We start from the raw sequence: 72,089 nt of genomic DNA, 5'->3' as shown, positions 1-72,089 counted from the left end.
TGTTCTGCCTCCTCTCTTCACTTCCCCCACATTCAAGAAACTGTCTTCTGGTTACTAAGGAGCATTCACCTGCTGCTGACAGATTAAATGTATGGAGAATCTGAGTAGGAATTGCATAAAAAGGGAAGCCAATTCTTGCTATTCCTGAGGCTGGAGAAAGGCATAACAGGGGAATGTGCAGAGATGACAGTAGGATCTTTTCAGCAGCCTTGGAAGGGAGTCGCCACAATCAAGACCACAATGCATATCAGTTGGAAGGAAAGGCTCAACTTTATTAACACCAACAGCTGTAAAGTAGGGTTGGCCAACAAAGCATGAGGTCTGGATCTGTCATTAATCAACCCCTGGTTGGTCGATGAACCCATTTGTGTGGTCACAGCAAAGCTTTGGGATGATATAAGGGCAGCTTGTTAAATGCCCTTATGCAACTCCGGTTACTGGCTGATCGCATGTTTGTATCTCTACCCCTAGTTACTGGGGGATCTTGAATTGGGGTTGCCCCCACAATGGCAATACCACGTGCTCCCAGCACTCCCAGGTTCCCGATGGACTCCCGATCTAGTGCTACACAACCCTGGAAACACACCTACCAGATCCAAGACCTATGCTACTACCACCAAAGGCTTTCCCTGAGAGATGCCTTCCGCCAACCCTATGCAGCTGTGATCTCACCCTCAATAGAGTCCTGAACAAGAGTCCATTATCGGGTGGATGTAGCCCCAGATTTCCACCTGCCTAGTCTTTTTTATAGAGTCCACCGGCATGCTGCATTCTGCTGCTGAGGTAGCAGCCCCAATGTGGAATGAATGATCCCCTAAGTCCTCCGGTGGCAGCCCCAAATGCTGTAGGGCCATGCGAAGCACTGACACTACCTGAAACCGTGTCAGTGGAGACCCATTCATATGGCTGAAAAGAGGGCCTTCATTCCATTGGTGAGATGATACATATTTGCGCAAAGTTCATACTGGTCACAGGTTAGAGCTGTGAAGCCTTCTCAGCACAATGAAGGAGCCTCTGCTATACTGATCACACTTGGATCTGCGAAGAACTAAACAAACAGTGTGAAGTCGAAAGCTTTCATGGTTGGTATCCATGGTTTTTGTGGGTTTTTCGGGCTATGTGGCCATGTTCTAGAAGATTTTCTTCCTGACGTTTCACCAGCATCTGTGGCTGGCATCTTCAGAGAAACAAACAGGGTTTTCAGCAAATGAAACATCCTCACTCTGCAGCACTCATTTTGAGCTGTCCGTTTTGGATGAGGACACAAGCCTGCCCACCCTCAGTGCCCCAAAGAAGGCAGTTATGAAAACAGTTCTGAATAGACTGAACTTGGCCTTGGATGTGCAGAGTTCAGTCTATTCAAGCTACTCAGAGAGCTTGGTGAGCAGCTTGAGACAGATGGGTCTCCTGCTGTCCCCATCACCCCTATGTGTCCTTCTCCAGTCCTCTAACACTCCGCACCAGGAAGGATGCACAGGGATCCCAGAACACCCCCCCCCCCCCAACTTTGTAAAAGAAGGAGATCCCAGCCAATGGGACCGATATGGTCCAGGGACAATCCCAACCAGTCTCCTCAGCCAACAGTTAATAATAATAATAATAATAAATTTTATTTGTATGCCGCCCTTCCTTCGATCAGGGCGGCTCACAACAGTAAAAACAGACAATTTTAAAATACAAATCGATAAAAATTACCATAAAAATACAATAAAAACATCCAATACCCCATAAACAACTTAAATCCAACAGATAAAAAAATCAAAAGAAAACCCCATGACCCAACCTCATGGCCACGAAAAGAGGAGGGAGGCCCGCAGGATAACTATTCGGGGAATGCCTGTTGAAACAGGAAGGTTTTTAAGTCCTTCCTGAATTGGGCCAGGGTGGTAGACGAGCGGAGCTCTATGGGCAGCTCATTCCAAAGGGCTGGGGCAGCTGTGGAAAACGTCCTCCGCGAAGTGGAGGCTAACCTAGCCCCAGGCACCTTCAGTAGCTGCTGCCCAGTCGATCTGAGGGTGCGAGGCGGAATATACGGGGAGAGGCGGTCCTTTAGGTATCCTGGGCCCAAGCCATTTAGGGCTTTATAGGTAATTACCAACGCCTTATATTGAGCTCGGAAACGGATGGGCAGCCAATGGAGGTCCTTTAAGACCGGTGTTATATGGCTGGTCCTGGAAGCGCCAGTGACCAGCCGAGCAGCCATGTTCTGCACCATCTGCAGTTTCCGAGTTTGGTATAAGGGTTGCCCCATGTAGAGTACGTTGCAGAAATCCAATCTCGAAGTTACCAGAGCGTGTACAACAGTTTCTAGGTCCCTCTGGGCCAGGTATGGGCGCAGCTGGCGAATCAGCCGAAGCTGATAGCAGGTGCTCCTGACCGTCGCATTCACCTGAGCAGTCAGGTGAAGCGACGAATCAAGGAGCACCCCCAGACTGCGCACGGAGTCCTTCACAGGGAGCGTGACCCCGTTCAGGACAGGTGGAACCACCGCCATTCCCGGACCAGAAGAACCTACCACAAGTACCTCCGTTTTCTCTGGATTCAAGCTGAGCCTGTTTTCCCTCATCCAGCCCATTACCGACTCCAGACAGGCCACGAGAGGAGAGATGCCATCCCCGGTCACTGCATCAGTCGGAGACATAGAGAAAATTATTTGGGTGTCATCAGCGTACTGATAACCCCGCGCCCCATGTCTCCGGATGATCTCTCCCAGCGGTTTCATGTAAATGTTAAATAGCATGGGAGACAGAATGGCTCCTTGAGGGACCCAGTTTTAAGGGGCCTCTCGTCGGAACACACGTCTCCCAGCTGCACCATCTGGGACCTCCCAGAGAGGTAGGAGCGGAACCACTGGAGCGCAGTGCCCCCAATTCCCACCTCTGCCAGGCGTCCCAGAAGGATACCATGGTCTATGGTATCGAAAGCCGCTGAGATGTCCAAGAGCACCAACAGGGACACGCTTCCCCTGTCGATGCCCAGACGGAGATCATCGACCAAGGCGACCATGGCCGTCTCAACCCCGTAACCCGCCCGGAAGCCAGTTTGAAATGGGTCCAGATAATCCGTTTCATCCAAGACCGCCTGAAGCTGGATAGCAACCGCCCTCTCGATCACCTTTCCCAGAAATGGTAGCAGCGAAACTGGCCGATAATTATTATGTACCAGGGGGTCGAGGGAGGGCTTTTTTAGGACCGGTTTTACGATGGCCAATTTAAGATCCGATGGAAATTGCCCATCCCTCAAAGATGAATTAATTATCCGGCGTAACAATAATGTTACTGCCGGTCCCCCCTGGGCTGCTAACCACGAGGGGCAGGGATCAAGAGAACAGGTCGTTTTCCGAACACTTCCGAGGATCTTGTCCACATCCTCGGTACTCACCAACTCAAACTGATCCAGTTTAACATAGTCCACGGAGGCTCTGGACACTTCTACTCTAGGTTCTGCTATAACGTCGGCGTTCAGACTTTCGCTTATACGAGAAGTTTTATCCGCAAAAAAGTCGTTAAACAAGTCACAGCAGGCCTTAGAAGGTTCAAGGATCTGGTTCGGGGTGGGAGGGAGCTGAGTTAGCTCCCTGACCACCCTGAACAACTCTGCCGGACGCGACTCAGCGGACGCAATACGAGCACCATAGAACGAGTTCTTTGTTGCTCGTATTGCCTCTCCATAGTCCTTTAATAATTGGTCTAGGAGAGTCTTGTCGTGTAAGCGAAGGTGTTTGCGCCAACGGTACTCTAGCCGTCGCAGAGCTCGCTTCCTTGCCCGGAGATCTTCCGTGTACCAGGGCTTACGCTTGGAAGCGGGCCTGAGAGGGCGCTTGGGAGCGATCCTGTGTATAGCCCTAGAAAGACCGGTATTCCAGATACCGGTGAGGGCATCAACAGAGTCGCCGTCATTTCCAACCGTGAGTCCCTCTAAGGCTTCCTGGAACCTCTCAGGTTCCATCAGCCTTCGAGGGTGGACCATCCTAACAGGTCCACCACCCCCGGGGGGGATCTGGGTAGAGGCCTTGAGTTTCACCTCTACCAGGAAGTGATCCGTCCATGACAGGGGGGAAACATTATCTATTTCCGCCCACGGATTCTCCGCCTCCGAACAGAAGACCAAATCGAGGGTATTACCCGCACAATGCGTAGGACCCTGTATCAGCTGGGACAGGCCCATGGCCGCCATGGTCTCCATGAATTCCCGAGCCGCACCAGATGGAACATGGCTGGTCGTGAGGGAGATGTTGAAGTCGCCCAGGACAAGAAGCCTGGGCGTCTCCAGCATCAGCTCAGCGACCAGCTGTGTCAGCTCGTTAAGGGAGTCCGCTAATGCACGGGGTGGCCGATACACTAACAGAATCCCTAGACTGTCCCTAGCCTTTAGGGTCAGGTAAATACACTCGATATAGGAAGTCTGTCGGATGTGGTTCCTGGAGAGGGGCACGGTGTTCCTATGTACCAAGGCCACTCCCCCCCCGCCCACCTAACCTGCGCTGGTCCTTCACCGAGTACCCAGCAGGCAGGGCCTGAGCCCACACAGCGTCTCCTTCAGGCCCCAGCCAGGTCTCGGTAATGCAAGCCAGGTCACACTTCGAGTCCTCCAACAGATCTTGGAGGATGTGGGACTTGTTGTTAAGGGACCTGGCATTGCACAGGAGCAGCGACAGGGTTTGTGGCACGGTTGGAGAGACCCTCAGGTCCTTCAGGTTGGGAGGGGGACAGGAAGGTGAGATAGATATGACGCATCTATCACGCCTTCCCCTGGAACGCAAGTCCCTTCTCCCACCGCCATACCTCCCCCTGCCCCACACAACCTCTATAGGAGCTCCGCCCACCAAGGTGTTATCCCTGGCCCAGGCATCCCCCGCATCCCTATCCTCCCCCCACCCCTCTATGGCTACTAGAGGAGCAGAGGTTGGCCACTACAGGCATCCTCTGCTCCCAGGGCCAGTCAAAGCCTCCCACACTAATGCTGCGCAACTGCGCAGGTGCGCAGTTGCGGTGCTCCTCAGTCCGTGGGCGGTCCCCCCGAGGCGGTGCGCAGATGCGCACCTCCGACACCCCGGGAGGAACCGCCCGGCAGAAGAGCAGTCCCAGCGGCGACGGCGGCAGCGGTGGTCCGGCGTGGAGGGCAGGAGGGGGCGTGTCAGAGAGGGCCCGGACGCCCGGCTTTATCTCCGCCGCTCTCACCTGGCGGAGTTCCTCCCTGGCTTCCCCCCAGGTAGTCCTTAAAGGGCCCCCGCGCCTAAAACTGGCCGCCAAGCGCCAAAGCCAGCGGCTGCAGAGTCCTAAAAGGAGCCCCTTCGGGGTGCTCCTCAGTCCGTGGGCGGTCCCCCCGAGGCGGTGCGCAGATGCGCACCTCCGACACCCCGGGAGGAACCGCCCGGCAGAAGAGCAGTCCCAGCGGTGACGGCGGCAGCGGTGGTCCGGCGTGGAGGGCAGGAGGGGGCGTGTCAGAGAGGGCCCGGACGCCCGGCTTTATCTCCGCCGCTCTCACCTGGCGGAGTTCCTCCCTGGCTTCCCCCCAGGTAGTCCTTAAAGGGCCCCCGCGCCTAAAACTGGCCGCCAAGCGCCAAAGCCAGCGGCTGCAGAGTCCTAAAAGGAGCCCCTTCGGGGTGCTCCTCAGTCCGTGGGCGGTCCCCCCGAGGCGGTGCGCAGATGCGCACCTCCGACACCCCGGGAGGAACCGCCCGGCAGAAGAGCAGTCCCAGCGGTGACGGCGGCAGCGGTGGTCCGGCGTGGAGGGCAGGAGGGGGCGTGTCAGAGAGGGCCCGGACGCCCGGCTTTATCTCCGCCGCTCTCACCTGGCGGAGTTCCTCCCTGGCTTCCCCCCAGGTAGTCCTTGAAGGGCCCCTGCGCCTAAAACTGGCCGCCAAGCGCCAAAGCCAGCGGCTGCAGAGTCCTAAAAGGAGCCCCTTCGGGGTGCTCCTCAGTCCGTGGGCGGTCCCCCCGAGGCGGTGCGCAGATGCGCACCTCCGACACCCCGGGAGGAACCGCCCGGCAGAAGAGCAGTCCCAGCGGCGACGGCGGCAGCGGTGGTCCGGCGTGGAGGGCAGGAGGGGGCTCTCATGCATCTGGACTGACTCTTTTTCTTGTTTCAGTCTCTTCGTTGGGACAAAATAGTGGCACCCCACATGGGAATCAGGCTGGCCCAGTAAGCTGGGCAACCTTTTTTCTCCTTCCTTTTTCTTTGAGCCATGCAGGCTGGCCTCTGTGCACCTGAAGATGGAACAAGTTTTCCTGTGTTGCTTTTCTTCAAAAATGGTCTTTGCCCTCTGCCCATCAGAACAGGCTCCCTGGAAAACCATCCAAATCAATTGTCTTAGTTTGGGTTGTTGGGGATGGTGATGAAGGTGCAGAAAATAGAAGAAAAGTAACCCAGTAAATTCACTCAGCTTGAGAAATATAGAGGTGACTGTAGAGTCTTTTCAGAAATCTTGTCTTCCTCCTTCCTTCTCCCCCAAGCTAGGCAGGCTGGCCTCTGTGCACCTTATGGTTGCTAGTGTGCATGAACTCAGAAAAGCTGAACAGAAAATGCATTTAAAAAGGGGGAAACTGATTTTTGCTATGCCTGAGGTTGTATGAAGGTTTAACGGGGGAAGACACTTAGAATTGCTTTTGCGGGAACCAATCAATCCTTTATGGTGTCATGACTATGTAGTGCATTGCCTGATCATGATGAGGAAAGAGTGACAGATGCCACTCAGCAGCTTGCTGTGAAGGGTTTGCATGATATTTTCAAGACAAAATTGATTGGATCCAATCCAACTTGGATGCTGTAGTTGATTCCAGTCCAATGGATGTAACCTTCTTGGCTGCTTGTCTCAGGTTAATGGCTACATTTCAATTCATGCAGCTTGAGGCTGTAGACAGGATTGTTGAAGAGATGAGAGCCATCACATATATAGTGGACCCGTGCCCTTGTATTTTAAAAGCAACCAGAGGAAAACTGGTAATGGGAGTTGTGAATACCTAACTGCAGCAAGATAAAGCTCCATCTTGCTTTAAAGAAGCTGTGATGAGGCCCATACTATAAAAGCCCTCCCTGAACTCATAGGATGACTACTGGCCAGTCTCCAATATTCCTTTTTTCGGCAAAGTTCTGGAACATGTGGTAGCCTACCAACTCCAGCAGTTCCTGGATGAAATATAATAATAATAATAAAATTTTATTTATATTTCCCGCTTCTCTCTTTGGATCAAAGTGGGATTACAGCAGTAAAAACATCATAAAATACATACATAATTCAAAAACATCAATCAAAGAAATAAAAATAAAAGGGAAAAGGAGAAAGTTGTTACAGTGTTGCTCAGTTGTAAGGATCGAGTCATATATTCAGACGTACAAATCAGATTAGAGGAGATCAGTTGGGTAGGCCCGCCGGAAGAGATCCGTCTTCAGTGCCTTTTTGAAGGCTTCCAAGGAAGTGATAAGACAGACCTTTTTCGGTAAATTGTTCCAAAGTCTAGGGGCCATCACAGAACATGTTCTATAAGAGGTAGTTTTCAACCTGGTTTTGGGGTGTTCCAATATTTTTGTGCCAGATGTTCTGAGAGTGCAGGGCGGATTATGTAAGGAGAGGTGTTCCCTTAAGTAACTCGGGCCCAGGCCATGTAGGATTTATAAGTAATAACCGACACATTGTATTGTGCCCGGAAGTTAATCAGCAGCCAATGTAGAGATAATGTAATGTGCTCTGATCTCGGTGTCTTGGTGATCAGTCTGGCTGCAGCATTCTGAATCAATTGGAGCTACCGAACTTGATACAAAGGTAGCCTCATGTAGCGCACATTACAGAAATCTAAATGAGAGGCTACCAGTGCATGTACTACTGTTTCAAGGTCCCCCTGAGCCAGGTAGGGATGCAGTTGGCGTATCAGCCGTAGCTGAAACCATGCACTCCTGGCTATCGCCTCTTCCTGAGATGTCAACTGTGGAAACGAATCCAGGAGTACTCCCAAACTGTGGACTTCATTCTTCAGGGGGAGTTTGACCCCGTAAAGGATGGGTTGGCAGATCTCCCCCCCTGGACCAGGGGCACCTATCATGAGCACCTCCATTTTCTCTGGATTCAGCTTTAGTTTGTTTTTCCTCATCCAGCCATTACAGACTCAAGGCAGGCATTCAGAGGAGAGATGCCATCCTTAGTCACTGCAGCAGTCGGAGACATAGAGAATTACCTAGGTCCAATTCAATCTGGCTTCAGGCCTGGCCGTGGGGCAAAGACAACTTTAGTCACCTTGGTGGACGATGTACTCAGGGAACTGGATTAGGAGGGGTGTGTCCTTCTTGCCCCTCATGTTATTTAGTGTCTACATGAAACCATTGGATTTCACCAGTATGCTGATGATATCCAAATCTATCTTTCCTTTCCATCCAATTCCAGGGAAGTAGTCTCTGTACTAAACCAATACCTGCTATTGATAATGGACTAGATCAGGGTAAAGAAACAGAAACTTAATCCAGACAAGACGGGGATGCTACTGGTCAGCTGAAAGGTACATCAGGGAACTGAGATTAAGCCTGTGTTGAGTGGCATTAGTGTCTTTCTGAAATTTCAGGTAGACAGCTGGTGTGTGCTCCTGGACTCTGATCTTGGCCTGGATGCCCATGTTCCAGCAGTGACCAAGAATGATTTGGCTGGCATACTTAAAACTGGTGCACTCACTGTGCCCATTCCTTGGCACATCTGATCTGGTCACAGTGGCATATGCCTTGATTTCACCCTGTTTAGACTACTGTAACACATTTTAGAGGGCCAGAGTGGTGTGGTGGTTTGAGTGTTGGACTAGGATACTGGGAGACTAGGGTTTGAATCCTGGCTTAGCCATGGAAAGCCATGGTGACCTTGGGCAAGTTACACTCTCTCAGCCTCAAAGAATGGCAATGGCAAACCCTCACTAAAGAAACTTGTCAAGGAAAGCATATAATAGGATCACCTTAGGGTCACCATAAGTCAGTAATGACATGAAGGCACATAACAAGAAGAACACATTTCTCATGAGGTTGCCTTTGGAAACTGTTTGACAACTACAGTGAGTCCAAAATGGTTGCTGACTTGGTTGCTGACTGGGGTAGGTTATTTGGATCATATAACTCCCTTGATGAGACAACTCCATTGACTGGGTCCAGACTATTTGAGGGGAAAAAGCATATTTTCCTATGTGAGCCTTTCCTGTGTTCTAAGAATGTGGAAATAAAGGGGTATAACCTTTTTAAGAGAAATAGGCCAAACAGGAAAGGAGGAGGAATAGCACTATATGTCAGAGATATTTACACCAGTGAAGAGATCCAGGACATCAATTATGGAAGCCAGGTGGAGAGCATCTGGATAAGAATCAAAGGGGAGGGAAACAACAAGGATGTTACGGTGGGAGTCTACTACAGACCCCCAATTCAGACTGAAGAATTGGATGATATCTTTCTAGAACAGATGACCACACAGTCAGAAAAGAGAGATGTAGTAGTGATGGGCGACTTCAACTACCCTGATATTTGCTGGAAGTCAAACTCAGCCAAATCCACAAGGTCTAGCAAATTCCTCACTTGCCTGGAAGACTATTTCATGGTCCAAAAGGTGGAAGAGGCAACAAGGGGGTCAGCTATTTTGGATCTGATCCTAACCAACAAGGATGACTTGGTTAATGGGGTGCAAGTGGTGGGATCATTAGGTGGAAGTGACCATGTTCTCCTGGAGTTTGTTATACAATGGAAAGGAGAAGCCAGGCATAGTCAAACATGCATTCTAGATTTTTGGAGAGCGGATTTCAGTAAATTTAGAGAAGTATTGAGGGTGATCCCGTGGTCAGAAATACTAAAAGGGAAGGGAGTTCAGGCTGGATGGGACTTTCTCAAAAGACAGATACTGAAGGCACAATTTCAAACAGTTCCAGTGAAAAAGAAAAATGGGAGGTGTCTCAAGAAACCAGGAAGGATGACTAAGGAACTTTCAACCGAGTTAAGTTTGAAATGGAACATGTATAAGAAATGGAAAAAGGGGAAATCACAAAAAAGGAATTCAAAGAAATAGCAGGCATGTGTAGGGGTAAAGTTAGAAAAGCCAAAGCACAGAATGAACTCAGGCTTGCTAGAGAGGTTAAGAACAATAAAAAGGGCTTTTTTGGATATGTCCGCAGCAAAAGGAAGAAGAAGGAAACGGTAGGGCCACTGCGTGGAGAAGATGGCAAAATTCTAACAGAAGACAGAGAAAAGGCAGAATTACTCAACACCTTCTTTGCCTCAGTCTTCTCAGAAAAGGAAAAGGGTGCTCAACCTGAGGATAATGAAGCAGAGGACAGAATAGGGGAATTTCAGCACAGAATAAGTAAAGAGATAGTAGAGGAATACCTTGTTAATCTAAATGAATTTAAGTCTCCAGGACCAGATGAACTACATCCAAGGGTACTAAAGGAACTGGCAAATGTAATATCGGAGCCATTGGCAATCATATTTGAAAACTCCTGGAAAAAAGGAGAAATTCCAGCAGACTGGAGGAGGGCAAACGTTGTCCCCATCTTCAAAAAGGGGGAAAAAGAGGATCCCAACAATTATCGTCCAGTTAGTCTGACATAAACACCAGGAAAGATTCTGGAGCAGATCATTAAACAGAGAGTCTGTGAACATCTAGAAGGCAATGCCATAATCACAAAAAGTCAACACGGGTTTCAGAGAAACAAGTCATGCCAGACAAATCTGATCTCTTTCTTTGATAAAAATTACCAGCTTGGTAGATGAAGGGAATGCTGTGGATATAGTATATCTTGATTTCAGTAAGGCCTTTGACAAGGTTTCCCATGACATTCTTGCAAACAAGCTTGTAAAATGTGGGCTAGACAAAGTAACTGTTAAATGGATCTGTAATTGGTTGACTGGCCGAACCCAAAGGGTGCTCAACAATGGCTCTTTTTCAGCCTGGAGAGAAGTGACCAGTGGGGTCCCACAGGGCTCTGTCCTGGGTCCAGTGCTATTCAACATCTTTATCAATGACCTGGATGACAGGATTGGGAGCATACTTATCAAATTTGCAGATGACACCAAATTAGGAGGAATAGCTAATACTCCAGAGGACGGGATCAACATTCAAAATGATCTGAATAGACTAGAAAGCTGGGCCAAAGCTAACAAAATGAAATTCAACACAGAGAAATGTAAGGTACTGCACTTAGGGCAGAAAAATGAAATGCACAGATATAGGATGGGAGACACATTGCTGAATGAAAGTACATGTGAAAGGAATCTAGGAGTCCAAGTAGACAATAAGTTGAACATGAGTCAACAGTGCGATGCGGCAGCTAAAAAGGCCAATGCAATTTTAGGCTGCATCAATAGAAGTATAGTGTCTAGATCAAGGGAAGTAATAGTGCCACTATATTCTGCTCTGGTCAGGCCCCACATGGAATATTGTGTCCAGTTCTGGGCGCCACAATTCAAAAAGGACATTGAGAAACTGGAGCGTGTCCAAAGGAGGGTGACTAAAATGGTGAAAGGTCTGGAAACCTTGCCCTATGAGGAACGTCTCAGAGAGCTGGGGATGTTTAGCCTGGAGAAGAGAAGTTTAAGAGGTGATATGAAAGCCCTGTTTAAATATGTGAAAGGATGTCATATTGAGGAGGGAGGAAGTTTGTTTTCTGCTGCTCTAGAGAACAGGACCCGGAACAATGGATGCAAGCTACAGGAAAAGAGATTCCACCTCAACATTAGGAAGAACTTCCTGAAAGTAAGGGCTGTTCGACAGTGGAACGCACTCCCTCGGAGTGTAGTGGAGTCTCCTTCCTTGGAGGTCTTTAAACAGAGGCTGGATGGCCATCTGTTGGGGATGCTTTGATTTGGATTTCCTGCATGGCAGGGGGTTGGACTGGATGGCCCTTGTGGTCTCTTCCAACTCTATGATTCTATGATTCTATGAAGATCTAAAGGTGAAAGCTTTCTCTCAGACCCACCACCATGCAAAGGACATTTGGTGAGGGCATGAGAGCCTTCTCAGTCACTGCTCCTATTATGGAACTTCCTTCCATGGCAGTTCCTGTTAGCCCCTTCCTTCTGTCTTTCCACCAGCAGCTAAGGACCTGGGTTTTTAGTGTGTTATAGTAGATAACGCTTTTAAAGCAGGTGCAGTGTTTTTTATTTCATCAGGTTTTAAAGCACCTTTTAATGTTTTTAACTTGTATTTTTAATGATTATTTTAATTGTTTTTATGTTTTTAAAAGAGAAATTTTGTTTAATTGTATTTTAACTTTTGTATTGGGAGTTTAATAATTGTCAGTTATTAATTATTAAATGTAAATTATTAAATACAGATATAATGCCCTTTATATAAAATGGTAAAATCAAGATTTGTTTATTAGAACGTATGCTTGAATCTGTGAATAAAAAATCTGTGGATACAGAGAGCTGACTGTATTGTGCTTCTTAAAATGTTGTTGGCCACCTTGAATCCCATGTTAAAAGAAGGACAGTACATAAATTAATTAATTAAATAAATAAAAATATAGTGTGAAAGCAGCTCCGATTTAATAAACTTTCTCAAAGTGTAATCATATCATACTAGGTATGACATCAGTGTAATTTACTACCATGTAAGTGTGAGAAATTTAGGATGGACAGATTCAGAGTAGTAAAGGGTCCTCATACCTGTAATGACTGTATTTGCAAGACAAGCTACACTGTTGAAATGCCCACTAGTTTTTAACAGTCCCCTAGTTATCAAAGATTCAGAAATACTTTATTCTTTTGCATCTACTTACCCCAACATGACTGCAGCCTTCATTACCTAATTTGCCAGCATGCTGATCAAGTTCAGAACAAGTTGCTCTAAAAACAAAGAAACAAAAGAAAAGAAACAAAAAGCAAATTCTACAATAAATATAATTAGGAAAGCAATGAGAAATAAAATTGCCAGTACCATGCTATCTTTATACAGATCCGTGGTCTGACCACATCTGGAATACTGTGCACAGTTCTGGTTACCAAACTTTAAAAGCATATTTTAGAAACTTTTCAGAAAAGGACAACAAAAATGACCAAAGTACTGAAGTCACTTATATTTGAAGACTATAATGTCTGGGATTGCTTAATTTAGGGAGTCATGATAGAGATGCATAAAATTATGCATCACTCATAATCCTAGACATCCAAGGTCATGCACAGAAATTGAACGGTGGGATTAAATGGAAAGAACTATTTTATTTGCAGAAAATTCTGCTTCCTGTGCAGAAAGTTCTGTTTTCTGTTCAAAAAGCCACATTTGAATTTGTGCAGAATAAGTCTCAAATTCCTAAAAGGCTTCTAAAAAAGTGGACTTGGCCTATGAAAAAGATAAACAAAACAAATCATTCAATAATCACTGTATAAGGAAATCATTAACTAGAGTTTGGAACAAACATAAAAGAAGGGTAATACCAAAACTAAAGGGCTGGATTTCCCCACAGGAAGCCTTCTATAGGAAGGAAATGATAAGAGAAGAGAATTGGTATAGATATAGAGATATATTTAAAAAAGGAGGAGATGGATTGGAATTAAAATCAAGAGTGGAATTGATAGAAGAGGGATGGAATATTAATTGGTTCGCTTATAGGCAATTATTGGAAGGATATCGAGAGGATGTCAAAATTTATGGATTTGAAGAAAACCAAGACAAATCTGAATTAGAAAAAAATTAATAGAAGAAAAAGATAAATTGATTGGGAAAATCTATAAATTGTTGTTAAGATATGAGATGGAAGATGAAATAGTGAAAGAACAGATGGTAAAGTGGGCAAAAAAATTTGGATATGCTATGCAAATGACTCAATGGAAAAAAGTGTGGAATAATAACTACAAACTCACAGTCTCTCAAAATCTAAGGGAAAACTTTTACAAAAATTTGTACCTTACGCCTGTTAAAATTGCAAAAATTTATAAGACAAAAAGTAATATTTGTTGGAAGTGTATAAAAGACGTTGGGACCTTTTATCACTCCTGGTGAATGTGCAAATCGGCAAAGAAATATTGGACGGCAATAAACAAACAGATTAATATAATTTTGAAGAAAAAAAATAAGATTAAAGCCAGAATGTTATTTATTAGGGATGTTTGGGGAGAACATAAAAGGAAATGAAGAAAAGATTATGTACTACATGGTCACATTAGCAAGAATCTGCTTTGTGCAGAAATGGAAAGGTGAAACTTGCCCGACAGTTGATGATTGGATGATGAAATTGTAGGAGGGAATAGAAATTGACAGATTAACACAAGCTATGCGAGATAGGCCTAAAAAACAAATGAGAGAAGAATGGATGGAAGTTATCAAGTTCTTGGAACAAAGATGGGGAAAGGTAGCAGTACTGAACTTGTAAGAAAAATACTGAAATCTGTAAGAAAAGAAGCTAGTCAATCTAAATAAAGGTATGGATAAGTTAATCACATCTAGGGGAAGATGGATCCGCAATTAAAGAAGTAGTTGTAAGAAAGACAATATTAACAAGAATAGATCGTAAGTTGGTAGAAGGAAGTCAGTATGTATGTGGAATGTGTTAGTCTGTATGTCTATAGAGAAGGTAGAAGATAGACTAAAGAAGAGTTGGATGGGAAGATAGAATGTAGAATGGGAAAATAGGGATGGAAGGTTAGTGTAAGTAGGAAGTTAGTATAGAAGGAAGATAGAAAGAAGAAAAAATAAGAGGAAGAGGAAGAAGAGAAGAAAGGAAGAAAGATTTTGGAAAGGTTTTAAGTAGAGAGATAAAGGTTGAGTTAGGAAAGTGGGGGAAGACTCTTCATTTAGTATGCATAAATAAGTATTGTTAATATGAGTGTACAGGATAAATGTTTGTATGCTTGTATATATATGATTGTATATATGTTTTTAATAATAAATGTTTTAAATAAATAAATAAATAAATAAATAAATAAGTAAGTAAGTAAGTAAGTAAGTAAGTAAGTGGCCTTCAAAGATTTTTTTCTCACTATGAGAAGAAAATGGTTAATCTTTGCTTCCTTCAATGATAAAACTCGAGCCTTATCCAGACAGGAAAATAGTCCCTGGAAGTTTCAAGACTTTCCAGGTCTTTTTCTTTTGATTTTACTTGCACTTTCATGATTTTGCACCCAAACTCTTTATTGAAATATCATGGGGTTTCCCCTCCCCCCATCCCTTGTGTACCTTCTCCTCCCCCTCCCATTGATAACACATTACATATAGATTCAGGCAGTGTTTCAGAAACTGACTTTCACCAGTTTCCACTGAGACTTTTAAAGTTATTATTCAGGAGTTACAAAGTGTTAAAGTATTTTAGCAATATTACACTAGGTAAGCATTGGAATCATTTAATTTTATTGCTATCACTCCTCTTTCCCTCACTTGATCTGAAGAATCTACTGTCCTGGAAACAGCTGCTACGCTTCTTAGTGGTGGATATCCTTGGTCATTGTGGGATAACAGAAACATACTGCCATAGAGAGGTGCATTTCATTTCAGGAGATAATGGTTTAATTTAAGCTGACCTAGAAAGTGGGAATAAAGAGTCCCCTAAAGTGCTGGGAGTTCCCTGGGAATACTTCAGAATCGGAGAAATGTCATATAGATCACAAACAAACAAACAAACAAACAACAGACTGACAGATCCCCAGAAAGGACAGAGAGAAACTAGGGACTTTCTGATTTGTACAATCTATCCGTATGGGCCCTAAGTGAAAAATTGATCTCTCCTTTTAAAAAAACTTCTAAAAGTCCTGTTGGTAAAACAGCAAAAAGTCTATGCTGGATATCAGAAGAGCAGCAAGGAGAGGGCCATTCTGGTCTCCCTTGTTTCCTCTGTAGTCTGCCTGGCAGAAATGTAACTGTCCCCCCAAATGCTGTGACATATTTTTGCATATACAGTGCATATGCATGCTGCTATGTATATCTGCTGCTAAATGTATAGCATATGACACTAATCTAAATGGGAAATTACCAATGCATGGACTATCATAACCAGGTTAACCAGGTCATTCTTATCCAGAAATAGCTATTGTTGATTGGCCAACTGAAGGCAGCCCCTAGCACTATGACGTATGGTGTCTCACCTGCCAAATCAAGGCCTTACCTTTCAGCAAACCAAGGTTGTTTCCACCAAGGTGTAACAGCAGTACATCAGGCTGAGGGTCTACACACTCCTCAAAAAGCAGCTTGACCAGATCACTTTATCGTAAGCTTCGTCTGCCCAACCATTCAATCTTGGCAACTTCGTTGAGACCAAGGTGAAAGCCCAAGTGATCATCTCAAGCCTGTCTCACCACCCAATAGATCATACTGTGTCCTCATATGAGGATATGAATTCTTTGAAAACGAGGTCTGAAAACTAAAAGAAACAAGAGTTAGCCCAGTCAGTGCGAGAAAGGAACCTTTCTCACATATCTTTTGAAAGCTGAAGATTGCCATCTCCCAATGTGTTTAATATCTGCATTGTCAAAACCCATGGCTGCAGCCGTGGAGGCAGCTCCTATATGGAAAGAATGAGTACCTAATTTAACCCCTTTTAACCCGAGATTAGTCAAAGTCTTGGCTGTCATTTAATGTAATAGAGGTCCCTCTACCTATTTGATCAGTCTTAGACCTTCTGATCTGCAGCATAGCTGTCCGGGCAGTAAGAACTAAATCAGCAAGTATAAGGGCCCTGTTAGAACTGTCATTTTTTCATGACATAACCAATTCACTGAAACTAAGAGCCCCAAAGAAAGCCATTAATGCCACTGCATGAAACAAGCTGGATTCATAGGGGGAGGAACATAACTGCTCCCACTGTCCTTTAAGCCCCCTCAGAACTTCTGGAGTGATGGGCCTCCTAATATCATGACTAACGCCCCGAATCCTAGACCACCCCTCTAAGGTCTTGTGAATTCTAAAGTCAGATGTCTAATCTGCTAGTCCCTGGGCTTTTGCGGCAAAGGCTAAGGCTGATAATTTGTTCCTAATGGTCTGTGGTGTTAGTCCCCTGTTGTGTAAATAGACACAGAATTGTAAAGAGTGGTCAACAGGTATAGGCCACTTGGGGCTTAAGCCATGGATAAGGCAAAACTTTTCAAAGTCCTTACAAGCCATCTTGTAATTGGACTGTGTTGTCAGAAAGCGAAGAACTTATTTCTTTCACCACCTCACCCTTCCAAGCATCCCTGAAAGGGCAGGAAAGGGCATCAGCAATTTCATTATCAACCCCCAATACATGAAAGGCCATGAACGGGATTTGTGCATCAAACACTTCAGCACAAACACCCTGACCGAGCTCATGACTCGAGGCGACCTAGAAGACAGCTGATTGATCACCTGAACTGTGGCCGCATTATCATACCAAAAATGGACAGACGAATTCACAAATTCATCTGCCCAAATGTATACTGCAACCCCTATTGGAAAAATTCTTAAAAGGTGAGATCTGAAGAAAAGCCCACCTCGATCCAATCAGGAGGCCAAACCTGTGCACACCAGTGATTATTAAAATAATCAGAAGAGACGTGTAATTCTCCACGGAGCCTTAAAATGTCTCTCCAGAAAGACACATCATTAACAGAATCCAGGAATGACGGCCAAACTTGTAAAACTTGTTTAATCTCAAAATTCACCCATATCCTATGATGCGGTTGAGAAAAGCCAATAGTTGCCGAGCTCAGATGCCTAAGAAAGGCCTGGCCTGGGGCAACTACCCTACAGGCAAAATTTAAGTGGCCAATCAATTCCTGAAACTCTCAAAGGGTAGCCTTTTGTGACTGGAGGAATTTATTAATCTTTTCTTTAATTTTAGTTAATTTATAAAGTGGCAACCTAGGACACTGGTTAATCGTGTTGATTTCAATGCCCAAGAACATTAAACAGGTGGAAGGGCCTTCAATTTTCTCGTGGGCCAGTGGGACACCCAACCTATCAGCAAGAAGGGCAAATTGGTACATCAAGAGGTGGCATTGGGAAGATTGTGCCCTCCCAATAAACAGAAAATCATCTAAATAGTGGATCACCCCCTGAAAGCAGTTTGTGTATGTACTGCCCATTTTAGAAACGTACTAAAGGCCTCAAATGCAGAGCAAGAAATAGAGCATCCCATGGGAAGAGCCCTAACCATATAGAATTTAGTCTCAAATTTAAACCTAATATTTGAAATCCTGAGGATGTACTGGCAAAAGTCTGAATGAAGACTTAATGTCACACTTTCCCAGCTCAGCCACGAAACCTCTACTACGTACCGTGGCCAGAGCCGAATCAAAAGAAGTATATCAGACAGAGCAAAGCTCTTGTGGGATATAATTGTTAATGGAGTCGCCTTTTGGAAATGACAAATGGTGGATAAGCCTGTATTCGCCTGGTGTCTATTTGGGAACAATGCCCAAAGTAGATACCCTAAGATTAGGGACCAGAGGCGAAGAGAAGGGGCCAACAACCTGGCCTTCATCAACTTCTTTTTGAATCTTAGCTCTAACGACATGTTCTAAACCCAACACAGAACGCAGATTTCTAGAACTATAGGGTCTACGTTGACCGTAAAAGGGGATCCGAAAACCATCCCTGAACCCTGATGTTAAATAATCAGTTGCAGACCTATTAGGGTAAACAAACAGCAGCTGAAACAAATATTCTAGCTTAATTTGCCTGGGCCCCTTTTGAAGGTGAGTTGGGACCCCCCTGTCCCTTTCTGTTAGCACCGTCATTGATCTCTGATCCAGATTTTGATTTATGGCATCGACGAAAGGAATGACATCCTTTGCAGATAGAGCACTCGTGGAGGTACTTGTAAGGATGTCTGTTACATGAGCCATGTACTCCAAAACCCCAACATATGTTAGAAGGTTCATTATTTGTTGATGAGGTTTTAGTTGATGAGCTCCCCTGAGATTTCTGGACCATGTGGCCACTATGGGAACGTTCTCCTTGCATAGGTCGCCCTGGTGTCATTAATTGCATCCACAATTGTGAATGCACTTGGTCCCACCTCAACGATGGGGGCCTGGCAACCTTCATTCGAAAGGCTTCATCATATTGGAGCCACACAGATCCAGCAAAATCTGCGTAAACTCTGTGAATTATGTCCATATATCTAATCAGCGAATAAGCTCTCATCGGTTGGAACCTGGCTATAACGCCTACGTATATGAAGATGCCAGATAACCTCAAATTTCTATCAACTTTACGCTTTCACACCTAGTCACGTTCTTTTTCGTCCATCCCCTCACAATCCTTTCTTTCTACTTCCCGATATAGAAGAGAAAAAATATCAACAAATTCTCCTTTTAGGATCTTGTCAACTGTAGCCTGGGTTAAATGTTCCCCCAAAACTGAATCTAATTCACCAGCAGGTGTGGCGGTGTAACAAACCTGCTGTGAAGGCTTCAATGTGGCCTGATTACCTGGCAGAACTTGTTGGGGGATTAAGCAGATGAGAATAACGGTGCCTGATAGGACAATCCTCCAGATGGACTAACATCCACTAGTGACCCTTGAGGTTGAACCATACAATTAAGTGACTCAGTAGCCATCTTTTTAGCCTCACGTGGTTTAGACCTTAATTTATCATTATGAACTCTTTCAAAACGTTCTAATTTAGATAATATGGCTCCCCTAGCAACCATTTCACTCTCGTCATCAGACGTATCAGAGTGAATAATAGCTGGGAGTTCATCTGCCGGTGCCACCCTTTTTGCAGGCGCCTTTCCCTTAGCTTTACCACTCCCTTTTTGGGAGGCATTTTAGAAATGATTACTAGTAAACCAACTTGTAAATCGAGACCGGTCTTGGATTCTGGCAATATAAATAGCAACAGACCCAAAACAATTATAACCAGCCTATGTAATGAGCAGTGGATAGTGGTGTGTGTGTGTGTGTGTGTGTGTGTGTGTGTGTGTGTGTGTGTGTGCGTAATATTAATAATATGGTTGATGAGGCTGAGAGAGTGTTACACAAAATGGCCACCAGACAGCTTAATCACTGCTAAGAGAGGATGGGCCTGAGAGAATGCCAAACAAAATGGTTGCCAAACAGCTTAGTTGAAAAAATGGCCACCTAAGAGATCGCACAGAATAAAGGGAAAAACATGGTGACTGAATGACAAAATGGCCACCCAAGCTGTTGCATGACCAGGTAATGATGCTCCCCAAGGCATGAAGAAATCTAAAAGGACCCGTCATGCTGTGGTGCGACCAGAGAGAACTGAAGGCCCGGGGAAAAGGCAAAGCCCAGGTAGAGGCAACGCCCAGAGAGAACTCAAGGCCCAGGGAAAAGGCAAGGCCCAGGGAGCACTCAAGGCAAGGGCTGGAAGGAGGAGGAAGCAAGGCACAGGGAAAAGGCAAGACCCAGTGACAACTCAAGGCCCAGGGAAAAGGCAATGCCCAGAGAGAACACAAGGCAAGGGCTGGAGGGAGAAGGAATCAATGCCCAGGGAGAACTTGAGACTTGTGCTGGGGAAATCAAGGCCCAAAATGTCAAAACCCCTTCCAACAAACAACACAAAAACTTAGCCACAGAAAGGATGTGGAGAAACTGGAGCATGTCCAAAGGAGGGCAACTAAAATGGTGAAGTGTCTGGAAACCATGCCTTATGACAGTGGTTCCCAACCTGTAGGTTGGGACCCCTTTGGGGATCGAATGACCCTTTCATGGGGGTGGCCTAAGACCATCGGAAATGGTCTTTAATTACAGTTATGAACTAGCAATGAAAATAATTTCATGGGTTTGGGTCACCACAACATGAAGAACTGTATTACAGGGTCGCGGCATTAGGATGGTTGGGAATCACTGCCCTATGAGGAATGCCTTAGGGAGCTGGGGATGTTTAACCTGGAGAAGATAAGGTTAAGAGGTGTTATGATAGCCCTGTTTAAATATTTGAAGAGATGTCATATTGAGGAGGGAGAAAGCTTGTTTTCTGCTGTTCCAGAGACTAGAACGTGGAACAATGGATGCAAACTGCAAGAAAAGAGATTCCACCTCAACATTAGGAGGAACCTCCTGACAGTAAGGGCTGTTCGACAGTGGAACACACTCCCTCAGAGTGTGGTGGAGTTTCCTTCCCTGGAGGTCTTTAAACAGAGGCTTGATGGCCATCTGTCAGGGATGCTTTGATTTAGATTTCCTGCATGGCAGGGGGTTCAACTGGATGGTCCTTGTGGTCTCTTCCAACTCTATGATCCTCTGATTCTTTGATTCTATGTCCCCACAACAACCCTGCTTCCCTGTGTTGTCAAAAAGAGGCAGGATGGGGGGATACTATCCTTATATACTGACCCTGACCCCCATCATGTGCCTCAGCTTAGTCTGTTGGCCATCCAGTCCAACCCCCTCCCATGCAGGAACTCACAATCAAAGCATCCCCAACAGATGGCTATCCAGCCTCTGTTTAAAGACCTCCAAGGAAGGAGACCCCACCACACTCCAAGGGACTATATTCCACTGTCCAGCTGCTCTTACTGTCATGAAGTTTCTCCTAATGTTAGGTGGAATAATATTTATCCCAAAAATTATCTTCAGAATTCTTCCCTATTGCCTCCAAAGTTCAAAGGTCTCTGAATGTTTTGTTATTTATCAAATAATTGACAATTTTTCTTTGGCACCATAATAAATTTAAGGAAATGATCTTTCTGTAGCTCATCAGATTAATCCTACCTGCCTTGTACTCCAGCTTTGGGGAAAACTGTGGTATAAATAAAGTACCATAATCATTAAAGAAAGACAGTGAGCAACCATAAATCAGGTTATGGAAATCCCTCATGTTGCAGGAATTAAAGTGAGGTTAAAACTCTAGACCTTCCCCAAGGATAGTCTCGACCTCCTGAGTCTCAGAACCTAAGAGGCAGCTCCAGAACCCCCCCCCCCCCCACTTTCACTCAATGGGTGCCAAGGTGTTCACCATGACTTCTACTTCTCTCAACCCACTACCTACCAAGTGACTACCTACCAAGTGACACCACACTATCTGTCAAGTGACCACCTACCTGCTGAGTGACCACTCATCTAATTATCAAAGTCCTCCAAGTACAGTGCAGGGTAGGAAGAAACAGGTAAAGGGGGAGGAGAGTCTTACATTGCCCTGAAATGATTAGCAATGTTCATACTGCACTGGAGATTGGAGGGTGAGTTGAGATAACCTCTGAAAAGGATAGAACCAGAGGAAATAGAGTTTAAATAGCCCCTACCTCCATTCCATCATGCACAGCAGCATGGCACCATTGTGATAGATGTAAAACTCTGGCCTCTCTTCTTCTGGAGGTCAGCAAATACAGCTCTTCTCTTTTAGCACCTAGCACCATTTAGCAATAGCACACTTCTATATCGCTTATCGGTGAATTCAGCACTCTCTAAACAGTTTACAGTCTGTAAGCTAATTGTCCCCCAACAAGCTGTGTTCTCATTGTACTGACCTTTGAAAGGATGGAACCTTGGATCCCCTAGGATCAAACTCATAACCCTGTGCTGCAGTACAGGCATTGAACTACTGTACCACCCCACTAGGGTCCAGAGACACATTGTTACAGTCTAGCTGAATTTCCTTCTGGTACAATCTTTGTTAAAGTACTCAGTTTAGTGCTTTGTTCTGGCTGAACACCCATCAAGTAGGCTGAGTATCTGCTAATGTGATAAAGCAATAATAATAATAATAATAATAATAATAATATCCCGCCTCTCCAATTGGATCGAGGCAGCTTACAACATTTAAACAGCATTAAAATACATTAAAATATAAAATAATAATTAATATGATAAAAACCCTATAACCCAAAGACCCACCTGTCCTCAAATTTAAAATGACAATTCAAGACAAATATTAACAAAAGCAAGCAGATGGGCAGTTGATGGAGCAGACATTTTAATATGGGAAGGCCTCCCAGAAGAGATCTGTCTTGACCGCCTTTTTGAAGCAGTCAAGGTTGGTATTATTCTGGATCTCCTCCGGCAGGTCATTCCATACTTTAGGGGCAACAGGAGAAAAGGTCCTTTGAGAGACTTTAGTAAGCCTAGTTTTTATTGGCTGCAACAAGTTTTTACCCAAGGATCTAAACGTGGGGTGGATTATATGAGAGAATGTGCTCCCATAGATAGACCTGCTTTGGTCAGGCCCCACCTGGAATACTGTGTCCAGTTCTGGGCACTACAATTCAAAAAAGGATATTGAGAAACTGGAGCATGTCCAAAGGAGGGCAACTAAAATTTTGAAGGGACTGGAAAGCATGCCGTATGAGGAACAACTTTGGGAGCTGGGGATGTTTAGCCTGGAGAAGAGAAGGTTAAGAGGTGATATGATAGCCCTGTTTAAATATTTGAAGGGATGTCATACTGAGGAGGGAGCAAGTTTGTTTTCTGCTGCTCCAGAGACTAGGACCCAGAACAATGGATGCAAGCTATAGGAAAAGAGATTCCACCTCAACATTAGGAGGAACCTCCTGACAGTAAGGGCTGTTCGACAGTGCAACCCACTCCCTCAGAGAGTGGTGGATTCTCATTCCCTGTAGATCTTGAAACAGAGGCTTGATGGCCATCTGTCGGGGATGCTTTGATTGAGAGTTCCTGCATGGCAGGGGTTGGACTGGATGGCCCTTGTGGTCTCTTCCAACTCTATGATTCTATAGGCTGGGTCCAAGCCATGAAAGCCTTTAAAGGTCATAACCAATACCTTGTAATGTTCCCAGAAACTAATGGGCAGCCAGTGGAGGGATTTCAAAACAGGTGTTATATGGTCATTCCTAGAGCTCTGAATGACCAATCTGGCTGCCATGTTTTAAATTAGTTGAAGTTTCTCAACTAGGCATGTAGAGTGCATTACAGAAATCAAGAGATTACCAATGTGTGCACCACAGTTTTTAGGTCCTCAGGCTCCAAGAGGCAGTGCAGTTGGTGTATCAGCTGAAGCTGGTAACAGGCACTCCTGGCCATCGCATCTATCTGAGCTGACATCTGAAGCAACAGATCCAGGAGTACCCCCAAACTGCAAACACAGTCCTTTATGGGAAGTGTGACCCTGTCCAGGACTGGTTGACAAATCCCTATTCCTGGATTGGGCCCTCAACAATGAGCACCTCCATCTTGTCTGGATTCAGTTTCAGTCTGTTTTTCTTCATCCAGTCCAATATTGCCTGAAGGGATTCATTCAGAGGAGAGATGCCATCTTTAGTTAATACTGTAGCTTGGGGCATGGAGAGAAATATCTAGGTGTCATCAGCATATTGATAGCAAGCTGCCCCATGCCTTTGGATGATTTCTACCAGTAGTTTCATGTAAATATTAAATGGCATTGGAGACAAGATGGCCTTGTTTTTAAGTTTAAAGTTTTAAGTTCTCTTTTAAAGGAACAGTTGTCTCCAAGCATTACCATCTGGAATCTTCCTGAGAGGTAGGACGGGAACCACTGCAATGCAGTACCCCCAATTCCCAATTCTTCCAGGCATTTCAGAAGGAAACCATGGTCGATGGTATCGAAAGCCACTGAGAGATCTAAAAGCACCAAGAGGGCCACACTTCCCCTGTCAATGCTTAAGCATAAATCATCCACTGAGGCAACCATAGCAGTCTCAACTCCATATTCTGCCCTGAAGCTGGTTTGAAATGGTTCAAGATAATCTGTTTCATCAAAAACTACCTGGAGTTGGACAGCCCTCTCGATCAACTTGCTTAAGAATGGAAGATAAGAGACTGGTCTATAGTTATTCATTTCCAAGAAGTTTGGCCACTTCCTCAGTATTCACAGACTCAGACTGATCCAGTATAATCCTATTTGCAGAGTCATTGGACACCTCACCCACAGATTCTGCAATAATACCAGCATCCAAGTTGGTTCTTATTCGAGAAATTTTATCTGCAAAATAGTTTTTCAAAGTGTCACAGCGGGCTGAAGAGGGTTTTAATAAAGGGTTCTGGGAGGTGGACACCTGAGTTAGGTCTTTTATCACCATGAACAATTCTGCTGGACGAGAGTTCGCAGATGCAATATATGCAGAGAAGAAAGTTTTCTTTCCTGCATGTATTGCCACTCCAAAATTCTACAAAAATTCTTTATGGTGTGTCTTGTCGGATAAGAGTTGAGTTTTTCACCAGTGGCGTTCTAGTTGGTGTCAGATCTGCTTCATGTTCCTACGATTTTCTGTATACCATGAATTATGATTTGGGGTAGATCGGAAAGGATGCTTAGGAGCAATTGTGTCAATGGCACTAAAACTAGATCAGGCTGACATATTTCCCATTCTCTTAACATCTCCTATGTGTGAAGGGTGATGTCCACTGAGTGGAAGTGCCTACAATTTGCTTTCCCTGTTCTAGCTTTCTTCAACTCCTATCATCGAAGAATATATATTTTGATTGCAAGTGATATCCTGCCACAGCCATTCAGTGCTCAATGGGTCGCCCAATACTTCAGGAAGAGTCAGTTTCCACATTCATTTCATCAGACAGGGCAATCCTTAATTTATTCTGGTTCAGCACTTGTCTCCTAATTTGCCCCCCCCACACACACACACACACATACGTACACACCTACAAGGCCAGTGGGAACTGGAGACACAAGTCTGAAATAAAGAAAATAATTATTTACTTACATTAAACTAATAACAATATTCACTAATTAAGATATCTATAGCTAGTCTACCTTGAAGTGGTAGTTGGTGGCTCTGATGTCCCTGGCCAAATGAATCTCCTGGGGTTTTTAATCTGAATAATAATAATAATAATAATAGCAGCCTTATTTTTACCCTGCCTCTCTGTCTAAGACAACTGAGGTGACTTACAATTAAAAGAACATACATGTTCCATATCGCAATCATTTCATCCAAAATCATTCCCTTCAAAATATCCAAGGTACTGTACCTATTGAAGGGTCAGGTTTCAGCACATTGGACAGTTCTTTTAAAATTCAAATGAAAATGCAGATAGGATTCTCTAGCTTCGTGTCATAGGAGCAACTGCAGGATTGATAATTTCTCTATGATTATCCTTATTTATTTGGTGGTGTTATTGTGCTGTCATTATGCCATCATGCTCCTTTTCACTATGTTCTCAACATTATTTTTCACTAAAATGAAATGGTTCCTGACCTACTGAAGACACTGGGTGAGGCTGGTGGTCTTCCCTGGCCTACCCCTCTCCATGAAAGGGCAAGCAAAGTAAGCTCCAGTTGTACTGTATTACTTCACAGGCTGTTACCAATGCTGTCAGCTATGTATGAGGACAAGCTGCCTTAACCACTCTCTCTCTCTCTAAGCCCTGAGCTTTAAAGGGAGAGGTGGCCAAGACTAACCTCATAGGTGATTCCCTTCTGAACTGCCAAGACCTACAAAACCCAAGACACTAATCTAGAAACAACCCTTCACATTATAGGTGCCCTTGTCCTTGTGTTCCCCTTTTCCACACTACCCACCTGTTACCCATGCTGCTCCATATAAATTTTGAAATCAATGATAACCCTTAATGACCCCTGGATGAACTCTAGCAGCCTGTCCTCCATTACTGGCAAAGCGAGAGGACATGTACACCTCCCCTGAGGGAGCACCCATATTAACATCTCAGAGGGTCTGGGGAAGTCGCATGAAGGGATTATCTCAAGGCTGGGAAGAGTGAAAGGATTGCCTTCCCTGAAGCTATCAACCTCCTCCTTGAACCTATTGTCCGAGTGGCATAAGCCCTCTATACTATCTAAAGCAGACATCCAGGTGAAAAGAAAATCTTTAGAACACCTTTGTTTCGGCCAAGCCAGCCTCTTCGCCTCAGACCAGATTTGGCCTATAAAAAGTCCCCACTTTGGCTGCTCAGCGCGCCATTTTCAAGGTCTACTTACTCCACGTCAGTCAGACCTCTGTTTTGGTAGCCGGCATTTCTGCTCACCCCCAGGCTGCGGAGCGGACTTGTCTCACTGTCCTACACACCATTCGCTCCCCGGAGGGAGTCTACATTCTGGTAAGCATCTCCATTAGTAACGCCTGAAATCTGTTCCTATTTTCCAACCCTAATTTTCCTGAGTCCTGGGTGTGTGTGTGAGTGTATGCGCAACACATGTGTTTTTCCCCTATTTCAATAAATTAGACATCTAGTTATTAATATCCGTCTCAGCTTTATTTATTGGGATCCCCTGGTCTACTCCGTATACATATCGGGAGGGCGATTTCGGTGGGCTCACGTAGCCAGCCCCTCTTGCAGTATTTGAGCTAATAACAATAATAATATAATTCCCCTACGGACCCTTGGCTACACACCCATGTATGACTTATTTACTGGTAAACACCTACCTAATCATTCCCACATGTTCCATAGGCAATCAGTGTAGGGTAAGCAAAAAACCTGTTGGCACCCTTTTCTAACATTTCCAATCAGATGACAAGGTGCAGCATTCCTACTCTGGCCCAAAGGTGACCAGCCAAAGCCTATACTGACCCACAGGGCAAGAGGGCAGGCTGACTTGACTCCAGTTCGAGTGCCATATGTGCCACAACACATATGTGGCAATGCTTCTTGTGTCTTCCAGGCACTCAATAGTGACCCCACCCACTCCAACAGCACCTACAGCTATGGTGAGCAGGAAACAAAATCAGATTCTATAGAAAATATAGTATTTCATTATGATACTGAAATATTTTTAAATGTGGTGCTTTAGTTCTATTTTTGTTGCCTTTTTTGTCTGTTTCCTCTATCTATGAATACTCTAGCTTATTTATTATTACTATTGAAATGACTTTATTAGGACTGGCATTCCTTTTCTCCTCCTCATCTAAGCATCTGCATCACTGGTGGTGATATAATCCAAGCATCACTTCATGAAGCTGACATGAAGCCAGGGAGGGAGGTTCTCCCTTCCTTGAGCCAGATGGCCAATATAGTCCTCACCAGTATAACATCTTGGCTGAGAAAGTATTGAGATCAGTTTACAAAAATGTCAGCCAGTGCTCATACACATTCAATGCATGCCTTTTATTTTTAGTATCTTCTTTTATTAAACCTATTATGTAAGATGACTTTGGCAAAATCCTTCCCTTAATACATTCACATATATTTTCATTGGAAAATGATCTGCACTTCTGCTTGGTGAAGACAATTTCCCTTCAACATGTTGTCATTGTCATTCTATAACATACAGAAATGCAGGGTTTGCTGAAAAGCCACTAGCTAGAGAACTGTGCAGAGAGCCAGTGTGGTGGAGTGGTTCCAGTTTTACTTATGCCTAAGTAGACAAAAAATACTACTGTACTTAATAATGCTTAGCACAATTCTCAAAGATCTTTAAGAGTCAATCCAGATAGGTAATTTTGTGTTAGTTGTGTTAATGCAGTTAACAACAATCTTTAACATGAATCTTCATTGTTTTGTGGCCACACCCTGTGTGTGTACACACATGCTCTTATATGTAACAGTAATATGTTTTGTGAGTTTGCAAAAAAAAGCTGAATTTTAAATAACTAAAGAAAGTAAGTAAGATTATGCCATTTTGTGGTGCATACACTGAAGGTCTAGAAAACTCTTAGATATGTGTTTAATAACAGTGTGACTAGTAGTTCATATCTGTTATCCTTCTAACCTACTTCTTGACTTTGAGTATTCACAACCAAAAGAAGATTGAGATGAATATTATCAGCAGATATTCAGTTTAAAAAAGTGGGCTTAAAATAAGCATCCATGTGGAATTAGTCCCTATAAGAACATGTTGAAGAATATTCTTTGCATGTGTTAGGTCCTATGTGAAGTCCTCATTATCTGCACTGCATGGTATCTCAAATGGTATAGCTGGGGATACCTTTTTCCAAAATAAAGGCATTGACAGACTAGAACAGGGATGGAAACTCTACAGATGTTCTATTATAACTCCCATCATGTTTCTCTATAACTCATACTGGCTAAGGTTGATTACGAATTAGGGTGCATCTACACTGACAGAAAAACCTAGCTTACCTCCAGGTTATTGAGATATGCAGCAACTGTGTGCTTGTCCTTACAATCACCACACAATCCGATATTAGCCCTGGCCACACAGTGCTTCCATTTGAATTGATCTATTCCAATTAATTGCAATATGTGTGGCCAAATGGCTGAGGCCATTCTGTTTTTTCATCTCCCCTATGTATGCAAATATACATATTACTGAACTCCTCCCCCTGGTCTCATGCCAATATTGCTGTGGAGTGCAGTCCACATGCACATGCAAATATCCAGATTTTCCACTCAAAACCATGATAAATTCCCACTTTTACCCCCCTTTTTATTTTTTTGATATGCTTCAAATTTTATTTATTCAACAACTATACATTAAGAAATTAATTAAAGGTTGGGCTAGCTTATCTACAGGATATAGTCAAGCATCACTTCAGATTTCATTTATTAAACAACTATATATGAAAAAATTAATTAAAGGTTAGCTTATCTACAGGACAAAGTCAAACATGACAGTCCTCTGTCTCCAACTCAGGAGCCCTCCACAAAGTCCACTTTAATTGGGGTGCAGACTTAAAACACAGTTCCTCTTCTTCTTCATGACTGGCAGTGGATTGTTTTTTGTGGGTTTTTCAGGCTATGTAGCCATGTTCTCTTGCCAACATCTATGCTATTCAGGCTGGCTAATACTCTCAGGATGTTCCTGAGTAGTGCCAATACTCTCAGGATGTTCCTAAGTTGCTTCTCCCAAGGCCCAGGGAGAGAATGAGGGATCCATCATATTTTAAAATCTCACCAATGTCAAACAGTACAATTTGATATGCTAAGTTAAACAAATCATTTCATATTGCTAAAGCATAGCTTGGACTATAACTACCCCAAGTGTGGTTGCAAATACTGGGAGTTGTAATCCAAAATATGGTTCATGCTGACAAGAAAATTAGTTTGCATATATATTTTTTCCCCTCTCTGCAATAAAAACCCTGAATAAAAGTTTTTCTCCCCTCATGGCTTCAACATTTTTGAAATTGTCCACCTCTGTTTCCCATAAAATTCTAAGAACTGTTTCATGAAAGCCACTTCCCTCCATGGTTCTTGGAGTCTCCTATCTTTCTAGTTTGTGTGACCCCTGGAGGTGCAAAGAAAGTGTCTCCTGCCGTCACGAGTGTGGGATCTTCCAGACTGAAGTCAAGGTCCTTGGCATCCCCCATTTGCTCATCCATGAGTGTTGCCTCCAAGAAACAGTGGTCCCTGTTCCAGCACTTCTCAGCCTCACAGCAGCAATCCTCAGAGCAGAGCAGTTTTTGCTTCTGGCAGCCACACTTCTTGTTTCTACCAGTGGCCTTTGCAGGTGCACCCTAAAACTGTCTTCTTGATTCTCTTGGCAATTTTGGCTGGGATCCACTTGGTGTCTTGTGCTTTTTCTACTGCTTCTTCAGATTCAGCCAGTAAGTCTTCCACAGCCATCGTGCATTTAGGCCTTTCAATAGTTTGCTGGCACGGCTTCGGCTGTTTGACAGCTTCAAGTTCTTCACAGAGCTCTTGGTTCTTCTCAAAGACTTCTGAAAATCAACAGATACCTTTAAAATTAAATTACTGCTGGAGGTTATGGATATATTTTGAATCTTATAGAATAGTTTTATATGCATTAGCAGCAAAGAAATAAAGAGCTAATTTTCTGAACTGGAATAATGTTAACTGCCAAGGGGATTTTTTAATTTTAATGAATACAGGATTGTTGTCTTTTTACTGTTGGTTATTTGTGTTTCTCTATTTTTTGTGCTACTTTAATTGGATTAATTGCTTGTTTTTTATGTATACTGTTGTGACAAATATACGGTAAAGGCTGTTGGCAGCAAACAATGAAAACTGGTTGACTCATAGTTTGAATCACTGTATGACAACTTGATATGTTCCAGTTTACTCCTGACTTTTGATTCTGCTGGAAATACAGCTGCACTATGTCTCACATTTCCCTGTTGTAGTTTTCTTGTTATTCCTGTACATAAGCTATTTGTAGGGTTTTCTTTTAAAATAAATTGTGAGTTACACTGGTGCAAGACAGGATACACCAGTGCTACATGTAACTTAGTAAGAGAATTGCCTTGGCTACCTTGTCACTTTGTTCCTTCAAATATAAGTAACTGGGAATAAGTGGCTTAAAACAAAGAGGTGAAAAGGAAATATTTCATAATTGCTATTGTGGTTGTCTTTAGTGGGCCAGGTTTAATATATTTATATATCTATCCCAGGGGAAAAATTATTTCAATTCTTGGACTAATTTATAGGCCTGAGACATTTTAATAAATGCACCTGTCACTTTTGCAGGATGGATGGCTTGTTTGGACCCATTCCATGTACTGCTGCTCTGATGAAGGCTTGCTGCTCTTTCAATGTGCAAACCCAATCACCTGAGCATTAAATTTTAATCAGTACCAAATTATGTTTTTGTTCATAGGGCCCACTCAATGTATTCTGTATGAGAAGAGAAGGCAGCGGCAGGAGAGAGGGAGGAGGAGGGTCATAGGAATCAGTGGAACTGATGTGAAATCGAGGTTTTCCCTGGTTACAGAAAATTAAGACTTGATTAAATAGGTAAGAAAGATTTCCATGTCATTCTCATTTGGCATGGTTTATTTGACCCCCCCCCCCAACACACACACATTTCTTTGCTACATCTCAGTGTACGTACATGTGTATGTGTATCTCCAATGATGCTATTCTACAGATTCCTAATGATGCCTGAATAACTTACTGAGAGACTAATCCTTTACATTTTAAAAAAGTTAATCGCATGAAGCAAGTAATGGGATACTATTTTTTCACACTCCTCATAGATTGAAGAGCAGGAACAAATCTCATGAAAACAATGAACAAATGAGGGTTCAGGCAGTTTTATGTAAGTAGTGTGCATCTATAAAATAACAGTATACATAAAATAATAAAACAGCATTTAACATTTTAAAAGTATACAGCCCAGAAAAAAAGTTAAGCAGACAGATGAGCAAACATGGCCAATAGTACATTTTGCATTTCATTTTCCTTTTGTCTCACTGTTTGCACCCAAAACATGAACGTTGTGTATTTATACCTGAAATTATGGGTAGCACTTCATATACTGGATGAAACATTCTATAATTTGTTGTGCTATACTGAATCTCTTAGGGCTCATCTACACAAAACCAAATTATATTCTTGCAGACAAGCTAGTGACCTGTGTGCTAGACAGTGTTACAGTGAGGTGGATTTGTAATTGGCTGACAGACCAAACACAGAGAGTATTCACAAATGGTTTATCTTCATCATGGACATAAGTTACTTGTGGGGTGCCTCAGGGTTCTATGCTAGGCTGGTGTTATGGAGGACATACTCATGCAATTTGCAGATGCCACCAAATTAGGAAAAGTAACCTCAGAAGACAGGCTTATAACTCAAAATGACCTGGACAGATTGGAGAACTAGGCCAAAATTAATGAAATTAATTTGAACAGAGATAAATGTAAATTACTACACCTAGGCAGGAAAGATAAAATGCACAACTGTCAGATGGGTGACACCTAGCTTGGAAGCAATACATATGGGGGGAAAATCTAGGAGACTTAAAAGGACCACAAGCTAAATATAAGTCAACTGTGTCATGCCAAAAATACCAATGCAATTCTGGGTTGCATCAATAGGAGTATAGTATCAAAATCAAGGGAAGTGGTAGTCCCACTCTGTTTTGAATTAGTCAGAACTCATCTGAAATAGTCTAGTTTTGGGCACTACAGTTCAGAATGATATCAACAAGCTGGAGTGACTTCAGAAAAGATCAACCAAGATTATCATAGGTTTGGGAACCAAGATTTATGAGGAGTGACTTAGGGAGTTGGGTATGCTTAGTTTGAAAAAGTGAAGCCTGAGATGTGACATGATAGCTATCTTTAAATATCTGAAGAAAATTGAGTCAGCTTTTTTCCTGCTACTCCAGAGATTAGAACATGAACCAATAGATTCAAATTACAAGAAAACAGATTCCATCTAAATGTTAGGATAAACTTTTTTGCAGTAAGAGCTGTTCAACAGTGGAAGAGACTGTCTCAGGATGGCGGACTCTCCATCTCTAGAGGCCTTTAAGCAAAGATTGGATGGACATTTTTTGTGAGTGTTACAGTTGTGTATTCCTGCATGGCAGGGGGTTGGACTTAATGATTCTTGTGGTCTTTTCTAACTAAGATTCTATGATTCTATAAATGCACAGTACACAATACACCTTTTTCCTATGACAGCCAACATCCTGTGCCAAATCTGAATTTAATCATGGTTCTTGGTGATTCTGAACAAATAGAAGTACGTGATCTATAGAAGTGGAAGTTTTTTCTCCTGCCTCCATTTGGATCAACTATTGTTAGCCAAGGAAGTTTTGTCAGAAAATATCCATGATATTTAGACATATTGCTTCCTATAAATCTGGTCACAACTACTGCAGAAAGCAATACATTCAAGCTAGGAAGAAATGGTTTATTATTATTATTGTTGTTATTATTATTATAAATGACCAACTGGAGAGGAGACTAGTATGCCTTCTGAAATGGATCTGATTGTATAATAAGTACACACTGAAAATTAATTAAACTTAACTGGTTTCTTTTAATGCAACAGGCTGATGTTCCCTTAATTATATAAAATACCTGGAGGCCAATGGTTTATTAAGAAGCCACTCAGAGCTAATTCTCAAAAATTGATTCTCAGACCTTCTGTTTTATTGTTTATCAATTACTTAAGGAAAGCAAGAATTATGGTTAAGTGAATATATTTATCTTTCCCTATGTAATGCTGGGATAAGGACATGGAGATGTGGGAACACATCTATTACAATGTTTAATAATAAAAGAAAGTTAACTAAATGTGATTTTGTGGTAGGAGTTGTGTGAGAAACAAAGGCATTAGTATAATGCAGGCCATAAAAATATAGGAAAGGAACCGCACCTCAAGGGCACAGTGGAAAAAAAGTACAACTCAGTGGTGGAGCATATTTTGTCATGCAAAAATTCAGGTTCAAATGCTGGCATATTCAGTCTGCTCTGGGAAAATCTGTCAGAAATACCAGTCCAGAGTGGGCAAATGTATGCTTTCTCTCCACGTTTATTTATTTATTTATTTATTTATTTATTTATTTATAATCTTTAGTTCTTTCCATCAAAATACATGAAGAAAATGCACCAAAGTGGGAAATATTTTGTCAAAAACAAAACAAACAAATCAGACCTCACCATGTGGAGTCTGTGGAGTGACCATGGAGGAAGTCTTTCACTTCATTGCTTGCAGAGAAGGAAGGGAAAGTCCAGCACAACACTGAGTATCAAGACATTGGGTTAAAGGAGTGGTACATGCCACTATCCAGGCTAGTGCTAGCCTCAGTTCCAGCTTTTCTGCCTTCTCTTTCCAGTAATTAGTTCAGGTTTTTGCCTCTTGCTTTGGGGTTGGGTAGGAGGTTTTCATTGGTATGGAATCACTGGAGGAATTTTTCATCTACTTCACACTGGGACATGTAGGGAATGGTTACCAAATGGCATGGTGGGGGACTTAAATAGTTGGGTATGCTAACATAATAATGTAGGACAGCAAGTAATAGGATGATAAACACAGCAAAGAATCAGAAGGGCAAAAATAATTTCTCTTACCTCCCTTTCATGTTTAGAGGACCATTGTTGGAGATGGAGGCTGATCTTGGCAAGAATTTCTTGGGCGTTCATATGTCTTCCTACTTGATTCTTGCTGTTAAAATTAAATAATTTCCAAAGATTTTACACACTGGATGAGCTTCTGTACATTTTTATTTTTTAGTTATTATTTATTACATTGTAAGACTTTTTGGTAAAACAATTATATTTGTGCAAAAAAAAAAAACCCACTCTCCCTGGAAACAATATTTTTGTGCAATAATTGTTTCTTCCACTAAAATGTTTTAAGTTTATTTCCTGAAATATATAAATAAGTCAACAAATTCTGAAAAGTTCTTATCAAAATGTGAACCAAACACCATTTTCATCGATCTACTGTCCATCAGTGTAGACGATAGACTAAAGATTTTACTCATATGGGGCCAAAGCCTCCAAATGTAACAGACCACAATATGAGTAGTAGACAGAAAAAAAAAGTTAGCAAGCAGTCACTTTCTCCTGGGCAAGAAGAAAGCCTTCATAAACCAAAGTTTGCTTGGTAATATGTCTGTATTCATGAGCAAGGGACAGTGTACTGTTGAAATGTTTGACTACATGAACTAAAAGATTTTCCTCATTTGGCGTCAGAAGGCCAAGGCTTCCAGACCTACTAGTAGTAGTAGAAGGTAAGAAAAATTAGCAATCACCTTCATCTAGTTGATGGCAGCAGCATCTGCACTGCAGAAATAATCTGGTTTGAACTGCCATGGCTTAATGCTATGGAATCCTGCAAGTTGTAGTTTTGTGAGACATTTAGCCTTCTCTGACAGAATTCTGGTTGCCCCCAACAAGCTATAATCCCCAGAATTCCATAGCATTCACCCATGGCAGTGAAAAATGGTGTCAAACAGGATTATTTCTGTGGTGCAGGTGCAGATCAGCTGTCCTGGGCAAGAAGGAAGCTTTCATAAACCAAGATTTGCTTGGTAATATGTTTGGATTCATGAACATGGCAAGCAAATCAAGCAGAAAGCAGACATAGCTGGCAACATGCTTATTAAAAAACTGAGGAAGTGGGAAGCTAAGAAAGAAGGGGCTCTGTGGCTATGTGTAGTCAGGGAGAGAACAGCAGAAGCTCCACAGAAAAGGAACAATTGAATTATGTTTCTACAGCAGGGTCTAGTCATGACATTCATTTCGTGACATCCTGCTTATCAATCTCTTCTAATGACATTGTTGGGGTGACATTGAGAACAAGCTCCATGTGAGCCATTTTCTTCCCTCTCTCTGAGGCCAAAAGGCTCCTCAAGTTTTGCTCCCTCTTTCCTCCTTGCAAAAAGAAAAGATGAAAACTGCATTCAGATGTGACAGTGGGGAAGGAAACTGATCACACCATCCATCTACTACACCGAACAAAGTGAGACAAGATCAGTACATTAAGTACAAGAGCAATACACATTTATCATGCTCTGAAATAGTTTCCCAACTGTATCATCAGCAGAAGCCTTTTTTTCTGAGGGGGAGGGTGTCACACAAGAGGAATTGACCGTCTGTGTCATTACGTGAAGCAGACTCAATCATTTTATTAGCAATAGAGCCTCTCTAAGCCCCAGTACATTCAGGTTTATCAATATAATAACTGCAGCCCAATTTGTTGTCCATATGTATACGTAGCTGTTAAAAAATAATTGAAAAATATGGATGTGCATAGGTTTCAATTCTCCTCAGTAGTTATTTATCCAATGTGTGTTACTGTGCGGCTATGGAGCTTGTTTTCAATGTCATTGCAAAAGCAAGCATCATTAAAGGATGCTGTAAAAAAATAGTATCATAAAAATGAATGCAATGGCTTGAACATACTTCAGAAATAGAATTCCATTTATTGAAAAAGAGAAATATCCTGAAGGGTTAAAGATGAAACTGAGTCACTTAGAAATGAATCTGTATCTACACACACACTTTCTCCACTGTACCATGCCACTGTAAATACTAATACCAGAATAGCTCAAATTAGAAAACATTATGCCTCTGTATATAAGTGTTGACGGCCTTCTTCTTCAATTTATCATCTGTTAAAGACATGGGAACAATAGTGACTTTCATATTGTGTGTGTGTTTGAAGGGGGGGAGGTTAATACAGTATACAGTGGATCCTTTGTTCAGGTGGCCTGGGATGCATGGACTTGACCACCCACAGATCAGCCCACCCTATATTATTCAGTGGTTATATGTGAGACATGACTGCCTACATTACAGTTAGGTATCCATGGATTTTTTATTCATGGATCCACGGTTAAAGCATCCATAGTCTGAAAATACTTAAATATGTATATAAATTCCAAAAAGCAAGCCATTTTTGCCATTTTATAAAAGGGACACCATTTTACTATGCCATTGTATGTAACGAGACTTGAACATCCATGGATTTTGGTATCCATGGGGGGGAGGGGTCCTGGAACCAATTGCCAGTGGATACCAAGGGCCCACTGTACTTGCCATCTGTGGGGGCAGAGAAAAGGAAACAAACCCCCATGGATGGGAGGGGTCCATTGTATAACTGAATCAAGTGTGTTGTGGCAGAAAATTGCTGAACTGTTAAAATTACTGGATGATTTTGTCTACTCTCTCACATCCAGACTTACCTCACAGGATTGCTGTGAGGATAAAATTGGGAAGAAGGTAGCCATATATGCTATCTTCAGCTCATTGGAGAAAAGGAATGCAACAAATTAATAAGTTATTAAAAAAACAAGTGTCTTAAATAAGTGTCTTAAATTCTTCTGACCATATCTTCTGCACTTTGATCATTTTGACATGTTCCTATAGTTCTGATCTGAAATCATATGTTGTGACATTACACTGCTGGTGCAACAGAATGCCTTAAGACCTGAAAGGTGCATGTTTTAGAAACCTAAATACTATAATGGATTACAGGAAAGTGAACATTTGTTTTTATTAGACTACTGTAATACCTTAATAGGGACGTTCTCTTGGAAAAAGTTCAGAAGTAACAACCAGTGCAAATTGTAGTGTGTAGATTATTGTCAGGTTTGTGTTTTGGAGACCATATAACACCAATTTTACAGGAAAGTTTTTTACAAGAGATTCACTGTCTTCCAATTTGCATCCAAGCTCAATTCAAGGTGTTGGTTTTGATCTATAAAGCCCCCAATAGCTTCAGGCCAGCTTCCTTGAAAAAAAAAATTCTGGTATTGGCAGTTTTAAGGAGGAGTATTTAGAATTCTCAGGTAGAGAAGTTCTCTGCCTGAGAATTCTAAATACCCCTCCTTAAAACTGCAAATCCCAGAATGCAACAGGAGGCAGCTAGAGGAGTCAAAGTGGAATAGTAGCACTTTAAGAGTATAGTGTGATAAACATCACAGTTTTCTCCTTTCCATGTTTCCTCCCCTACCTGTTGACTGGGAACATTGACAATTGATTTGTGGTGGTATCTTAAATAGGTGATTGCTTGTCAGATAGTGGGAGGAGAAAATAGAAATTCAATGAATACCTATGGCACCCATTTGGTGAAAAAGAACTAGCCTTTCAGTTTGTAAAACACAAGGGTTGTGTAGGAGGTTGCCCTTGGGGTTGGCCTGAGGGTTTATCCCTCATTTTAAGTCATAAGTTTTGGGGGCTGGATTCTCGGCTTGACCTTCCAATAACAGGCCTGCTGAGGAGCAACCCAGCATTTGGATTCTTCCTGGGACTCAGGTGTTTTGTCCAGGGGAAGCTGGGGAAGACATCTGGGAAAGATAAGCTGCTCAAGCTGCTCTCACACTAGGTAGCCTTCCCTCTCTTGCTTTGCACATCTCAAAGAGTCATACTTAAATAGGTTGATAGTTCACATAATGTGGTTCCTATTTAACCTAATTCACCTGTATGATCTCATGGCAGATTATCAGACTGGAAAAGGATATCCTTGTCCCATCCTTTTCTCATCCTTGTCCTGTCCTTCCCACACAATTGTGGGAAGGACATTCACACAACATCATATTTATCTCGACATTGTCCCATCCAGGAAGTGTGATTGACCACAATCGTGCAAAAGACTTCCATATAATCCTATGCTGATCCTGTCATTGCCCTGTCGTTAAGGTGGAATTGTCCTGGTATTTTGTAGTAACAGGAGTTTGCGTTAATACAATTCCACTTCAATAACAGGACAATGACAGGATAAGTGCTACGTTATGAAAGGCCGTTGTGCCATCGCAGTCATGGACAGGATAAGGATGGGAGACCAATACCAACCCTGCCCATCACCATCTGATAATCTCCACTATTTCATGCTTGGTCAGCAATTTTGCTTGACGTGTTTCTTAAAATTAGGGATGAAAGCAATGGCTGTGTTTAACCCTTTTAAAACTGTGTTTTTTATGTGCATGTCTATTCTTTCCTTCTGAGTGTTCCAAATGCATTGGCAAGAATGGGGTTAGCCATAATGAAAGCATCAGGTCAGTGTGAAACTGTGACATTGTACACATGTTTGTTTTCTGTGACCATATGTGTTGCAACAAAGTATTCTTGTTTTTTCTAAATAATTGGCAGCATAAACATGTTTGGCCAAAGACATTTTTCTCACTATAGAATTCATTTATAATGTTTAAAAGAACTGACAAAGTGACTATTATGATATTGACAGTCTGTACTATACCACACTAACTTTCCTTCACTTGCCAATAATTATGGGCACATCAACATGTAGAAATACTGAGTTTTGACACCACTTTAACTACCATGGCTCCATTATTATTATTATTATTATTGTTGTTGTTGTTGTTGTTGTTGTTGTAGTTGTAGATTTGCACAGCGCTGTACATACAAACAATAAAATAGATAAGAGTAAACCTGTCCATGGCATACAATCTAAGAAATAATAGCATAATACATATAAATAATACATAACATTACAGGAAAGGGTTCAGTAAAACAGGCAACAAATTAAAAATGTCAAATAGCAAATAATAGTCATGCAATGCCTGGGAACATCCTACAGTATCCTGGGATTTGTAGTTTTGTCAGGCACCAACCTAGAGGCCTTGTAAAACTACAAAGCCCAGGATTACATAGAGCAGCCAAAATCTTTTTACAGAAATCCCGTTTACGAATTTGGCTTAAATATAAAGCCAGATGGTGCCCTAAAATTCCAATGTGGGCCTCCACTAATGAAGTGATGTTTAGAAGAGAAGAATTATGGAAAAATTATTGGGTAACTTACGCTGATATTACAAAAATACAACAAGGTAAAAGGGTATTGAAAACACAGGAAGATTTATTAAGTGAAGACTTCTCTTGCAATTGGTTTACATACAGACAATTAAAGGAAAGATTTTTTTGATGGATAATAAAATTAATGGAATTGGACTTGCAGAATCAGAATTGGAAAATATTATAAAAAAACTCTAAAAAGCAAATTCCAAAATTATATAAATTAATTCTTAAATTTGAATTAGAAGAGGAAACAGTCCATTTCGAGTGTATGTACCTCAGCCTGAAGACCAGGGATAGATTGGGGATTTTGCTAGTCTACCGGCCACGCCGTTGTCTAGCAGACTCCCTGACTGAGCTGACACAGCTGGTCTCTGAGCTGCTGTTGGAGACCCCCAGACTTTTAGCTTTGGGGGACTTCAACATCCCGCTCGAGACCAGCTTAACAGGCGCGGCTCGGGAGTTCATGGATACCATGACAAACATGGGCCTATCCCAATTGGTCAACGGGCCTACACATTGCGCAGGTCATACACTCGATGCGGTCTTCAGTACGGAACAGGAATATCCGTGGGTGGAGGTGGTAAGTACCTCCGCATTGTCATGGACGGATCATTTCCTGGTCAAGATGAAACTTAGAGCCAATATCTGCCCCACCGGGGGTGGCGGACCCATTAGAATGGTCCGCCCTTGAAGGCTGATGGAGCCCATTAGATTCCAGACAGCCTTAGAGGGTTTAATGGTTGGGAATGCCGGTGATCCTGTCGTTGCCCTGGTCAATACCTGGAACACCGATCTTACCAGGGCTATCAACACAATCGCTCCCAAGCGCCCTTGCCATCCCGCCCCAAATCGGAGGCCCTGGTTCACGCCAGAGCTGAGGAAGATGAAGCGGTTTGGACGACGGCTAGAGCGCAGGTGGCGGAAGACTCGACTCTTATCCGACAGAACTCGCCATAGGAACTTTCTTCGTTCCTATCGGGAGGCAATACGTGCAGCGAAGAGAGCCTTCTCCTCTGCACGTATTGCGTCTGCAGAGTCCCGTCCAGCAGAGCTGTTTAAGGTGGTGAGGGAAATGACGCAGGTGCCCCCTGCGCCAAATCCCTTACTTAACCCAACGACGGCCTGCTGTGATGCGTTTAACAACTTCTTTGCAGACAAAATCTCTCAGATAAGAGCTGACCTAGATGCCACTGTTGAAACAGAGTCAACAGGTGAGGCATCCAGTGACTCCGCCGATGTAGTCATACTGGATCAGTTCCAATCTGTGAGTACTGATGACGTGGACAAGCTGCTTGGTAAGGTGAGGAAGACAACTTGCCCTCTCGACCCTTGCCCATCATGGCTGGCCGTCCAGGGGGGGGGATGCATTGATGAGATTCCTCACGGATATCATCAGTGCATCCTTCAGGGAAGGACATGTTCCATCTTGTTTAAAGGAAGCGGCGGTTAGGCCACTCCTGAAAAAACCTTCCCTAGACCCCCTGGATATGAGGAATTATAGGCCGGTGTCATTGCTGCCATTTTTGAGCAAGGTGATCGAGAGGGCGGTTGCCCTTCAGCTCCAAGCTGTCTTGGATGAAACTGATTATCTAGACCCATTTCAAACTGGCTTTAGGACAGGCTTTGGGGTTGAGACTGCGATGGTTGCCTTGACCGATGATCTGCGTCTGAGCATTGACAGGGGGAGTGTGACCCTGTTGGTGCTCTTAGACCTCTCAGCGGCTTTTGATACTATAGATCACGGCATCCTCTTGGACCGCCTGAGGGGGTTAGGTATCGGGGGCACTGCTTTGCAGTGGTTCCGGTCCTTCCTCTCGGGCAGGTCTCAGAGGGTGCTACTCGGGGACTGTAGCTCCAGTAAGAGGTACCTCACTTGTGGGGTTCCTCAGGGGGCTATTTTGTCCCCGATGTTATTTAACATCTATATGAAGCCGCTGGGTGAGATAATACGGAGCCATGGTGCTGGGTGTTATCAGTACGCTGATGACATCCAAATCTATTTCTCTGTATCTCGTTCGTCGGCCTCGAATTCCGATGGCATCTCTTCTCTCAATGAATGTCTTCAGGCGGTAATGGGCTGGATGAGGAAAAACAGATTGAAACTGAATCCAGACAAGATGGAGGTGCTCATGGTAGCGGCCCCGAAACCAAGAATTGGGTTGCAACCTCCAGCCCTGGATGGGGTCACACTCTCCTCCAGTGACTGTGTTCGCAGTCTGGGGGTGCTCCTTGACTCGTCGCTCCTGATGACAAATCAGGTAAATGCGACGGTCAGGAGTGCCTGTTATCAGCTTCGGCTGATACGCCAGCTGCGCCCTTTTCTGGAAGTAAGGGATCTCGAGACGGTTGTGCACGCGCTGGTAACCTCACGCCTTGACTTCTGTAATGCACTCTACATGGGGCTACCCCTGTGCTTGACTCGGAAATTACAGCTGGTTCAAAATATGGCAGCCAGGCTTGTCTCAGGAACATCTAGGAGGGACCACATTACTCCAGTTTTGAGGTCCCTCCACTGGCTGCCTATCAGCTTCCGGGCCCAGTACAAGGTGTTGGTTATCACCTTTAAAGCCCTAAATGGCTTGGGTCCAAGCTATCTCAGGGACCGCCTCCTCCCGTACAATCCTCCCCACGCTCTCCGGTCCTCTGGGAAGAACTTACTACAGCCTTTAAAATCTAGGCTTGCGGCGAGCTCCCAGAGGGCGTTCTCTGCTGTCGCCCCCAAACTCTGGAACGACCTGCCGGATGAGATCCGTCAGATAACATCATTAGACAGCTTTAAAAAAGCGGTCAAGACGGATCTCTTCCAACAGGCCTTTCCAGATTAACCATCCCGGCCCAGGTTCCCTGATTCCCTCATTCCTCCCGTGGCCCCATCTTAGTGATGGTTGAGGATCAACAGAGGGATATCAGGGTTTTTAGTTTTTAATTGTTGTTTTTATGCATTGATATTGTGTTTTAATATGTTATACTGTTTAATACTGTCTTAAGGGGGAAGGGATAAAGTGTTTTTAATTGTCATATTTTATATTTTACTGTTGTTAACCGCCCAGATTGGTTTGCCAGAGGGCGGTATACAAATAAATATTATTATTATTATTATTATTATTATTATTATTATTATTATTATTAAAATTATGATTAAGTGGGCAATGGATTTAAATGAACCCATACAATTAGAATATTGGGAAAGACTATGGCAAATGAAAATAAAACAAACACCGAGTGTGAAGCTAAGAGAAAATATGTACAAATCTTTTTATAGATGGCATTTAACACCATAAAAATATTGAGAATGTTTAAAGAAAACAAAAATACTGGCTGGAAATGTAAAAAAGACGTAGTGTCATGTCCAGCTTGGAGGATGATTTGGAGGACTCAGAGGATGAGCCATAGCCCCTGGGACCTGAACCTGTAATTGGGGAGCCTGAGGCTGGCCCTAACTGTTGGAGCAGAGTCTGTGGCCCATCCAGAGGCCCAGGAATCAAGTCTGCCTAGGGTCAAAACTATGGACATAGAAGAGGGTCTGGGAAGTGTGTTTACCTTCAGGGAGCATTGATCTGAAAAAGAGGGCCTTTGCGAATCACAGAGGCTTTATCAGAAGCATGTTTGTGATTGGACACACCTGAAGGCCTGCTGCTGGCCTATTTAGGCAGCTAGAGCAGGTGTGGCTCTTTGCCAGTGGTTATGTGACTTCTCTGAAGGCAAGACTCTGTCTCTGGCTCCTGTGGGTTCTTGGAACAAACCCTTGTTTCCTAGATTGCTGACTATCTTGATTATCCAGAAACCTTGATCTTGGACTGCCTCACCGATCTGCCTATCTGATACCTTGAATCTCAGATCATCTGACAACTCTTTGGGTAATCCTTCTGCTGATACTGCTTTGTATCTCCAAGACTGTGTTGGTTGCACTGATTCTGCTATCTGGGGGTTTGTTTGTTTAAGAACTAGCTGGCTTATCAGCCATTTGGCTGCTTTCCTGGACATACATACCTTCACTGTTGGTGGAATTGTCAAAAACCAAAAAAAATTGGAAGAATATCTATATTGAGATGTTGATCACAGAATCATGTTGGAGGACCTACAAATGCCCAGAGAAATATTTTCTCAAGGAACATTAGGTTCTCCAGCACAACTGTATGGTCAACTTCCAGTAGAATTGCACTGGAGAGAGATTCCTAGAGAGAACATATTAATCAAATCTGCAAATAGTCGAATCGACAAAAGTCAAAGCTGCAAATGTGGAAGGCCAACTGCACTGTATTTGTGCATTCCTGCATGGCAAGAGGGTTAAACTAGTTGATTTTTGTGGTCTCTTTCAATTCTTTAGATTCTATGATTTTGTGATTCTATGTGTACTTGACATCATGATGCAACATTACAAAATGGACCTATTTTAAGAGCTGTTTTGATAAGTCTTTGTGATTATGTTTATAACCGCAAGTGAATAGAGATAACAAATATCTCACATCAACTCACAATCTTTCCCTTGTGGCAGGGAGACTGCTAAAAATTTAAAGCATTATCTGCAGGAGTATGATTAAGGGCTTTATTGATCAGTACTATCATGCTGAATTAAGCCCAGAGGTTATGCAATCCCATAACATGCTCTGCAAAATATTTCTGCCCTTTACGGATGCAGATCTTCACTTACATCATTCTTGCATACAAGGAAGAACTATTTTAGAAGGTTTTTTCACAGCCATAAGATTGCAGGAGTTTTTACACATTCTTAATAACTTTAAAAAATATTTCAGGACATATTTTGACATTTTTGTTTGTTCAAATAGCACTTTTTTAAAAAACAAAGTTTTTATACAAAAATCAATTAGCTGCAATGGAGCATAAATGCCAACATGTCAGTGAATGGGTGATGTTGTGCAATTGAAATGTGAAATTGAAATGTGAAATGTCTCAGTATGCGAAACTCCTCTTCTACCACTATCAAGAGAATACTTATTTTTGACTATGATGAATAATTCCCCCTTCACATGGAACATGACTTAGTATGCATGCATATGTCATTAAAAGTCATATGTAATATGACTTAATATGCATGCATATGTCATGTGATGTTGTTTTTTTGCCTAAAGTTGTTGCTGCTGCTATTTATATCCACATTTCGTCCGTGGGAAGCCAGCATGCCCCTGGAGCAGCCAGAAGATGCCCCTGTCTGTTTTGGGCCTAAGAAGGCACTATCACATCCCAATCAACCATGACTGTGACCTTGGTGAACTGAGAAAAGGGCCTCTCCTGAAGATCTCAGGGCCCAGGCAAAGTCATACAGGGTGAAACAATCTCCAAATAGTTTTTTGTGGGTTTTTCAGGCTATGTGGCCATATTCTAGAAGAGTACCTTCCTGACGTTTCGACAGCATCTGTGGCTGGCATCTCTCTGAAGATGCCAGCCACAGATGCTGGAGAAACATCAGGAATAAACTCTTCTAGAACATGGCCACATAGCCTGTAAAACCCACAAAAAACTATGGATGCCAGCCATGAAAGCCTTCGACTTCACAATCTCCAAATAGCCTGGACCTGAACCAAATAGCACCCATTTTCCCCTCATGAAACTTTTTTTTTTAAAAAAAACTTATTTATTTGGTTGGTTGGTTGGTTGTCAAACCACACAAAATTGGGGGGTGGGGGCAAAGGAGTGCTCTTTCACCCTTGAGAGAAGATGAAACATTGTGTGGGCATGTGTACATTTTTTATAAAGGTATGCCTCAATATCATGAGATACCATTTCTCCTTAAGAGCAAGCACATTTCTGAATAATCCATGCTGCAATTCCATGATGAGTTGGCATAACCCAGGTGAAGGATGCTAGCCTTAAAGGACACACCAAAACAAACAATTCTCTGTGTTTAGTATTTTATGTTTTTAATGATTATTTCACCTCTCTTCCAATATGGGGTGCAAGTTGTCTCACAGTATGGATTAAAACAAATTACAGCTAAAACATTGTCTCATTCAGAAGTTTATTGTTGCATACCTTCAAGTCACTTCTGACTTGTGGCAATTTATTAAAACTTATCACAGGGTTTTCTTGGCAAGATTTGTTCAGAAGGGATTGTCATTGCCTTTCTCTAAAGCTGAGAGTGTGTGATTGCCCAATAAGATAATTAACCATTAAAAAAACACAACCCAATTAAAACATTAAAATATGTTTAAAATGTAGTTAAATAAATAAATAAATAATAGAATAAATTTAAATAGAAATTAACACCCAAGCCTGCCTAATTTTTGTTCCCATTGTTGCCAAAATTTCTGGTCTTCTCCCAGAGATACAGGGTATATACATACAGTACCTGCTCCCCTAGTCTCTGTCTAACCCCATCCTCAAACTCTTACTATTGGCTCCAGCCCTAGATTCAGAGGACTCCAGAGCCACCAGCTGATTTATGCTTATTTCAAATTGTTGCCAGCTCTTGTTCTCCCTTAAAGTTTCCAAAACCAGACCGCTAGAAGATAATGTATTTTTATGAGCTGCCCAAGCGGTGGTTGGGATTTTGACGAACACAACTTCACTTCTAACTGCAGCAGAGTGATATATAACTATATCTGGTAAAACATTATCTCCTTTGGAGCTCTCCTATTTTGAATTCCACAAAGGATCTGGCTTTTTCTTTCAGCTCCAAAATTGCTAATACAAGGTGTCTCTGGCTGCAGGGCCATCACAAGACATTTTTGCCTGAAACACAGAGCCAGTTGCTGTCTCTTTCCATTCTATGCACTTAAATGGCCTTACTCTTCCTTGGACCACAACTTGAAGTCAAGTGTATGGCTTAGAAGATACAGCTCTTTCATGCAACACTTTGCTGCCACCTCTCAGCATCTGTCCCCTGAGATAACCACCTCATTCTATCGAATGGTAGAGCTTGAGATACTGACATATTAAAAACTGATCACTGATGTGTGTGAAGGACCAGTTTTTGCCCTGAGCAAGAGAAAGTAAAAAGACCCCACAATTTGTGTTCAGAATGGAAGCAAGCAAGAAGCCTCATTTGAAAACACAAATAAGGTAATTTGTTAGATTCATGGTCTTGTGTTTGAGATACATATATGTCTGTTTGTGGTGTCTGTGTGTAGTTATATAAATGATATAAAATATCAGCCCACCAGGGCCTCCAGAGAACTACTGAATAGATAGAAACATTTAAAATAAGAGACAGATAAAAATATTCTTTAAAAATAATTTTAAAATTAACAGTTAAAACATCCAGAACAGTCTTAGGCTATGTGGATCAACACCATTTTAGCTATCAACCAGAAACTCAGAAGACATGGAGTCAGTCTATCTTTCCTTGGCAGGTGGTTCCACAGTAAAAGTTCATCTATAGAGAAAGCTTTGTCACATATACACACCAACCTAACCTCACAAGATGTTGAGACACACAAGAGTGCCTCCAGTCTCAGACACAAATATAGAGACAGAGATATGCTCTATCTCAGGAGACTGAGGATAAATTCATTAAAAAAATTCAGACAAGTCACTTTTGGATGCTTGAGAAAGGCCAATAAATAAAATAAAACATCCTTTCTGCCAGGCACTGGCAAAAGATATCTGAGAGCAAGTGTGCCAAATAGCTGTGTGAAGTGGCTAATTTATTCAAGACTCATGGGTGATTCATTTTGATTACTAAGCCTAAATGTTCTCCACAGCTTTGCAATATACATGTCACGTCTCTAGGCTTGACCATGCATGGCCTGGTCATTCATTTTCTTTCTCAGAGATTCAGCTGAGCCCCAGTTCAAATAAAACAATGTTAACTCCAGTGCCTCTGACATGATTTCTTTGCAGCACCATGTTCTCAATATTTTTCTTGTACATTCACAATTTAAAACATTGTGTTCAATATGCAAATTACTCCCCACAGGGAAGTGTTTCTCCCCCTCTGCTGGATATTTCAAGAAATGCAGGCACTCCCAAAAATAGTGTTCTTGTCATAGAAAATATTCAACATTGCAAAACTGGAATTGTCTGTACCTCTAGAACATTAAGTATCTTACTAATAAGTAAGTTCTGTATATTTACTGCTGAGTAAACATGCACAGGATCAGGCTGTTAAGATATATTTATATCCTATTTCATCTCTCCAACTTTCTGTACATTCTGCTGTGCTGTAGACATTCTGTCTTGCTGATATGTCATCTTCCAAAATGTCAACACCTGAGAGAAAATGTTTGTGGAATATAAATGCATCTGTGCCTTCAAAGTTAAAGTAAATTTATTTTCAGCACTGTAATATACCAGACAATGAAAATACTTCAAAATATTTTGAGCTAACTAATAAAGATACTGAGTAAAAATTTCATTTCACATCATTATTTTTAGATTGTATCAGGAATAGGCAACTGCAGTTGTTGGGGGCCAATTTTATACACTTATGACCCTCAAAGGGGGGGGGGGTCACATGAGCTGCCAGGAATGTGCTTAAATGGAACAAACAGAATCAGAAAAGACCCAAAGTCCAATGAGAACACCAAACAACTCTTTTTAAATTATAATAGTACAGATGGGGGCTGCAACCTATCTGAAAGATGAATCACCACCCCTTGAGATTCCAGAGGTCCTACAGATTTCACAGATATAACATTATGGCCATATCTGCATGGGTCAAATGAACCACTTCTCTTGTCCTTTTGGTGATAAGGCCTGAACCCCAAATCTGGCAAAAACAAACCCATTCAGTGACATACCCAGGGTATAATCCTCTTAATACAGACTAAAAAACACCCTGATCTTCCCAGAAGATTTGGACCCTTCCATTTAGATGGTAGGTGGCTCTTTCAAACATGTTCTGATGTACTGCCCATCACCACTGCCTCTGCTAAGAGTCTTTTGCTCTGAGGTGAGAACAAGGAGTCCAGCCATATGACCAATCCTGAGCACCTTGTTCTCACTTCAAAAGCGAGTGATTCACCATGGCAACATTGGCACTGGGCAGCACAGTGGGATGAACATGCAGTCACCTAGAGTTAGAACGGAAGGCTCAAAGTAATGGAGGGAGGACAGGCCAGCTCCAGGCTGCCCCTGGAGTAATCTGGCCTATGTATACAGGGTCTATTTTTCCACTTTAATTGCCATGGTAACATCCTATGGAATCCTGATATAGTTTTATAAGAAGTTATTGGGCAAGGTAGACTCAATGATGGTTTTCTTTTTCTTTCCTCAAAATATATATCCTAGAGCACCCTTTATTCATTGTTAGTTATCTAGCAAACTACTAACCAGGCCTGTTCATGCTTAGATTCCAAGATCAGGTGGGATCTCGTACTATCAGTATATTTAGGCCTGTAAGGAGGGGTATTTGGAATTTTTAGCCAAAGGGCTCTAATACCTCACCAAACTACAAACTACAGGATCCCACTGGATGCAACCATGGCAGTTAAAGTTGAATAACAGTGCACTATCTGTGAAGTGCCAAAGAGCCCAGGTAGAGATGTAATTCTTCTACGTTTCTTTTCTAAGGCAGCAAAGACAAATTTCAGCAGTTTTCCTCCCACTGCAAGAAAGCCTTTGAGAACTAAACAGTTTTGGAAGGCTTAGTTTAGCACTTATTGTATGCAAAATTCATTCATGGTTTCTTTGAGCATATGTGTATATCTATATCTATATCACAGAAAACATAATTTTCTATGCAGGAAACAGCATTTTGTGGATGGAAAATATTTCCATGCATAAAATTAATTCCTTTGCAGAAAAACTGTGTTCTATTGCACAGAATAAATCCCAAATTGTCAAGATTCTCATAAGATGAGAATTCTTCTCATGAGGGTTTCTCAACATTCAAAAACATGTTTTCCAACCTTTAAAATTTTTTTTTCAAATACTATTTCCATGCCTAGTCCCAGGACAGTGCCCAGTGTGTGCTATCATGACATGTGTCATGTGGACAGGCATAAGCCATAATGGCAACCGGGGAGCAGAGTAAGGGCTTGGGGTGTGGGGACACCACATATACAGGCCAGTGCTTTTCTCTGGTCTGTCAAGCCCCTTAGCTCTATTGTTCTGATAAAGAAATGTGATTGGCCTTTTGGCTCAGATCAATAGTAAACCCCAGAAATACACTCTCTGGCTGATGTATTGAGACAAAGGTGGTAGGAGATCTTGTTGGAGTCCTGGTTGTCTGGGATCCAGCAAATGACCCAATGCAGGGAGTTTATCAGGTTGGAAAGTGCAATGTCAAACTTATGCCGAAGCTAATGGTATCAGATAACATTAGACAGTCCTGGGGCATTTATAGAGAGCACATTTCAGCTCACTGCCACATAAGGAGCTGGTGTCTACCTCTGTAGAGAGAGACCAATGTAAACTTGGAAATAATTAATATATTAAAACTATTTGCAATTTATGTGTTATTTGCCATTGTTAGGATGTATTAGTGATCACCTATTTGTGATCTAAAAATAAATTTTGGTCTACTTTAATATGTTCTTTCCCCTTTAAAATATGTTTTAAGATTTTAATTTTAATGTGCTTCATATATACTATTCATATACTATTTCATTACTTCTATCTGCAGTGACATTCTTTGGATCTGATGTGTTATTTAATTGTTCTTATGTTAAATAGGTTATAAGTAATGTTGTCTAATAAAAGAATGAATTTATCTTAATTAATTAATTAATATTATCAGTTTACTATTTCATCTGAAATGCAATTTGATGAATTTATGGGACAAACTTGAGATGACTATATCTTGCCATTTTAAAACTATGAAGGCTGGCTGGTGTATCCGTTCTAAAGTTTTCTCTCATTGTCACAAGTTCATTTCAAGGGGTTTGGGGTTTTTTTTTTTAGATATTTATGGTAGCACTTGGTGTTCTGACATTCTGCAGCTGTGATGCCAAGTCACAATTACTGGATAATAGCCATGTGCCACTGATATTATTGATGAATATATCTGCATAGAAATGTGTCTGAAATATAGGGATATGCTCATGGTAACACAGAATCGAAAGGAAAAAAGAGGCAGAGAAGAAGGAGATGGAAGAGAACAAATGTTACATAAAGCGGAGACTGAAGAAAGGTACACCATCAGAAAGTAAATGACTATCCAATGAAATAATGACAAGGTGGTATGTAGTTGTATTACCAGTTAGTTGTGCTACTTGTATTATTGTGATTTTTAGTATCTTAGCACCTTGACTCCTAGAAAATCTATTTTGTCCAAAAAAGCTATAAGCAGGAAACAGGTCAAAGCAAAAGAGAGTAGAAAGCATATTTAGTCTAAACCCTGGTCACATAATATGCAGTAGTTGTTGTCACCATTTGAGGCCGTCATAGAATCATAAAGTTGGAAGAGACCACAAGGGCCATCCAGTCCAACCCCCTGCCATGCAGGAACTCTCAGTGAAAGCATCCCCGACAGATGGCCATCCAGCCTCTATTTAAATACCTTCAAGGAGAGAGACTCCACCACTCTCTGAGGAAGTGTGTTTCACTGTTGAACAGCCCTTACTGTCGGGAAGTCCCTCCCAATGTTTAGGTAGAATGTCTTTTCCTGCAGTTTGTATCCATTGTTCTGTGTCCTATTCTCGGGAGCAGCAGAAAACAAGTTTGCTCCCTCCTCAATATGACATCCCTTCAAGTATTTAAACAGGGCTATCATATCACCTCTTAAGTTAAACTTCTCTTCTCCAGACTAAACATCCCCAGCTCCCTAAGGCGTTCCTCATAGGGCATGGTTTCCAGACCCTTCACCAATTTAGTCGCCCTCCTTTGGACACACTCCAGTTGTTATTTGTGGGTTTTTCAGGCTATGTGGCCATGTTCTAGCAGAGTTTATTTCTGACGTTTCACCAGCATCTTTGGCTGGCATCTTCAGAGAATGCTTTGCCTGGAAAAATTGGGTGTATATATACTGTGTGAGCCTGGGAATGCATTCTCTGAAGATGCCAGCCACAGACACTGGCAAAACGTCAGAAAGAAACTCTGCGAGAACATGGCCACACAGCCTGAAAAACCCACAAAAAACTATGGATGCCGGTCATGAAAGCCTTCAACTTTACACGCTCCAGTTTCTCCACATCCTTTTTGAATTGTGGTGCCCAGAACTAGACACAGTATTCCAGGTGGGGCCTGACCAAAGCAGAATAGAGTGGCATTATTATTTCCCTTGATCTAGACACTATACTTCTATTGATGCAGCCTAAAATCTCATAGGCCTTTTTAGCTGCCACATCGCACTGTTCACTCATGTTCAATTTATGGTCTACTTGGACTCCTAGTTCCCTTTCACATGTAGTCTCATTCAGCCAGGTGCCCCCCATCCTATATCTATGCATTTTGTTTTTCCGCCCTAAGTGCAGTACCTTACATTTCTCCATATTGAATTTCATTTTGTTAGCCCTGGCCCAGCTTTCTAGTCTATTCAAGTTATTTTGAATTTTGATCATGTCCTCTTGGGTATTAGCTATTCCTCCTAATTTGGTGTCATCTGCAAATTTGATAAGTATGCTCCCAATTCTGTTATCCAAGTCATTGATAAAGATGTTGACTAGCACTTGGCCCAGGATAGTCTGATTTCACAAAGAAAATGTGCATCTTTAGCATGGACCTGAAGCAAAGCAAATTAGGGAAAGTGTGACAACTTCAATGGATATAATTACAAGATAAGAGATGATCACACTAGGGCCAATTCCACCACAATTGCGCTATTTGAAGATAATGAAAGCAGAGCACTATAAAAACAAAAGAGAAATTGAATTGCGTTCTGCATACAAAAACAGATCCCATTCATGTATCATTACTGTATCGTGATTGAACATCGCACATTTGTGTACTGCTCATGTGTGAAAATCATAGTTCCCTCCCAAACAGAACAAAATAAAAATTCTACATTTCACAACATTGTTTTTACCCAGTTCAAAGAAAATTGTGACCTACACCTAAAAAAAAAAAAAAAAGACATACATCTACTCAAAAAACAATCCTAGGAATGAGAATGAATTGCCTGTACTGAAATGCAGTCTGGGAAAAGGTCCTGGATTGTTCCACAATTGCACAAATGGATTGTTATTGCTTCTGCATCTTCACAATAGTGCGAATGAAGTGATATCAGGAAACCATTCATGGAGTTTGCCTGTTAATAAAAAGTTCTAGGATCATTATCAGTTATTTACAGGAGAAGTATGGAATGAGCACTATGTTGTGTGAAAATCTTTGCATGATTGCATGATCACAACGTGACCAATCTGTTTTTCTCGCACTTTATATCCATATGTGATAATCTCCATACACAAACCAGCCAGTCCAACAGGGTGACATGGGATGAAGGGGACATATGGATGGGCTCCATAATGGTGCTTTACCAAAATATAACTTGGCACACCAATGCACCGATACCCTGTACTGGTGATGTTTAGTACACCTCACTGTGTGAGTGATCAAAGGAACAGGCATGCAATGGTATAGCACAGGGGTAGGCAACCTGCGGCCCGCGGGCCGCATCCGGCCCGCCAAGGCCTTCCAAGCGGCCCCCGAGCACTCCTGCCGCCGATTGTCACCGATTTCCCCTGTTTTTTTGCCGCTCCGGGCGCCATTTTGTTTTTCAAAATGGAGGCCGAAATCTTGCGAGACCTCAGGATGGCAAAGGTCGCACGAGATTTCGCCGCCATTTTGAAAAACAAAATGGCGGCGCCCATGTAGCAGGCCCGTTGCAGCCCCTAGAGCACTCCAACAGGGCTCCAGGGGCTGCAGTGGGCCTGCAGCAGGCTCCACCTCGCCCTCCGCCCTCCTCCTCCCAAGAGCAGGGAAAGGAGGAGGAGGAGGCAGCAGAAGGAGGGCAAAGCCAGGGAGAAACGGAGCCAGAGCAGCAGCTGCAGCCACAGGTTGGTTCATTGGGGGAGGGGGTTAGGTGGGTGTTCTTTGCAAAATGCCCTCCCAGTAGTACTTTGTGGCTTTTCTTTGCTTGCTGCCTTTTATTTTGAATTGCATTTTAGTAATCTCCATGCCTGTAACTTTAATATTAATATTATTATTTAATTGCCCTGGTGTTCTTTGCAAAATGCCCTCCCAGTAGTACTTTGTGGCTTTTCTTTGCTTGCTGCCTTTTATTTTGAATTGCATTTTAGTAATCTCCATGCCTGTAACTTTAATATTAATATTATTATTTAATTGCCCTAGTGTTCTTTGCAAAATGCCCACCCAGTAGTACTTTGTGGCTTTTCTGGGTTGAAAGCGTGCATGTTTCCTGCCTTTGATTTTGAATTGCATTTTAGTAGTTTCCATGCTTGTAACTGATTATTATTATTATTATTATTATTATTATTATTATTATTATTATTATCACTTGCCCTTGGTGTTCTATGTGCAAAATCCCCTCTCAATGAGAAAGAGGAGGAGTGTGACTTTCCAAAGTGCATTTCTGTGTATTTCTGGTGCATTTATTAACAATGATAGCAGTGGAGGTGGTGATGATGATGATGATGATGATGCTTCTGTGGAAGCTCCGCCCCTGGAGAGTGGAAGCTCCACCCCTGTTATGTGGCTCTGCCCTGGAGGGTGGAAGCCCCACCCCCAGCATGCGGCTCCACCCCGGGGGTGGACGCTCCACCCCTGTTATGCAGCTCCGCCCCCGGAGGGTGGAATCTCCACCCCCGGCTTCAGCCCCCCAGTTGTCTGAGGGACAGCAACCTGGCCCCCGGCTCAAAAAGGTTGCCTACCCCTGGTATAGCATCTGGGCAAATGTGGCAGGTAATTGAACGTCACAGGTAGTGTGTTTGTGTGACAATGCTCATGCAGGGTGGGGAGGCAATAAAAACAACAACACAGCACATGTTAATGCCGCGCCATATGGACAGTTTGGCTTGCCTTCAGAATAGGCTGTGCAGACAGTGGGGTTTCAACACACTTTCAGAAAATGCAAGATTGAGCAGCTTTTTCCTGCACCTGTGCTCTGGCCATTAGATGTATTGGTGTAATACAGACCGCCCAAAAAGGACAGCCAGCCAGTGCCTGTTTTTCTGCCAGAGGGAATCCTCAGCCACCAAACCGCGAGGCTTCCCACCGGCAGAAAAAGAACCTGCAAAAAACAGGTTCTTTTGAAGCTGTCACAGCGGTATAACAAGTGTGCCACTGGCACACTCATTATGTAAGTGCTGTGCGGTGCCATACAGATGCCGCACGGCACTTACGTAACAATGGCAGTGGCCCATATATACAGGGCTCCGCCCTTGTTACGCCCTCATCACATGCAAGGATTGTGGGGTGTGGGGGTGCTCTGCCCTCAGCCAACCCCTATCATGTGACAAGGGTGCCATATGTACCAGGCCTTCAACTGCCATTAAGCCCCATCAAGATTAAGGCTTTCCAGCCAAAATACGTTTGACATAATTTCTCCCAGTGCTCCAGTTGTATAGTGTCTTTCAAGTCTACTGCCCATTTAATCATATATTCTTTTATTATTTCATCTTCTAATTCATAATTTCGAATCAAACTATATAATTTTGAAATTTTTTGGGGGGGTCTTTTATAATATTTGCGAATTGAATTTCTGCCAATCCTATACCATTTTTTTTATTATCCATTAGTAACCTTTCCCTAAGCTGTCTATATGCGAACCAATTACATGTATATCCCTCATTTCGTAAATCCTCTTTTATTATTGAGCCTTATCTAGTCTTGTCGCCAGGTTAAGGCACTGGCTTGATAGTATAATTCCAAACTGGGGAAGCCACAGCCACCTTCCCCCCCTCAATTGGAGTTTTCCATCTGGTTCTCGGATTCTTTACTTGCCAGATAAACTTCTTTAATCCTTTGTTCTAAACCATAAAGGTTTTACTATTATAAATAATTGATAAGTTTGAAAATAGAAAGTTTTCCTGCACTCTTTCAAATTTAGGCAAGGATTCCCCTGTCACCTCTTTTATTTATAGTTATTTTAGAACTATTCAACAATGGGGGGAGGAGCCACGAGCGATGGTGTGAGCAGCTAAGATCGTCCGCTTCTGAAAGCAAAAGCCCAAAAGCTAAAGAATCTCTCCTAATGGGGAAAAAAACTGTGAGTAACTGCAAATAAATATATCGGAAAGGGAAGAGAGCAGATTGGAACTGTCTAATTATTATTATTATTATTATTATTATTATTATTATTATTAACCTTTATTTATGAAGCACTGTAAATTAAAGTAAAGTGCTGTCTAATTAAAGTTTTAAATGGAAGGAAGAGAAATAAACAGCAATCTTGTATACAGCATTGCCGGCTAGAGGTTTGTCAGCCGAGCGGATGCCAGGATTGCTGGTAGATGTCCAAAAGCCAAAAGAAAAAAGAGAACTTAAACAAACAGTGATAAACTAGAAAAGAGAGTCCAAACAACACCCTTCTGACAAGGCTTATAGTCGTTTACAAAGAATAAGTTCACAAGAGAAGCTTGGAACTTGTAATAAAGAGATGAGAAAGACAATGTCTATGGAGATGGTGGGGGAAAATGGAGCTAGACCCAAACAACATGGCGAAGTTCCGGGAACAGAGCCAAAAGAAGAAGAAATAAAGATATGGTTAGAAAAAACTCTCATTGAAAACCAAAACAAAGGTTTTGAGACCATGAATGAGCTGATAATTAAAAATAATACTATTTTATCACATACTATAACTAAGACAATTATGGATGAAATGAATAAATCTTTTCAGATTATTAGAAGAGAGACTGAACAAGTACAATTAATGCAAAGTGAACAGAAAGATCAGCAAAAAATAACTTTGGAACATTCAACAAGATTGGACCAGCTGGAAAGGAAAATTATTGACTTGCAGGACCGTAACAGAAGGAACAATATTCGTATTCATGGCTTTCCTGAGTTGCCAAATGAAACATCCAGATTATTAAAAATAGAAATTCTTAAATGGCTACAAAGCCATACAAAGGTCCCTCAAATGACCTGGGCAGATGAGGAAGTGGAACGACTACACAGAGCATCAACAGCTAAAAGGGGTTTGGCCCCTAGAGATGTAATCATGAAAATAACAAGTTTTCATAAGAAAGATCAGTTAATGAAAGAAATCAGGAAACTCTCAGGAGGACTGAAATATGGAACCACTGCAATTGAAATTTATAATGATTTATGTCCAGAGACTATTAGTTGGAGAAGAGGCAATAAGCCTTGCATTGCAGTTCTACAAAAAAATGGAATAAGATACAGTTGGGGCTATCCTGTGTTTTTGAAATTTCAATGGAAAGGAAAGCATCACAAGATTTTTTCCATGAAGCAAGGATTAGAGCTGTTGGAGCAACTGGATCTGGCCAAGCAAGGAGAAGAGAGTGACAAGGGTGCAGCTGGAGGAGCCAAGGAATTATAGAAAATAAGGACAAAGACCTTGACTTTTCTTTTACTCTATATTTTCTTTTTTTTTCTTTTTTCCCCTTCTTTCCTTTTGAAAGGACATGACAGGAGAGATCACTAATAAACAATCAGGAGGAAAAATTGGACCACACATCGGGAGAGATGGCTTCTTTCTCTTCCCCCCCCCCCCCCCCGCCTCCTGGAGGGCTAATAGAAGCCATGGGTGAGGTCTGAGACCTTGGGGATGGAGGAAGGGAAGAAGGAATAGTTGGGTCAAATGGGGAAGGGGGGAGGGACGGGAGGGAGATGGGGAGAGGGAGGAAGGGAGGGGGGGAAATGGATGTAGGGGTAGCGCACTGAAGAGCCAAGTTAGAAGATGTAGAATAGCAACATGCATAACAAAATAAGGATAGCAACATTAAATGTGAAAGGACTGGGGTCTGTAATTAAAAGGAAAAGGATTGAACCATTAATGAAAAAACAGAAAGCAGATGTATTTTTTATTCAGGAAACACACCAAGCAAAATCAGGATCGTCGGAAAAGAAGATGAACTGGGTTGCCACATATGAAAAAGCATATGGTACTTCTAAAGCAAGAGGAGTAGCAACCTTAATATCTAAGAAATGTGGGTTTGATATATTAAAAGTTAAGACAGATGAAAAAGGAAGATTTGTATTGGTGCAAGGAGTTATGGGGGAGAAAAATACTTGTTGGTAAATGTGTATGCTCCAAATGTAAATCAAATGGAATTTTATGAAAAGGTATTTAAGGAAATGGAGGATATGCAGGGAGATTACACAATTCTGGCAGGAGATTTCAATATGGTTATGGATAAGTGTAAAGATAAATCAGATCCAATAATAAGGGATAGGTTGAATAAGATTATACCTTTGAACAAGATAATGAATAGGAAAGAATTAAAAGATGTATGGAGATTGATTAAAGGAGATGAAAAGAATTATACTTACTATTCAGCAGTCCATAAAAATTATTCTAGAATAGATTTCATTTTTGTATCTAAAACTATGGTGTCAAAGATATTAAATACTGAAATCAAAGGGATAAAAATTACAGATCATGCAATAGTAAATATGGATTTCATAATTAAAAAAGATTACAGAGAAGCAAAAAGATGGAGGTTAGACACCAGAATACTTAATAACAAAGAAATAGTGAACAAAATAGAGGAAGAATGGCAGATTATATGGGATATTAATAACAGAGAGATTTCTCAAGCTTTATTATGGGATACTATGAAAGTGGTGGCAAGAGGGATTTGTATTAGGGAAACATGCAAGGTAAGGAAACAAAAGGAAGAGAGGAAAATTAAACTGGAAACGGAAATTGAAAAATTAAATAATGATTATATAAAGAATAGAAATATATATATATATATATATATATATATATATATATATATATACACACATATATATAAAATTACAAGCAAAAAGAAAGGAATTAGAGAAGATAGAGATAGATCAGATCCAGAAAACTTTGATATATTTACGGAGGGAGTTTTTTGAATATAGTAATAAAAATTCAAAAATGTTAGCAAGATTAACACAAAAGAAGAAAGAGAAAAATTTGATAGGGTTTATAAAGGATAAAACAGGGATAAATGTATGTTGATGAAAGAAAAGATAAGGATATTTGAAGAATACTATAAAGACCTATATACAGCAGGGGACAGTTCAATGGATAAAATTGAGGAATATATACAGAAATACTGGAGAATAAAAATAGAGGAAGAGGACAAAGAAATAATGGAACAACTGGTTTCAAAAAAAGAAATAGAAGAAGTGATAGATAAAAGGAGGGAAACCACCAGGAATGGATGGATTGGGGCCAGAATATTATAAAACTTTTAAAAAGGTTTTAATACCTAAATTAGAAGTATTATACAATAAAATTTTAAATGGAGAAAGGATCCCACCATCATGGGACCATTCAATGATAATATTGATTCCAAAACCGGATAAAGATTTGTCAGACCCAGGCTCATACAGACCTATATCCCTTATAAATCAGGACGCTAAAATATTAACAGCCATAATGGCAAAAAGAATGAATAAGTTTATATATAAATATATTCAAAATGATCAATGTGGATTTGTGCAAGAAAGTCAAATGTCAAATTTAATAGGAAGAGTATTGAATAAAATAAATATAATAGGAAAAAAATCAGAAAGCAGGAATAATGGCATTAGATATTTATAAAGCTTTTGATTGTGTGGAATGGCCAGCATTAAAAACAATGTTAAAGAAATTAGATATGGGAGAAAAGTTTAGAGGATTGGTAGATCAGTTATATTTAAATAATACAGCAGTAGTAACAATAAATGATGGAAAAACAGAACAAATCTCAATTTCTAGAGGTACAAGGCAAGGATGCCCTCTTTCCCCAGTTTTATTTGCAATAATTATTGAAATATTAGCAAACATTATTAGGGAGGATGAAAATTTGGAAGGAATTGGGATGAGAAAATTGAATAAGATAAGTTTATTTGCAGATGATACCTTATTAACAATTAGAGATCCCTTGGAAAAAATGAATAATGTGAAAAATCATTTAAAGGAGTTTGGAGAAATGACAGGATTACGAGTTAATTGGAATAAATCAGAGCTAATGTTGTTTAATTATTCAAAAATGGAAGAACAGAAATTTTTAAATAATAAATAATAAATAAAAGCTTTATTTATATACCGCCCTTCTAAGAATCAGGGCGGTGTACAACATATTAACAATATAGTACAATAATACAATAAAAATAAAAATACATTCAATTAAAAACATCAATAAAAGAGTTCCAGCCAGCTTGCCTTGCTGACGAGAAGAGGAGGGGGGAGGTGTTCGGGGAGCACATTAGGGGTATGCCTGCTTGAACAAAAAGGTCCTTCACCCCTTTTTTAAACTGGGCCAGGGAGGTGGCCGAGTGGAGCTCAACGGGCAGAGAGTTCCAGAGGTTGGGGGCTGAGGTGGTAAAGGCCCTCCTAGAGGTGGAAGCTAATCTGACCACTGGAATCCTTAGCAGTTGCTGCCCAGATGTTCTGAGTGTGCGGGGCGGATTGTATGGAGAGAGGCGGTCCTCTAGGTACCCTGGACCCAAGCCATTTAGGGCTTTATAGGTAATAACCAACACCTTGTATTGCGCCCGGAAGCGAATAGGCAGCCAGTGCAGATCTTTAAGCATTGGTGTTATGTGACTGGCCCTGGACGTGCCAGTGATCAGTCGGGCTGCCATATTCTGCACTAGTTGCAGCTTCCGGGTATGGTACAAGGGTTGCCCCATGTAGAGCGCGTTGCAGAAATCCAAGTGAGAGGTTACCAGAGCGTGTACTACAGTTTCAAAGTCCCTCTGGCCCAGGTAGGGACGCAGCTAGCGTATCAGCCGAAGCTGATAACAGGTGCTCCTGACCGTCGCATCCACCTGAGATGTAAGGTGGAGGGATGAGTCAAGGAGCACCCCCAGACTGCGTACTGAGTCCTTCACAGGAAGCGTGATCCCGTTCAGGACAGGTGGAACCACCGCCATCCCCGGGCCAGGAGAACCTATCACAAGCACCTCCGTTTTCTCTGGGTTCAGGCTGAGTCTGTTTTCCCTCATCCAGCCCATTACCGACTCCAGACAGACCACGAGAGGAGAGATGCCATCCCCGGTCACTGCATCAGTCGGAGACATAGAGAAGACTATTTGGGTGTCATCAGCGTACTGATAACCCCGCGCCCCATGTCTCCAGATGATCTCTCCCAGCGGTTTCATGTAAATGTTAGAGCATGGGAGACAGAATGGCTCCTTGAGGGACCCCAGATATAAGGGCCCTCTTATCGGAGCACACGTCTCCCAGCTGCACCATCTGGAACCTCCCAGAGAGGTCGGACCGGAACCACTGAAGCGCAGTGCCCCCGATTCCCACCTCTGCCAGGCGCTCCAGAAGGATACCATGGTCTATGGTATCAAAAGCCGCTGAGATGTCCAAGAGCACTAACAGGGACACGCTACCCCTGTCCATGCCCAGACGGAGATCATCGACCAAGGCGACCATAGCAGTCTCAACCCCGTAGCCCGCCCGAAAGCCGGTTTGAAATGGGTCTGGATAGTCCGTTTCATCCAAGATCGATAGAAGCTGGATTGCAACCGTCCTCTCGATCACCTTCCCCAGAAATGGCAATAGCGAAACTGGCCGATAATTATTATGCATCAGGGGGTCAAGGGAGGGCTTTTTAAGCAAAGGTTTTACTGTGGCCAATTTTAAGCTTGATGGAAATTGCCCATCCCTCAAGGATGTATTAATGATCTGGTGTAACAATGAAGTTACCACCGGTCCCCCCTGAGCCGCTAGCCATGAGGGACAGGGATCGAGAGAGCAAGTTGTCTTCCTAACACTTCTAAGGATCTTGTCCACATCATCGGTACTAACAGAGTCAAACTGATCCAGTTTAATAGAGTCCATGGAAGCTCTGGATACCGCTTCTCTAGGCTCTGCTCTAATACTGGCATTAAAACCTTCGCTTATCCGAGAGGTTTTATTCACGAAGAAGTTGTTAAATTGGTCACAGCAGGCCTTAGAAGGTTCAAGGATCTGGTTCAGGGCAGGGGGGAGCTGAGTTAGCTCCCTCACAACCCTGAACAACTTTGCTGGACGCGACTCCACGGACGCGACACGAGCACCATAGAACGAATTCTTAGCTGCTCGTATCGCCTCTCCATAGTCCTCCAAAAGACGGTCTAGGAGAGCCTTGTCGGCTAAGCGCAGGTGTTTCTGCCAGACGTGCTCTAGCCGTCGCAGCACCCGCTTCCTTGCCCGGAGGTCTTCCGTATACCAGGGCTTCCTTTTGGAAGCAGGCCTGAGAGGGCGCTTGGGAGCGATACTGTGTATAGCCCTGGAAAGATCAGTATCCCAGATCTTAGTCAGGGCATCAACAGAGTTGCCATCATTTCCAACCATGTGCCCTTCTAGGGCTTCCTGGAACCTTTTGGGTTCCATCAGCCTTCGAGGGTGGACCATTCTAATAGGTCTGCTACCCCTGGGAGGGATCTGGGTAGAAGCCTTGATTTTCGCCTCCACCAGGAAATGATCCGTCCATGACAGGGCAGAAATATTAGTTATTTCCGCCCATGGATTTTCCATATTAAAGGATGAAAAGATAGATGTAAAGGTAAAAGATGCAATTAAATATTTAGCAATAAAATGTACAAAAAATTTACAAAAATTAGAGGACCAGAATTATAAAAAATTAAGAATAGAAATTAAAAGGAAATTAGAAGAATATAAAAATATCAAACTATCATGGTTCGGTAGAATTGCATTAATAAAAATGAAAATTTTTCCTAAGATCAATTTTTTGTTTAGGATGTTGCCAATACATCCTAATATCAGAAGTTGAAATTAAAAATTGGCAAGTATTAGTGAATAATTATTGTAACGGGAATAAAAAAGTAAGGATTAATAAAAGATATTGGTATAAACCCCAAAAAGAAGGAGGTTTGGGGCTCCCAAACTTAAAATTGTACTATAATGCAAACCAAATAATATATATTATAGATGGAATAATAGAGAAAGGGGAATTAGATTTGCTAGAGATGGAGATAAGAGGAATAGAGCTAAAACTGGAAAATATATATTTTTAAAGAATTTATTATGAAAGAAATGAAGGAAATAGAAAACCCCTTTTTAAAGAACATACTAGAAATTTGGGGAAAAAATAAAGAAAAATTAATGCCAGCCATCTCACCAATAACACCAGTTATTATGCTAAAAAAAATTCCAACAAATTTAAAGGAAGAATTGGGGAAATTGGTAAAAGGTCAAGAAATATATAAGATAAAAGAATGGATGAAGATAATGAGGGAGAAAGGGAAAATAAAGGAGAAACTGCAAGGATCAAAATTAACTTGTTATAATTGTATTCAATTGGAACAATGGACAAAAAACTATGAGAAAAATATTGGAGAGATGAGAGAACATACAAAATTTGAACATTTGACCAGGCAAAGAGATAGTATAGAGGCAAATGAAACGTTGAAAGGGGTTACAAGTGAAATATATAAATTATTATTAAAATATAATGAAAAAGAAAAGATTATCTTAGGACAACATGGGAGGAGGATTTAGCACAAAAAATAAATGTCCACAAATGGGGGAAAATTTGGAATCAATGCCATTTAAAATTATATTCTATACAAATAAAGGAGAATAATTATTAAATAATATGGAGATGGTATTTAATGCCTGTAAGGTTAAGTTATATAAATAAGAATTATTCAAGATTATGTTGGAGAGAGTATCAAGAGATAGGCACTTATATGCATATGTGGTGGGGTTGTAGAACTGTAAGGAAATTTTGGCAAATTGTATTTGAAGAGATAAAAGAAATAACAAAAAATGATTTAGAATTTTGTCCAAATATAGCTTTATTATCTTTATATGATAAAACTAACTGCACCCAAGTTATAAAGGATCTAATTACAAATTTACTAACAGCGGCGAGATTAATGATAGCAAAAAAGCCGAAAGACCAGGGAGATTTACAAATACAAGATTGGTATAGAGAGATATGGCAAATATCAATTAATGACAAGTTAACTAGTGGAATTAAGTTTAGAAGAGGAATAATGAAGAGAAATGATTTTGGAGCAATATGGAAAACATTTGTACAAAAGGTTTTAGTAAAAGAAGGAGGTATCTTACCACCAGAGGAAGAGTTACAATTCAGGAGGTAGAGTAATAAGAAGATATTAGGCTCTGATGATGGGGAGCACTTGGGGGAAGGGGAAAACGGGGGGAGGGGGGAATTATGAAAAGTATATGATGAAAAGAAATATGAATTAGATTTAGATAAAGTAGTAAAGAATGGAATATAAAGGGATATATCATTTGTATGAGGGATATTATGTAAAAGTTCTATATATTATTATAAGGAGAACTAACCAATATTTTATTTTATCTTTTTCCATGGGACTGAGTGTGATTGTGCTTCCGCATGAAATTTCACCCATGATGGGTTTCTCTTTTTTGTAGCATCTCTAGCCATGGATTCTACCCAATATTTCCCTGAGCTTGAAAAATAATCAGCTTTCCTGAAATCCAAGGTTTGTGTTTGACTATACCCTTCTTTAACCTGTTCTACAATCATGAATTTTATCATTACATGGTCACTTCCCTCTAAAGCAGGGGTAGGCAACCTTTTTGAGCCGGGGGCCAGGTTGCTGTCCCTCAGACAACTGGGGGGCCGAAGCTGGGGGTCGAGCTTCCACCCTCCGGGGGGGGAGCCGCATGCTGGGGGTGGGGCATCCACCCTCCAGGGGCGGAGCCACATAACAGGGGTGGAGCGTCCACCCCCGGAGCGGAGCCGCATGCTGGTGGTGGGGCTTCCACCCTCCAGGGCAGAGCCACATAACAGGGGTGGAGCTTCCACTCTCCAGGGGCGGAGCTTCCACAGAAGCATCATCATCATCATCATCACCACCTCCACTGCTTTCATTGTTACAGCAGACCTTTCAGCAATAAATGCACCAAAAATACACAGAAATGCACTTTGGAAAGTCACACTCCTCCTCCTCTTTCTCATTGAGAGGGGATTTTGCACATAGAACACCAAGGGCAAGTGAAAATAATAATAATAATAATAATAATAATAATAATAATAATAATAATAATAATCAGTTACAAGCATGGAAACTACTAAAATGCAATTCAAAATCAAAGGCAGGAAACATGCACGCTTTCAACCCAGAAAAGCCACAAAGTACTACTGGGTGGGCATTTTGCAAAGAACACTAGGGCAATTAAATAATAATATTAATATTAAAGTTACAGGCATGGAGATTACTAAAATGCAATTCAAAATAAAAGGCAGCAAGCAAAGAAAAGCCACAAAGTACTACTGGGAGGGCATTTTGCAAAGAACACCAGGGCAATTAAATAATAATATTAATATTAAAGTTACAGGCATGGAGATTACTAAAATGCAATTCAAAATAAAAGGCAGCAAGCAAAGAAAAGCCACAAAGTACTACTGGGAGGGCATTTTGCAAAGAACACCCACCTAACCCCCTCCCCCAATGAACCAACCTGTGGCTGCAGCTGCTCCTCTGGCTCCGTTTCTCCCTGGCTTTGCCCTCCTTCTGCTGCCTCCTCCTCCTCCTCCTTTCCCTGCTCTTGGGAGGAGGAGGGCGGAGGGCGAGGTGGAGCCTGCTGCAGGCCCACTGCAGCCCCTGGAGCCCTGTTGGAGTGCTCTAGGGGCTGCAACGGGCCTGCTACATGGGTGCCGCCATTTTGTTTTTCAAAATGGCGGCGAAATCTCGTGTGACCTTTGCCATCCTGAGGTCTCGCGAGATTTCAGCCGCCATTTTGAAAAACAAAATGGCGCCCAGAGCGGCAAAAAAACAGGGGAAATCGGCGGCAATCGGCGGCAGGAGTGCTCGGGGGCCGCTTGGAAGGCCTTGGCGGGCCGGATGCAGCCCGCGGGCCGCAGGTTGCCTACCCCTGCTCTAAAGTACCAACTACCTTGATTACAGTGACCAACTCTTCCCTTTTCATTACAATCAAGTCCAGATTGCTGAGCCCCCTTTGTTCCTTTCTCTTCCTTTTGAATGAGAAAATTATCTGCAAGGCACATAAGGAATTTGTTGGAGAGCCTATGCTTAACAGAGTTAGTGTTCCAGTAGATATCAGGATAATTGAGGTCCCTCATAACTATCTGTTCTTGCTTCTTGGATATTTGTTTCTGAAAAGCATCATCCACCACCTCATCTTGATTTGGTGGCCTATATTAAGCTCTTACCACAATGTTGGTTTTATATATTTTTTCCCATTTATCTTTACCTAAATGCTCTCAACTTGTCCAGTCTGATCAATCACATGGATTTCTGCACAAGTTAATTTGTCTTTGACATATATTGCTATTCTCCCTTCTTTTCTTATTTTAGTCTTTTTGAACACATATGTATTTTAATTGTTATATTTCAATCATGGAAGTCATCCCACCACATTTCTGTTATACCTATAAAGTCATATTTACTTCCTTGCACTAGGACCTCAAGATCATCTTGTTTGTTTTTCAAACACTGTGCATTGGTGAATAGATATCTAAAGCCTTGTTTGTCCATATCTTTTATTTTACTTTGAGCTTTACTGTGGTTCCCTTTCTTCCCTTGTGTTTAGAGCTTGCTTTTGGACAGATGTTGAGCTATCTCCAACAACCCCCACCCTAAAATTTAGTTTAATGTCCTCTTGAACAGATTATCCCTGCTGTCATCAAAGACAGTCTTCCTGGTCTTCATGATACGCAGCTCATCTGTAGCCAGTAGTCCTTCATCTTAATAGTCCAGAGCACTGAAAGGTAGCACTGAACATTGAAACTTCTTTTGCAAATTCATACCTATAAAAGTACCATTTCTAAGGGTCTTTGTAGGAAACCATCACAGTTTAATCTATTTTCAGATCAAGCTAGGTCTGTACTGCTTTTGGCTGCAAGGGAACGAAGAGATGCACCCTTCCCTTCTGTGAATGGCAACATGTCAGTGCTGAGTGAATTGTTCCTTACCTTAGCTGTCATAGGTTAACACAGAACTTGATTGGTGTTTAACACTTTTATGAAGGGCACAGAACTATTATCTATGTCAGAAGCAGCAGCAGCAGCAGAATGAAATGTTTCTCTGGCACTGGAGGCAAAATTTCTTTAAACGACAAGCCTCTCTCCGCCTTTAAAAGTGGAGAGCAGTATTTATGTTGGTGACATATTATCAGCTGGCAGTACCGTTTATCCCACTATTAACATACTCAGACGTTTGGCTCTGCTTTTCCTTTCTTGGTCTGTCATTACTAGGATACATAATTTCTTAATGTTTAGCTAGATATACCCAGAGTCATTCTTCATTTACACACATTATCATGCGAAGTAAGAAACATGATCCCCATAATGTTGCAATAATAATTTAATTCTATCATAGCTATGGGCTTGCCTACAAAAATGACTGTGCATCCTTAATGAGTAGGTTATTATTATTTTTAAAAAAAGGGAAACAAGACATGTTCTCCTTCAGTTTAAACATTTTTATCCTGATCCACTTATAGTTGTGCATTGCACACAATTAATATTCTCTTTCTGATTCCACAAAAACACTCATAATGAGGGCTACATGAAGACTCTTCCAATACTGATGTGCAACAGCATTGGCTGCATGTGTGTATCATGCATGATGGAGCTGGGTGATAGTGCTGGAAAAAATATGAGTGATTTTATTTGAACATGTATGTTTTAGAATTGAGTGTAAAACAATGGACAGAATCCTGATGGTGTCTTATTCTTGCATAAGTTCCCATCTGGATTGCATCCTGTCTGGATGCAGATGAACATTTTTTTTCCAGAATGGCTCGTCTGCATTAATTTCCAGGTTGTGGAAGCAGAATTGTCCTCGTGATGCCATTGTGAATGCACTTGATTGAAATATACATACCTGTTAGATTTTGAAGATGTGCATATGAGATCCATGTGCCTATGTGCACTTCAATCCATATCCAGTTGTGCATTTGGTTCCACAATCAGCTGTGCATTCAGCTGCTGTTCAACATAAGGGTTGTCTAAATCCATATGTCTATGTTGAACTCCATATGTGGAAATATATGGTATGAAAGGCTAATGAAGCACCATCACAATCAGTGTTTGACTTACTATGACACAAGTCTTTGACAACCAAAGTTTGTAACTGGAATAATCTGTAGGAAGAAAAGGAAGGTGAGTTTCTTTCCAGAATAGCTCCAAGTCTATAAAACCTACACATCTGAAAATCTTCATGCATACAAAGGAGACCCTTAGGGTGTACATCTCAGCGTTGTCTTGCTTTTTTTAAAAAAAATATATGATTAATTTAATGTCAGACTGTAGCCTGCAGCACTGCACTGAGTCATTGTGTGACATTATGTGATTAGGCTAGTAGGTGACAGACAGACTTCTCTTGAGGCCTGGTCCGAATGCTTGCAGATAATTTCAGCTATGGCTCAAGAGGACCAGGCTATTTAAAATCCTTCTGGGATGACAATGAATATTTCATTAACCAGAGTAGCAGTACAGGGTCTGAAAGAATATCATACATGCTTTAGCTAAGATCATATAGGATGTAAGCCCTAGTGGGAATGGCAGCAACTGCAGCCGATACCTGGTGCTTTTCACTGCCTCATTGGCCATTGAGAAATTCTTTTTTTTTCCCTTTTAAAAATGCTTCTTATCAGACCTGATTGGCTGCAACCTCTACTGCATGAGAATATTAAAATGCCAAGAAACAAAGCGGTTTACCAATTAAATAAAAAGAAAGGGCTCCCCCCCCCCCCAATTGGTTCTGATTTGTTTAGATCGGTTTTCCTAAATTTATCAATGGTTTTTTTTTTAATTTGCCAAATTTTCCCACTGTTCTTATGCCCAGTTCTGCAGTCAGTTCACTCAGAGTTTGATCCTGCCTACCTCTCTACCGTTGCGCTGCCGCATAAGATCTATTCCTGTGACATCACAAGGAATATCAAGAAATGGGATACAGCTGACCAGGCAACTCTAGACTGGCTGAATGGTAGGGATTGAGAGAAGAAGAAAAAACAATTAAACAGAAAAATAAGAAAAAGATATACTTAGCATAGGTATTATTTGAATTTTAGCTGTATTGACTTATGCAAACCATTACTTAGCTTGGCTCCCCAGATATAAATAAGAAAGAGAGTAAAGACATCTCTATACTACAGTTATCCCTGTTTTATATCACTTTGTCATGATTAGGTAAAGGTAAAGGTAGTCCCTTGACATGAATGTCTAGTCATAACTAACTGTAGGGGTGGGTCTCATCTCCACTGCTAAGCCAAAGAGCCAGAATTGTCTAAAGACTACTCCAGTGGTCATGTGGTCACCATGACTGCACCAAATGCTATTACTTTCCCAATGAGAAGTGGCATCTATTTATCTATTTGCATTTGCATGCTTTTGAACTGCTAGGTTGGCAGAAGCTGGGATTAGTGACAGGAGCTCACCCTATCATGCATCACCCGGGCCTTGAACTGCCAATCTTCCAATCATCAGAACTAGTATCTTAACCACTAAGCAACTGCATCCCTTCTTAAGATTCTAAGAAATCCTGGGATTTGTAGTGTTGTGAATTGCTTAGAAAGTACTAAGTTACCCTGAGTAGAGATGGACTGAGGAATAAATCAAATTAATTCTGCAGTAAAGGCAGAAATCTTGGCAATTATAGTTGAAAGGACTAGATTCCTTAGCAAAGCGTTCTCTCTTACTAAATTCACTAGGATTCATTAGGACAGAACTATAGCAATTAAAGTAGTATGAAACTAAAAAACCATGCAGTACAAATGTTCCCTTTGTCTATATCCTTTGCAGTATGAGTCAGAATCTGCAGAGCCTATTGTTCTCAATTGTTTTGCAAAAAACAATCTGTTTCTGCCTTTCAGTATAGTTGGCCAATGAGTGATGCCGCACCTGTGTACAGAAATCCATTGATCTCTGTACTCCAATAGCCATGTTGGTTGGGAGTTTTTGAAAATTGTCAGAGAAATAATACTTCTTAGCTCTGTTTTTGTCTTGTTTTTTGAGCATACAAACTAGTTTTCCTATATTAATTCAGTGATCCTTTCAGTAACTTTAAGACAGGTCAGTATGATTGTTCCCATTTTGCAGAAGGATTGTTGAGATGAGTGTGTGCAAGAAGACAGAGAGTCTAAGAGAGTGTAACCTAAAAATGCACTTAAAATGGCCACCGGCAAGAAAACAAAATGACCACCAGGCACCTAAATAAAATGGCACCCAGCAAAGCATACCCGACAGCTAAAACATGGGGAGGGAACATACAAGCCTAGATAGCCCACTATGCAACCCTGCCCTAAACCCAAAACATGAGGGCAATTGGGGCCTATCAGCTAATGCACACCCTAGCTTAAGACACCATGACCCAATCAACCCCCCCCCCACACACACACACTCCCCAAGAAGATCACGAAGCCAAAAGGTAAATTTCTAAAAATCTCCCAACCACCAAGGACATGGGCCCCAAGAAAACTTAGCCAAAAATTGAGGATTGTCCACCCTCAATTTGTATCTCGCAATGAGACAAATGAGGGTGAATGGCAAACCTTGCCTCCAACCACACACCCCAAAGTCTCATGCCATAGCAACACTGCCATGACATGATTTAAACTGCCATGGTCTCAACCAATGGGACAGCAGCAAACAGTCCATCCCCATTCCAACTCCTCCATCGTGAATGGGGGGATGGCCAGTTGCGGGGGGAGGGCAAAGACCTAAATGTTTTCTAATTCAGGGAAAGCTGGTACTGGCTGAATGAGTACTGGAATAGAGCAATAGCATGGGGCTGGAGAAACCAGATTTGAACCCAATCGCAGCTGAGTACTTTCATTGGTGACACATAGGGGCTTGACAGAAGGGCAGCTCCGTGCTACCCCTTTTAGCCTCACACTGTTACCGCAGCCACCAGATGGTGCAGCAACGATGCGCTCCCTTCCGGGAGCAAAAAGAAGCTGTCTAAAGCAGCTTCCTTGAAGGGGTGCGATTGGCATGTACGCGTGTCACAATCACATCACTTCCTGCCAGCGCCGTTTGGGCTCTGCATGATCCTCATGCCATCATGGCACCACCTGTGTGGACTAGGGCTGATGAGCATCTAAATGCATCATCTAGCCCTAGTTTGTGATGAAGAAGCCGCAAACTGCCTTTCTGTACCAGGCCATAATGAGACATTATGCTGCAGAGTGCTTTTTCTGTGTGTGCCTTTACCTGTAGACATGTAAATACATATGAAGATAAACTTCATTCATGGATGAAGAATACAATGTGACAAGAAACCTGGGAATTTCACAGTTTGAATTCAACCGAACTGATTTTGAACTAATCTATGCATTCAGTTAACAAAATTCTGCCACTTTATCATGTTGTGTTAATGGCATACCGTGTTCATTCAAGCTCTTGGAAACAGCAGGTTTTAAAGGCTGTATCTTTTCTTAATTCATGCATTACTTAATCAATAGAGATATGATGATATGATATTCTATGTAAGAACTAGTTTCAGTTTGATCACTAGCTTGGAAATGGATGTCTGGGACTGAACTGGCATGCAAGAAAGCTGTTGCGTGAGGGTTTACCCTTGAGTAGAAAGTCATTGAACTGGGCTGTAACTGTTATACTTAGTAGAAAAAATGTCCAAACTACTAACTCTGACCACCCCATGTATTTGGCCCCACCTAACTGCCAGGATATGCCCCTTGAGATCAACTCCATTTGGAATCCATCCCTAAGGGCTGTAAAAGTTTTCCTATCCCATTATAGAACAGGAATGGGGAACTGGTTCTAACCTCATCAATGAAGATTGAGAGCAGTTGGTGACTGTTGAATTCCAATGAGAGAAGAAAAAAAGTCAAAACTGTGGGAACAAAAATGACATGATATTTTGCCTCTAGGATTCTCCTGTTCATACTAAAATGTGCACAATTCAAATGCTAACTGTTGTCAACTCAACTTCAACTTATAGTGACCCTATGAATGAGAGAACTGCAAGTCACCCTATCATCAACAGCCCTGCTCAAATCTGCAGACTCAGGGCCATGGCTTCCTTTATAGATGCCATCCACACATTTACTCCAGTCCACCAGGACTATGTTGGCAACTATCACAAAGAAGACTTCATTTTCACCTTCCCCTAGAATGTGGAATGACATGTCAGAAGAAATTCAGCAGCTCAATATGCTGTCTGAATTTACATAGCACTAAAGACTAGCCTCTTCCAGCTGACTTTTTAAAATTATGAACATTAAATTATGAATTTTATACTATGTATTAATTATTTTAATATGCATTAGTCTATGTCTTGTATTTTAACTTCTTGCTGTTTCCTGCCTTGATCTATAGGGAGATGTGAGTTGTTGTTTTTAATGTCGTCTCCCTTTTTTCCTACAGCATTCTACCTTACCAAGCTTTCCATTGAGTGAGTCTTCAGCTATTTTTTTTATCCCATAGGAATATTTTTGCAAAGAAAAATTCTCAGTATCCATAGGAGTGTTTGTAGGTGTAGTATGAAGGGTATAACACAATATCTGAACAAACAGTGCCATAAAA

General features: G+C 41.9%; 1 long non-coding RNA gene across 1 annotated transcript; it reads right to left on the bottom strand.

Moving 5' to 3' along the window:
- Positions 1-30,058: 30,058 nt before the first annotated feature.
- Positions 30,059-37,626, bottom strand: LOC149314600 (uncharacterized). The gene is made up of 3 exons (XR_016281128.1): positions 37,437-37,626; positions 34,486-34,579; positions 30,059-30,384 (listed from the first exon to the last, which is right to left on the bottom strand). It is a non-coding gene; the product is annotated as an uncharacterized LOC149314600 (long non-coding RNA).
- Positions 37,627-72,089: the final 34,463 nt, after the last annotated feature.

Source organism: Sceloporus occidentalis, unplaced genomic scaffold, assembly GCF_023333645.1.
Source record: "Sceloporus occidentalis isolate IW3139 unplaced genomic scaffold, rSceOcc1.0.p SCAF_4, whole genome shotgun sequence".
NCBI classification, from domain to species: Eukaryota; Metazoa; Chordata; class Lepidosauria; order Squamata; family Phrynosomatidae; genus Sceloporus; species Sceloporus occidentalis.
Note: the sequence above shows the minus strand (reverse complement) of the source record. Positions and strands in the feature narration are given on the sequence as shown.